Below are 60,587 nucleotides of genomic sequence, written 5' to 3' on the forward strand. Positions count from 1 at the left end.
TAAGCCTCTGACTTTGGTCCAGGTCATGATCTCACACTCCGTGGGTTCGAGCCCCGCCTCGAACTCCACGCTAACAGCGTGGAGCTCTGCCTCGGATCCTTTGCCTCCCTCTCTCTCTTTCCCTCCCCAGCTCTCTCGCTCGCAAATAAACAAACATTAAAAAAAAAAACAAAAAAAAAAAGAGGGGCGCCTGGGTGACTTCGGTTCGGGTCGTGATCTCATGGTCCGTGCGTTCGAGCCCCGCGTTGGGCTCTGGGCTGACAGCTCGGAGCCTGGAGCCCGCTTCGGATTCTGGGTCTCCCCTGTCTCTCTGCCCCTCCCCTGCTCATGCTCTGTCTTGCTCTCCCTAAAATAAATGGATCTTAGGAAAAAAAAGAAAAAGTCCAGGCCGATGGGGCGCAGATCGGACGGGAGGGGAAGAGCAAAGCGTCTGGGGACGGGAGGAGGGGAGAATGAACAAGGATAAACCGCCGCATCCAAGGGCGGAACGCAGTGGGGAGGAAGGGTCGCTACCCGCTGGCCAGGCCGGACTCCCCCCAGGCTGCCGGGTGCCCTCCCCCGCCTGCCAGCGGTGGTGATGGCGCGAGAGGCGAGACGTGGTGAGCTCCTCGACGGGACACTCTCCGAGACTATTTTTTGCACTGAAGGGTCTGGCCTCGGACCTGGCAACACGTCCTGCCCTGAGAGAGAGGGAAGTGACAGGTGGGAACCGGGCAAAATGGAAGGAAGAGGTCTGGATGCTCGCGGGCCTTGGAATTGGGGTTTGGACCAAGTTTTTTTTTTTTTTTTTCAATGTTTATTTATTTTTGGGACAGAGAGAGACAGAGCATGAACAGGGGAGGGGCAGAGAGAGAGGGAGACACAGAATCGGAAACAGGCTCCAGGCTCTGAGCCATCAGCCCAGAGCCTGACGCAGGGCTCGAACTCACGGACCGCGAGATCGTGACCTGGCTGAAGTCGGACGCTTAACCGACTGCGCCACCCAGGCGCCCCATGGACCAAGTTTAAGCAGCCCTCCTGGGGCGGGCAGGGGGCGGGGGCGTCCAGCTGACTTCCGACTGCAGACCGCACAACAACGGCTGCGGTTTTCGAAACGCGCCCTGTATTCCGGGCCCCGGGCTGTACGTCTCACTCCTGTTGTCTCAGGGAGTCCCCGTGACCCCCAGGAACGGTGGCAACCGTCACAGGGACAGCACCAGCCGATGCTTGCATGACGCCGCTAGGCCCTGCCACTCTTCTCAGCCTTTTACGTGGATTGGCTCATTTTGGTGCTTCACGATACTTCCGTGAGGCACGCTCGGCTATCCGCAACTTGGAGGCGGGGAAACCGAGGCACGGAAAAGTTCTGTAACTGAGAACTCGCGCATGGCAGAGCTAGGAGCGAGGAGGTGATGGAGGCTGGTGGCCCGTGGACGTGGACGGGGACGTGGGCCTGAGATCTCACCCCCGCCTCCCCCCCGGGGGGGGGGTGCCTTCCGCAGGTGTGTGCAGGCTGAGGGAGGGGCATCTGGGCTCAGAGCAGGGGAGAAGGGAGAAAAGGGAGGATGGGGGAGGGGGAGGGTCTGCAGGGGTAGCGCTTCCTGAGGGGGGGGCCACTGTGGGGTGACATTGCCCCACCAGAGCGGCTGCAGGGCCCTGGAGCTGAATGGGCTTTTACGTTCCTACGTGCCTTTGAACACGATGTTCACCCGACCTGCAATATGCTCTCCACCCTCCTAGCCTAGCTAGTTCCCGCTCAGCACCAGCACGGCCTCCTCCAAGAAGCCTCCCCTGACCTCTCAGCCTGGGTTTGCTGCATCCTCTGGGCTGATTGTGGCTCCCTGTAACTAACTGAAGAGCCACAGATTGGAGGGAAGACAGGGCCTTGGCGGTGGCCTCGAGACTGAGGCTGCTCAGGTCTGGCGTTCCTGAGAAAGGTCTGGGCTGGAGACGGCCAAGAGCCAACGATGAGCATTCAAGGAGAAGAGGTGGAAGGTGGCAGGAGAGCTGGGGACAGACTCCGGGGAACTCCGGCATCAGAGGGCTGGGCGGAGGGACACAACTCCACAGAGTTCTCGGCAGGAGTGGGGAAGAAAGATGGCGCCCAGCATTCATGCCCTGGTGTGGTCCCCTCCTCTTGAATCTGGGCTGGCCCCGTGACCTGTTTTTGACCGATGTGATGGAAGCGACACCACAGCGCTTTCGAGCCTCAGTCGTAAGAAGTTTGTAGATGGTACCTGGGTCTCCTGAAACTCTCTCTCGGGGAAGTCAACCACCGTGAAAGAAGTCACATTGCAGACTTCCCTGAGACTGCCATCCCGTGAGCAAGCCCTAGCTGGCCACGTGAAGTGGCCACGTGGAGAAGAGGAGACAGCTGCCCAGGGGCTCCCTTTAGCTGTCACAGCCATCCCAGTTGAGGCAGCAGACATATGAGTGAAGACGCCATCTTGGATGTCCAACCCAACTTAGCCTTCAGGGGACTCCGGCCCAGGGAGGGATGTGACTCAGGGAGGTTTACGTAGCCAGCTGGAGGCAGCAGGTGGGGTTTGAACCCAGGCAGGCATGATACCTCAGCCTGTGCTCTTTTCCATAAAAGAGCGGCCACATCGCGTGGTTTTGGCCAAATTCCCCCGTGTGACAGGTTACTGGGTTTTCCCCAGGGCAGCTCACCCGGGCACCTGCTGGAACCCTAGGTTTTTTGTCTTTGGGGGGTTTTTTTTGGGACACGATTCACACAAATTCACAAATCACCAAGTGCACGGCGTGGTACATTTTTACATGTGTATACACCCACGTGGCCCCTACCCAGGTCAAGATCTCCAACATTGCCAGCACCCCAGAAAGTTCCCTCGTGATCACTGCTAGCCCATGTCCGTCCCCGGCCCAGAGGCACCCACTGTGCTGATGACCGTCACCATAGTGACAGTTCTGCCTTGAACTTCACATAAACGGAATCGTACCGCAGGTCTTCTTTTGTGTCTGGCTGCCTCACTCAACCTTGTCTGGAAGATTCACCCAAGTTTTCGCGTGTAGCATTAATTCTTTTCTTACCGCCGTGTAGTATTCTAACGTACGAACGGATCACAATCCACTTGTTCATTCAGAGGTGGAGCACTTTTCCCACGTTGGCCCGATTGTCCAGCTTGTCCTGGAGGCCGAGGAAGGGGTGGGTGGGAGGCAGGCACCGAGAAGGATGTTGCCACGGCCCACGTGCTAGATGGGGGGGCCCCGGGTTGGGCGAAGGCGGTCCTGGGGGCAGAGGACGGAGTGGAGGGATGTCAGGGGGGCTGGCGGGAGTCAACAGAGTATGGTGAGGGCGGGCAGTGGGGGCTCATCTGGTGTCAACCATCTGGACCTTGGGGCAGCCAGGTGCAGCCACCCCTCCTCTGAGTGGCTCAGGGATGCTCCGTATCTCGAGAGACAAGAAGTCCCAAACCAGGGCAGTGCCGAGGCTGGACGATTTGATGGCTCGGGGGTCCCGGTTCTTCCTTCTTTCTACTCGGCCGTTTTTAGCGTATCGATGAGGCAAAGTCGTGGCGACACGGGGACTTCACCCAACACCGTCTGAAGGCGGGGAGAGAGAGGCCCTCCCTTTCTTGTACCCTTTTCTTAAGAGCAAGGAACACCTCCCAGATGACCCCCTCCAACCCTCCACCCCCACTCAAGTCTTCCCCCCCCCCCCCCCCCCCCCGCAACTCACTGGCTGGAATTGCCTCCCGGGCCCGTTCCTAAACCCATCACTGGCCAGGGAATGGGACATCTTCCCCACAACCCACATGGTTGCTCCCCTGTGGGTCTTGCCCTGGACACACCGGGGATGTTCACAGGGCATTTGCTCATGCCGTTCCCTCACTTGGAACGCCCTTCCTGCTTTTTCCATCCAGAATAGACATAGTTCAAAGCCACCTTCAAAAGCCCTCTCCGATCTGCAGGCTGGGTCGGGGTCCTACGACCTCCGGGACCCAACCTGTTTTTGTGCCCTCGGTGGGGGCAGGGTCAGTCCTTGTTCACCTCCCCCGGTGCCCGGCCGGGATTGATGGGGAAGGCCGTGGGGGGTGAGGCCAGCTCACCCGCCCTCCCCCCTTCGCTATAGCCCTGCAGATCGGACCGCCGGGCTGGGCTCGAAGTGGCTGGCGAAACCGGGACCAGGGTTCGGGAGCCGCACAGCTGGCCAGCCGGGATGAGGCCTCCGGCCTGGTGGGCCTGGGGCGGCCGCGTCCACCACCCGCCTCCACCGTGCCCAGGGCTGGACGTGACCTCTGGGCACAGCCTCAACAGAGGATGGAGGCTGAAAGGCAACCATTTGACAGGAAAGCAAACTAAGGCTTAGAGAGGGGATGTGGCTGGCCCCAGGTCAGAGACAGAGCCTCAGCTCCCCTCCTCTTTCCAAGGCCTAGGCTTTGAGGGCGTCCCAGGCTTTGAGGTGCACAGGAATCGCCGGGGGTCCGTGTCACAGTGCGGATTCTGACTCAGTAGGCAGGGGCGGGGCCCGGACTCGGGAGTTTCTAACCGGCTCCCTGGTGACGCGGCTGCGGTGGCTGGTCTGCAAACCCCACGTGGCGCTGCGAAGCCGTGGCCCTGACGGAGGAACTAGATTCTCAACTCCGCCCTCAGAGCTCCCAGGCCGCCCTTCAGGAACGAGTGCCAGTGGGGGGGGTGGGGGGGGTGGGGAGGGTGGTGAAGCCCCAACCTCCATAACCCGCCCTGCCCCAGCCATCCTAGACGCCAGAGCCGCGGGAATATTTTATTAAGTTAAGAAGGCTCATGGAGCAGAAGAGAAACGCCTTCATGGGGCGGCTGCAGTGGTTCCGTTGCCCAGCACCCCCTCAGAGGAGGAGGTGAAGCCTTAGGGAGCTGCCGGCTCCTTCTGCCCATCTGTCCCTCTGTCCAGAGTCCCAAGGTGTGGGTCCCCTCGGGGCAGGAAGTAGTTAGTGGGAGGTAGGGTAGGAAGAGGGTGGCTGGCTGGCTCCCTGCCTCTCCCACCAGAGTCAACGGTGCCGTGGCCACTGCTGCGCCCCTGCTGGACCCCCCCCACCCCCTGGGGCAGGGCCACGGGCCCAGAAGCCTGAGCCCCCCGTGGCTGGAGACAGAGGGGGAGCCAGCGTCCAGGAATTGGTTTTTTCAAAGTATAAAGTGTTGGGGGGGAGGAAGGAAAAAAAAATCTATATAAAAATCTCTTCACATATAAAATCCTGAAGAAGGTGCAAAAGGTAAGACCCAGTGCGAGGGGCGCGCTCAGATACGCAGAGTGTGTGTGTGTGTGTGTGTGTGTGTGTGTGTGTGTGCGCGCGCGTGTGAGTGCACCTGTGTGCGTGTGTGTGGTGGGGACGAGTGCACGTGCGGCCCACAGCGGGCGGGGAGAAAGCTTGGCTTCTGACTTCCATCCAGCAGGAAGGAGGGCGACTGACTGGTCCCCTCAGTCTGGGGGCGTCTGCTGCTGGGCTGGGCCACCAGGACCTGGAAGACAAGAGTCGGGGAGCAGCAGGCTTAGGCCAGGCAAGGGCGGCGCTGGGCCTGGCCCACAGGGTGGCCTTTCCTGCGCGTCTCGGGAAGTCCACAAGGACTGGTCAGAAAGAAGCAGCTCTAAGGGTGCCTGGGTGGCTCAGTCGGTTGACCGTCCGACTTCGGCTCAGGTCAGGATCTCGCGGTTCGCGGGTTCGAGCCCCGCGTCGGGCTCCGTGCTGACGGCTCGGAGCCGGGAGCCCGCTTCAGATTCTGTGTCTCCCTCTGTCTGCCCTTCTGCTGCCTGCACTCTGTCTCTCTCTCAAAAATAAATACACACTAAAAAAAACTTTTTTAATTAAAAAAAAAAAAAAAAGAAAGAAAGAAAGCAGAAGCTCCAGGTAGACCCGGCATTAGAAAGCCACCATAAAAATGCTCCGAAGCCTGGTAAATCAGAGATGGCCGTAAGACCAAGTCGGGGGCCAGGCTCCATCCGTGATGTTGGAGGTGTGGAGCTCGGTGGAAGGAGCTCGGTGAGGGATGCGCGCCACGCTGCCCGGCCTGAAGGTGGGGCCAGCGCACGGCACCTGCCACCGCGGCCGACGCAGCTGAGCCAGCCGCGGGGAGGAGGGCCGCGGGCTGATGAGGCTGCGGGTGTGGCTGTCCCCATTCTAGAAAGGGAAACAGAGGCCACGAGAAGGAAGCGCCCTGGGCCCGCTGGCACGGCGAGTCGGGTGTGGATGAGCCTTGGGCTCGCACCTCCAGGCCCAGTGCCCGACTTGGCCTCGCCCCCGCTTGGCCGTGCCCACCCCTCGGCACCTACCTTTACTCGGCCAGGCTGTTGCGCATCGACTCCTTCTCCCGCAGCGCAGCCATGGCAAGGCGCAGGTGCTCCTTCAGCTGCTCGATCTCCCGCTCTGACCGTGTCTTGATGTGGTTCAGCTCTACGTACACATCCTGGTACTTTCCCGAAGTGAAGCGCTCCTTGTCCTGGGAGGGCGTGGAGGGGCCGTGAGGCCACGAGGCCTCCCCGACCCGGCCCCGCCTACCTGGCCCAGGCCCACGCGCTCTCTGCCGGCACAGAGCAGCCAGGCCCCTGCACGGCCCTACGGCCCTGTCCCTTGGGGTGCCCCCTCGGCAACCCCTAGCCCTGAGTACACCCTCCCAGCACGGCCCAGTGAGCCTCCAGGATCATTTTCACCTCTCGAGATGGGAGCTGAGGTTCAGGGAGGCAAAGGCCACTCGGCAGTGAGTGGCCAGGATGTGAACCGGGTCGGCCTGGCCCAAGCCTTGGGCCCTTTCCATGAGTCTGACTCACACATGCTCACAGAGGATGTCAAAGACTTAGGGACGTGGCACCAGGCAGGCCAGGCTCACAACCCTGGACCCAAATCCGGGCCCTTCCCCACTGCCAGCCACGCAGCTTCCTCACTGGGACGCATGCTCCACCCCGCAGGGACTTGGGTCTTTTCTGTTCACAGCTGTCTCCCCAGCGCCTAGCACGGTGCCCGGCACACAGTAGATGCTCAATAAAAATTTGCCGAATAAATAAAAGCAAGTGTGGCCGTGGGCAAGTCACTTATCCTCTCTTAGCCTGTTTCTCTGTCTCCAAATAGGGACAAGGACACCTTGGCCTCGGGAGAGGCCCGAGGAGAGCCATGACATGAGGAGGCAAGGAGAGTGCCTGGCACAGAGCAGGCGCTCACAGGTGGGTCCAGAGGCTCCCTCCCCAGTGGCCCCCAGTCAGGCCCTACCTTCTGCAGCATCTGTAGCTCATCCCGGAGGCACTGCACCTCCTTCTTCAGGTACTGGAGCTCGTTCTCCTTCACCCGCAGCAGCACCTGGGGTCATGGGCGCCAGGCTGACCCAGGGCCAAAGGCCAGGGCTACCCCGGCCCACGGCACCCTGCAGCCTGGCTCTCTCTGCCTCAGGCCCCTAAGATGCAACCCCCAACCTGCACCAAGACCCACCGCACCCCATGGGCAGGCTCCTCCAGGAAGCCCTCTCTGATTTCTCCTTGCTGGTTCGAAGATTCAAGAAGTTAACAGATATGAAGGACTTACAGAAGTTCCAGACAGAGTAGAGCCATATATAAATTTTCGTACAATAAAATAAAACACGAGGGCGATCCTAGGATCACACACGTTTTCTCACTCCAGCCTCTCCCAGTAAGGGGGGTGCCAGCCTCATTCTACAGAGGAGATGCTGGAGGGGGCAGGACCCGAAGGGGAGGGCTGGACTCTGGCCATAGGGCTCTCCTCCCTGGGGCCCAGCCCCGCGGAGCGATGCCACTCCCTGCCGCAGGGCACAGCCGGCCTGTCGGGGCCCCGAGAACCAGCCAGGCTGCCCGGCACAGGGGTGGGCGCTCACCTCCAGCTCACAGGAGCTTCGCTCGCTGCTGCGTCCACAGCCGTCGCTGGTGCCCTGCGAGGCAATGAAGCCGCGCAGCCGGTCGATCTCCTCTGACAGGCGGGCGTGCAGCTCCTGGGGGGCAGGGACGGTCAGCGCAGGGACGATGGACCGCCGTCCCCGGAGCCCCCCACCCCGGGCCAGGCTCACCTGGTTGTGGCGCAGCAGCTCTTGGCCCTCTTGCTGGCAGCGCCGTAGCGTGTGCTCACGCTCCTCGGCCTGCCGCGTCAGGGCCCCGATCTCCAGGCACTTCTGCGAGTACTGCTCCGACAGCACCTGCAGCTCCCGCTTCAGCGCCGCCACGTCCGACCTGTGCGGGGTGGAGGACGGCAAGGACGGCATGGGACTCGGGGCAAGATAGACTCAAAGCAGCTCCAGACTCCGGGTGCCCGCCCTAGTTTTGCCTTCGGCCCACTGTGGGGCTGTGACCTGGTGACAGCCTCTCTGGGCCGCAGGTGCCTCCCGTATGAGGGGCTGAGTTAAGCCTCAAAGGCCTCCCAGGTCCTAACATCCCAGAGCTGTGCTGCGTGGCCAGAAGGGACACCTACTGGCCGAGGGTGGTACTGCAGCCCAGCTCTAGGGGACACTAACCGGAAGAGGAGGTGGAGGCTGAAGAAGGGGTCTGAAGAGCTATCTCTGTGGACTGGCACGGGGGTCTGGCTGAGGCCCCACCGCTTCTGTTCCCTGTGCCAGGTGGCTGATCGGGAGTCTCAGCTGGGGGCAAAATGATGTGTCCTCTGCCGAGGGGCCTCGGCATAGGTTCCTGCCTCATAAACACCGAGGTGGGCAGCTGGGCCCTTAGCTCAGAACGAGGCCCAGCCCACAGACCCCAGGGTCCGGATGCCAGCTTACTGGTGCTGCTTGCGAAGGCCATCTGGACCCTGTTGGAGACTCCGTGTCTTGCTCAGTTCCCGGCTCAGCTCCTCCTGGTAGGCCTTCTTCATGGCTTCGATGGCTAGAGGCAGGGCAGAGGCATGGGGGGATCTTGGGGAGGAGTCAGCAACAGTAAGCTCCACCTCCTCCAAGGCCCCACAGATACCATGCAGGCAGGAGCAAAGAACACTGGACCAGGCTGTATCAGGAGCTGAGGGGCTTTGGGTAAGTTGCTAGACCTCTCTGAGCCCATCTATCAAGGGAGGGTGACAATCCCTGTCTGACAGGACAGTGCTGGGGAGACGCCTCAGCGTCTGACCACTGGTACGTCTTGTTGGTCACGTCCGTGTAAGGCCCCACACAGCCCGCCATCCCTGCAGAGCCTGGAGGGTTCTTTAACAAGGCCCAGCTCCCTTGCCCAGCCCGGCGGTCAGGAGTGCAGGGGCCGCAGCTGGTACAAATCTATGCAACTTTACGAAGGGCACCTAACCACTCTTTGCCTCCAGTCCCTTGTTGGAAAACGGGGTTACCAATAGCACCTTCTCTCGTGGGTTATTGGAGGATGCAGATAGAGCATTTAGAGCAATGCTTGGTCCAAAGTAAATGCCCAGTAAATGCTCCCATTGGCTTATTTTTCGGGCTGTGAGCAACCAAGGACCAAGTGTTTCCACACTCACGCAGGGTTATTGGGAGGATTAAATGAGCCCTCACCCATAATCTTATCCCTAATTCTAAAATCCGAAGGCTCTGAACACTGAGAGCTTTTCATAACTCTTTTGGTGGCAATCCCTGACCCGAACAGACGCAGGGGCCACTTGCGGTCATTCTCAGCCCATGTTTAGCATGACTCTGAGAAATTTCACTGTAAAAACCTTGGTGCTAGATTCCAGGGGAGAGTCCAGACTCTGCTGGGAAGGATATCTAACTGATGTACTAAGGTATCTTCCTAAAATGCAAAACACACTGGCCCCAGGCTGTTTGCGATGAGGGGCCAACGGGGCCGGGGGTGTGAAGCACGTGGCATAGCGCTGGCAGGTGGGAAAGTTCTGGATCATGTGACTTCTCTCGTCCTTTCCTATCACTCTGCAAACCGCTCCGAAGTGCTTAGGATGCACCAGACCTACACAGCAGGTGCGCAGTGAACACAGGGAGGGAGGGAGCTGTCCAACGTCTCGGGCATTCCTGTTTCCGGCTTGGGAGGGCAGGGGGTGGGGTTCAGGGCACGGCTTTGCAATCAGGGTGCTCTGAGCTCCATCCCCGGCTCTGCCATCTGGACAAGTCACCAACCTCTCTGCGCCCGTTTATTCATCTGTTAAATGGGGGCCCTCGATCAGGCACTGCATGGGCCAAGGGTGCTCGCGTTCCCCAGAACGGGGCTTGGCAAAGGCTCACGCCTTTCCTCCCGCTCTGCCCAGGGTCCGGCCCTCTCACCCGGGGAGATGGCACTTCTGTGGCTGAGCAGGCTCCACCCCAGCACAGAGCGCGCACCTGGGCAAGGAATTGGGGCTCCGTGCGTGTGTACGGCTTGGGGGCGAAACCCCCAGTGGCCGCAGGCCCCTGAGGGAGAGGAGTCACAACCCAGGGAGACAGTAGGGGCGGGGGGGGGGATCCTTTTATTGCCTTGGTTTCCCTTGCTCAAGTAGGAGCAGAGGCCAGTTCTAGGGGCTCCAACCCCCCCTGGTGCGTTTTCCCAAGTCTGGCACTGAGACCCCCCCTCTCCTATCGAAAGCCTTCCCCGATTCAGCCGGGGGCCGCAGCTGGGAGGCTCGTGGGGCGCAGGGTTCTCACCCGAGGCCGTGGCCGCCGTCTCCTCGGCCAGGAGCCACTCCTTCTCCTGCTGCAGCCGCTGCAGCTCCCGCTCGTGGTGCCGCTGCAGCTCCTCCATCACCTGCTGGTGCGAGGACTCCATCTCGGCCAGGCTGCGCTCGCACGCCTCCTGCGGGCGGGAGGCCAGCACGTCCCAGGGCTGCCCCCACTGCCCAGGACACGGGCCCCCTCCCCAGCCCGAGGCGGGGAGCCTCAGGGGCAGGCTTCTCCACCTCTCCTCCCTGGAGCCGGGAGCCACCGGCCGCACCTGCGCCTGCTCCCCCGGTCCACAAACCTCACCATGTCACTCTCCTGCTTCAAACCCTTCCGAGGCTCCTATCCTGTGGGGCCAAGTCCCTGCTCCCCTGTCCGACCCTCGTGGCCTCAGCCTGGGCCTTTCCCCACCAAGGAAGGCCAGTCACGGCATGTTCACATCTCTGAGCTTTAGCTAAGGCTAAGCCCTCTGCCTGGAACGTTCTTCTGCTACTTTCTCTTCCGGGATAACTGACTTTGGCCTGCAGCCCAGCTCAGTGTCCTCCCTGCTCTGCCTCTGGACGGCCTCTCCCCTGCCTCCGAAGGTTCTGCTTCTGCTGGACTAGAAGTTCTCCCAAGACAGGGAAGACCTGACCCAGCTCGGAGTCCCCGGCGTCTGGACCAGGGCCTGACATGGGGCAGGTGCTGAGTAAGTGAACGGAAATTGATGACATCACAACACAGGGCCTGCAGAGAAGACTGGCAAGTATTTAGAAGACTGCTAATGCCCACCGCTTGGGAGAGTCAGCTGTGACGGGTGTGCCGAGGGCAGTTGATGGCGTCACCACACTTTCAGTAACCCCATCCCTCGACCTAGCAGAAAGTCACATGTATAAAGACTTGCGGACGGGGGTGAAACAGATGAAAACGGGACACGGTCCGAATCCCTAATGGGGGAGCCCTTAAATAAATGATGGGATCGAGCCTTGCAAAAGAGGAGGCGGGAGGGCAGAGAGGGAGAAGTGACCACGGAAAGTCAATGACGGGAAGCGAGGGGGACCAGACTCTCCGTTGCAGGCTTTGAAGATGGAGGAAGGAGCCAGGAGCCAAGGAGCGCAGGTGGCCACAAGCCGCCGGGAAAGGTGAGGAAATGGGCCCCACCTGGAGCCCGGCGAGATCTGAGTTAGACTACCATCCTTCAAAACCCTGAGATGATAACTTTGGGTTCTTTAAGGTGGTGGTAAATTTCTTTCGAGAGCAACAGGAAACTATACGGATGTGCTCAAAGGTAACCAAGGTGACCCCTGGGGTGGGAGCAGGCAGGGGAAGGAGAGCTCGGGTGTTTATTTCTAACCTTTTGATTGGTTTGAATTATTTTCGAAAATGTAAACATATTTCTTATGTATTTAAATTTAAGATCATTAAAAAGGGAAGGGCAAGAGCCCCAAGAAGAAATCGAAGCAGAGGGCCAGATAAGACAGTATACTCCACCCCCCCCCCCCACCTGATACCATAGGGCACGGTGGGTGAGGACCGCCCTCCACCTGTCCAGCAGCCACACCAGAGGGCTTTAAGGGCCAGGCCTCCTGGGTCCAGGTGTTCTGAGTGGGGGGCAGGGAACATCTGTCCCTCTGCATGTGTCCTCCATGTCCCTCCAGTGACAACAACAGAACATAGCTTTGGAGTTCCACACACTGGGTCCAGAGCCTCGCTGTACTGGAGTGAACTTGAACGGGCCCCTTCCCCACGCTGAGCCTCAGTGTCCTCATCTATAAAACAGGCCCATAAGGCCAACTCATGAGGGTCCCTAAGATAAACCCACCTACAGAGATGGGAGCAGCACAGGGGGTGGGGAACCGATGTTCTTAAAGGGCCAGATCAGGCAGGCGGACCCGGCAGTTAATAGGGGGTCAGAGGCAGGACCGAGACCAGGAGGAGGGGCTCCTAGAAGGCCAAGTGCTATTCTCTCTGACATATCTTCCCGAAGGCCCAAGGTGTCCAGCAGCCACCTCTGACAGGGATCAAAGTGGATGAAGAAATGCCTGTAACCCCCCCCCCCCACATTAGGCTGGAGGGAGGCAAAGGAGTCACTAAAGCCCCAGTGGGTGAAGCCCCAGAACCACCCCCACCCCCCCAGCTGCTGTCCATGGAAGCCCCACAAGCTAAAAGAAGATTCCAGGACGAAGATACCAGGCTGGGGAATCTCTCCCCAGCCGTCCGCTCTCCAGGGTCTGCTGAATCCCCAGCCACCTCCTCCTGGGCTGGCGAAGGGACACAGATAGCTCAGCTTCTCTTGTCTGGCACCCTCCCCATCTGGGGCCCCTCCTCCACTCCCGTCTTTGGCTTGTTTCCTCATCATTCCCTTCTCACCTCCCCCAATTCCGTCTGCACCATTCCCATCCCAACCTAACAGGATGAAACACCGACAGCCTTTGTGGTGTCCAATGGCCCCACGGGGACCAGGAAGCCTGGGATGCAGACACAGGTCTGCCTCCCGCTTGAAGGTCTCACCGCCTCTCTGGGCCTCGGTTTCCCCATCGAGAAGCTGAGAAGTCAGAGCAGTGCTTTTCGAACTTCATTTGAGGGACAGAAATCTTTTCCCAAAGGAAATCTAATGCAGGTTCTAAGAGTAAAATCCAAGAGGCTGCTCGGATACCCCTGGCTATGAATGGACCCACCCAGAAAGGTAGCCCCTGGGGCGTCGAAGGGCTCCAAGTACAGTCTGAGGCCCTCTGGGTGGGGGGTCTCTGAGGGTGTCCCAGCTGCCTCAGGCTGTGGTGTTAAGCCACACCCAGCCTGAAGATGCCCCACCCACTCTGTCCTCTGACCTCTAGAGACCCTTTAACAACACTGGTCCCTCCCCCATCACACCCCTCCCTATGTCAGGTGACCCCAAAGTCACGCCCCCTCCCCTACTCAGGTCCTAACTCCCCTTGGTCCGGGTCTCCCTTCAGTTGAATGCTTCACCCACCACTCAGCTCCAGACGGCTCCCTGGCCTTGCACAGCCGCCCAGCCTCAGGGCCCCTAGGGGCTCTCCTCTATCTGCTTTGGGCCCAGTCACCCAGTCCTAACCACTCCTCTCCGCACACCCTCCTACAGCCCTCTCTCCTTCGGTCACCGTCCTAGCTCCTGACGCTGGCCCTGTGCCCTCCCAAGCCCCCCCCCCCCCACCCCAACACCACTTTCCCCACGTCATTGTCAGACCCCAAACCTCCTCAGGTCTGCGGAATGAGATCCCAAATCCTTGGCTTGCTGGAGGTCTCCACTGTAGACACCCACCGGCCCTCCACCTCTGGCCCCAGACCGTGCCCCCACCCCAAACCAGTGCTCTGCTCAATGCCCGCCCCCCCAGAAGCCTGCCTGAGAGCCCCGCACAGCGACCTCCAACCCTGGAGCTTCTAGAAGGCCCCGCCCACACAGAGCCTAGGATCCCAGCACTCTTTTCTACTTTAGGCAACGGCGGGCTGACTGCCGACAGCTGATGGTCATATATTTTGCAATTCTGTGACACGATTAAGCGCAGCCATTTTAAAAGTTAAAGTATATACGTTTACAATTAACTACATTAAAAACAAAGGTGATATTCATTCATCACTTCCTAATTATTTCACTGCATTTTATTATTGTTTATACTCTTGAGGTTTTTTTTTTTGTTTTGTTTTTAAAGATTTTATTTTTAAGTAATCTCTACACCCAACGTGGGGCTCGAACCCAAGACCCCGAGGTCAAGAGTCCCGCGCTCCACCGACTGAGCCAGCCAGGTGTTCCTGTGCTCTTGAGTTTATTTACATCTTCTGTATCTTGTATGGTGGAAACGCTCTATAATTCTGTGCACGTGTATCTTCCCGATTCGGTGTTCAGGGACATCGGCCACAGTGGGAGTATTTACACCACGGAAATTGGTGAACATTGCACGTCAGGGCTTGATTTATTGTTTTGCTGACTTAAGCGAGGGATGAGAAAACGCTAATAATGCAGATTCAACTTCCCAGCGTGCCACATCTACGACCATCACATTGTCACTAGAACACGGACCTGAGAAAATAACTCTAAATGGGATATTCTCAAAAGAAAAAACTATTCTCCAATTCGGCCAAGAAGCTGCAAGTGACATTGACCAACTAGAGTTTTGACAGATGTCTTTTTGTTTTACTCGTGAACATAAACCAAACTGTCAACCAACATGCACGGCAGAACGACACTCACTTGTCAGTTAGCTGTGCATACAAACGTTCGGAAAAACCAATGAAAGTCACAGTCAATTCCGAGAAAAGGCAATGTGCTATATATGTGGAATTCACAATAAAAGTTATATATTTTGTACTTGTACACCGTGTCCTACACATCCTTTCGATCAGTAAAATTTACGGTAAACGTACGTTAGTGTGTATGTGTTTACATACACGTGGATTTTTCTGTCAAACGGTTACCAGACCACTGTCCCAGGCAGACGGAGTGTCCCCTGGGGGCCACTGGAGGGTCCCACATCCCGCGGGCCTTGGCCTGGTAAACACGGGCAGGATTTCTCTGTGCTTAGGGAGTGACCCTGGGGGCCTGCCCGTTGGGGATCCCATTCCCCACCGGCCCTCCTTCCCCAGGGTGGTGTGGGAGAAGGGGTCCACGTGCAGAACGTCCCATGGGGGCTCACACACAGGCTCTGCAGTCAGCCGGAACCGAACTCAAGTCCCACCTCTGACATCTGCAGCTCAGTTGACCTCGGGCAAGTCCCATAACCTCTCATAGCTCAGTGGCTTGTCTGTAAAATGGGCACAGTGATCACGTCTACCCGCTGGGTACATTAAATACGAGGACGCATACGAAATGCCTCACACGGGTTCCGCTACGCTCCCAGAACGTTAGCTGTTCTCTGAAGCCACGGCAACCAGAAACCTGCCCCGAGCCCCCACAAAACAGCCCCCCGGCCTCACCTGCGAGATGTAGCCCGGGGGGATATGGCTGTCCTCCTGGGGCCTGGGTGCACTCTGAGGGGCCTCTCCTTGAAGGCGCCATGCCTCCAGCTGGGCGCGGAGAGACTGGACCTACAGGGGGAGGAGGCGAGGTCAGCGGGAACCTGGAAGCCGGCAAGGGTCTGGTGGCAGGCAGTGAGGAGCTTTGGGTCTGAGAAAGGGAGGTGGCCCGCGGCCGAAATGCAGGCCAAGGGGACATTCCAGCACTTTCCTGGATGGCCAGGTCAGTGACCCAGGAGAACTTTGTCCCAGAGAAGAGTAAACGGGGTTGGGAGCAGGACACTGTGATCACAGATATTTATCCCCGCAGGCGGCAGGGAAACGTCTGAGCCTCAGTTTCCCGCCAGGACAATCAGGACAAGGTCTACCCTCTGGGACCACGCGACCGCTGTGAGGGTTACATGAGCCAATGTAGGTAAAGGAGGCCTAGGACGAGGTATTCAGAAGATGCCTAATAAGTGCTCTCTCCCTCCTCTCCCCTTCTCTTTGGTTGCGGAGGACAAGACTAAGGAGGGAAAAAAAAAAAAAAAAAAAAAACACCCCAAAAGAAGAAACACCGAGGTCCAGGAAGCAAGATTCCGGTTCACGGGAGTCTGGGGCACCACACGGTGAATCAGGGGTGAGCTTCCCGTCACTTTAGGAATGCAAGATAAATGCCACAGCGCGACGGCAGGGACAGGCGGGGCGCTGGTGGGGCGAGGGGGCTCCCCGAGGCCGGCCGGGATGCCTACCTCCTTCTCCAGCGCCTCGTGGCTGTCACGCGGGGGCCCGCGGCGCTCCCCGCGGCTTTGGTTGAGCAGGGCGGTGAGAGGCACCCGCTTGTTTTCCCGCAGGGGCAGCTTCTCCAGCTCCTGCCACTTCTTCTCAATCTCCTCACTGAGGCGGCTCTGCTGGTCCTCGGTCAGGGGGGCCCCCAGGCCCCGGCGCGGCGCCTCGCCGGTCGGCGTCTCCACGGGCCTGCCGTCCGTGGCCTCAAACCACTTGCGACGCTCCTCGGAGCGCTGCGCCAGGTCCCGCTCCAGCTCCTCCTGCTTGGCCGGGCGGTCGAGAGCGCGGGCCGGGGTGCGGGCCCGCTGCGGGGAGCCCTGAGTCAGCGGGGCGAGCTCCACGTAGTCCAGGGACTGCCGCTGCCCGTCCGCCTTCCGCGGGCCGCCCCGACCGATGACCTCAGAGCCCACCCGCTGCTCCCCCGCCTTCAGGGAGCCCTTCTGGGTGCTGTGCGGCGTGTTCTCCTTATTGCAGTCCGAGAGCCTAGGGTGCCAGCAGAGCCCCGTCAGGAGGGACGTGTGACGCTCAGCCCCCAAGCCTGCGCTTCTGGAGCGCCACCCGTGTGCCAGGGCCCGGGGACAGACCCCGGTGGGGGAAGCAACCCAACCTAGAGGTTACAACTAGAGATTCATCATTAAAGGACCCTGGGAACCATCCCAGCTCTAACGCTTAGCAGCAGAGGGACCAGGAGAGCTGGCTTCCCTCCTTGACCCTCAGTGACCGCATCTGTAACATGGGACAGCGGTGCCTCTCACAGGATGGACGTGAGCACTAGGCGAGTGAATGTGCCCAAAGCAACCGCGAGCCCTTCGCTAAGGCTGATCAAAGTGTTATTACAAAGGTGCGGTTTGAGGCAGGGTCCTGGGTTCAAGAGGCTCACAGTGGAAAGGGGAAGATGCCCACGGTCACAGTTGAGGGGGTGAACAGTGACCTCTGGGTGCACAGAGCACGAACAGTGGCAGTCGGCCCCTTCTTCCGTTACTTGCCCAGGCAAAAACTACACCTCCCGGCGTCCCGTGCAGCTGTGGGGCCACGTGACTACATTCTGCCCAGTGGTGTGAGAGGCAGTACCCTTTCCAGGACCAAACGTGCCCTGGCCTGGCCCCTGGCTGGGACTCCGTGAGGACAGAGCCAAAGGTGGGAGTCGTGGGCCACGGAGCTGCCCCACCAGGCCTGGAGGGCACACCTCTGGATTGTTCTGGAGAGAGAAAGAAATCTCTCCCTTATTTATGCCACTGTGTTTGGGGCTTCTTTGTTACAGCAGCTGAGACTACAGACTAAGTAACGGTCAGGCTGCACAGACCTGCAGAGTCTACAGAGGGCTCCTGGGCACATCCCTCACGTGAAGGAGGGGCCACACTCAGCGTGACAGATACGGAATGTGAAACTCAGACAAGTAAGTCACTGGCCGGATGCCGAATAGCCAAGGTATGGCCAGGTTGGGGGGCTCGTGCCGGGGGCCTCCCAATACCATACCCTGTTCCTGCTGTCCCACAGCTGCAATTCCCCGCCCCCCGCACAGGCGGCTAGGGTTCACACTGTATGCGGGTTCTGCCACCAGCTTACTCAGCCCTCCTACCCTCTAGTCACCTCCAGAGGGTGAGCTCCCCATCCAGACACCCTCTGCCTAACAGGCTTAGATGTAGCGGAGGGGGGTGAGGGGGGCGTCTTTGACTCACTGGCATCTTCTCCAAAGAGTCAAAGCCCCTTCCCACCTTTCAGGATGTCGCAGAATACAAAGGCATGGCAGTCAAACCTCAAATCCTCAAAGTATCTTCAGGGGGGTGCCAAGAACGCTCACTGCCCTCTCTCCATTTTGTTGATGGAGAAACTGAGGCCCGGGAGGCACAGCCGCGGGGCCCTCTGGCGTGTGCCAGAACCCCACTCAGGGATGCAGGAGGAAGCGCCTCCCTCAAGGTCCCGCTCCAGCTCGGCACATACTTGGTGACATCCGGGGCAGAGGTTGGCCGCACGGTCTTCCTCAGAGCCTCGATCCAGTTTCGCCGGATACCCGAGGTCATGGCCGACAAGGTGTAGACAGCATCCTTGGTCTGCAAGTCCACCCCACGGGCAGGTTGCCACACGGCCAGCCCCACCGCTCCCTCGCCACCGTGCACCCCCAGGGAGGGTGGCCCGTCCCCCCCAGGAGGGCATCTGAGGTCCTGCGCCTGGGGATGAGCTCCCCTCCGCCAGCTGGCTCCAAGGTCTCCCCAACGTTCAGCCCCAGTGATAGCCGGGGTCTCCCCAGACACGCAAAGTGCCAGCGGCAGAGCTTCTGACTAGCTCTGAGGACAGGGGCTATAGGTGAACGAGGGAAGCCCATCACCCCCGATCAGGCCCCCCCCCGCCCCGAGTCTCACGTGGATCTGGAAGCCATAGTTGCGCTGCACCGCGTACTCGGTGACATCCGTGCAGGAGCGCAGGTCGATCTCGCCATCCAGCTCATCTGCCTGCCGCGGGAAGGCCACGACGGTCCACGATTTCCACTTTCCCCACCTAGGCCCCCCAAGCCCCTCCCAGGGACACGCCCCCCCCAGCACCTGATGGCGGCAGGGAGCCTCCCCACTTTGTCTCACCTCCTCTGCGGTGGAGTCCCTGTAGTACTTAAGGCTTGAATCTGTCAGCACAAACCAATGCTTCTTCCACTGTGAAGGAGACGTGGCGGTGAACGAGGGGATGGGGCGGCAGGGAGGGTGGAATGAAAGGGTGTGTGCGTGCACCACTCTACAGCTGTCCTGGGTCTGGCCAGGTCAACCGTGGGGGCCCCGGCCCCCTCAGCCGCCCTGTTGGGGGGCCAGCGGGGGAGGGGGACAGAGAAAAGTCAGAAAATCCAGATTTTGCAGCCTGGCCCTTCCAGGCGCAGCGTCTGTGAAAGGGGATGGCTTTTTCTCAGTGACCACACCTTCCCTGTCCTCCTGGGAGCCCTTCTCTGACTTGCTGACAGCAACATAGCCCTCCGGACCCTCTCCATCAAGATCACCAAGGCTCCTACAAGTGCACGCCCCCCCCCCCCGCCCCCCCGCCCCAGGGCAGACCAGGAAGGGGCTGTGACCTGTGTAAGGCCATTCACCTAGCAAGTCAGGGAGCAGAGCTTTGCGAGTCGTTTTCCCCATGGCCCTCTGGACCCCCTCAGTAACCAAGGACAAGTCTCCCAGAGTAAGACTGGAAGGTGGCCTGGGGTAGGGGCGGGGAGGTAGGTGTGTGAGCACTGGTCCTGTTCTGTTTCTTGATCGGGTTCCTGGTTACACGCGTGTTCGGCTTGTGAGTGCGTTATCTGCGCATTTATGATTTGGGCCCCTTTCTGCAGTGCCGCTCTCTGCTCCGGCGGGCGCTGGGCTGGCAGGACGCACAGCGAAGGGTAGGGGCACCACAACAGCCTGATGTTAAATGTGCCAAGCTCAGCCCGCCTCTGGGCTTCTGGCCATTCACTGGAATGCCAGTCAAGGTCCGCCCACCACCAGGGTCAGCACATATCACCCAGTCCTCAGCCCTCCGGGGGCTCCCCCACATCACCAAACTCCATCCACGTTGTTATTTCAAATATTTAGCCTTCTTTCCTCAAGAAATGGCAAGTTTTCAGGGGTGTGCTGGGATGACACTTTCAACTTCTTTCTACATGGCCTCCCCGAAGAAATAGGGGTTGAGCCTCCAAGAGACCTAGATTACAATGATTTTATCCCTAGCTGTGTGTCTTTGGTCAAGTATCTCGGCCTCTCTGAGCTCCACTCTTGGCACTTGTAAAGGAGGGCTGATAAGAAGGTCGGAAGTGTCTATCCCTCCCTAGTCTATGACAGTTGAGGAGCTAGATGGAGTTCTATGGCCTTAGGCAGCCCAAGTTCTAGGCCTGGGTCTACCGAAGCGGTGACTAGGCCCAGAGGAGAAGTAAGCTTTGTGGGCCTGTCCCCTATCCGTGCACCAAGGGGCTGGGCTGGCTGAACTCCCAGGGCCCTTCCAGCTCGGACATTCCAAAACCCTGTGAAAGAAGATGAGTAGTGGCCAGCTCTGGGTGGGGCCTGTAATCTCTGCCCTCCAGAGACCCTGGGTGGGGAGGCTGGGAAGGGTCACTGGCAGGGTGCCAGGCCTTGTGTGAGCCTGGAGCGTAGCCACCAGAGGACTGGCGAGCAGGCAGCAGGAACGGAAGGCTGTGGGCTGGAGGGAATAAAACATGTGGGGAGGAAACACAATGAGATTCCCTTTGGCTCCGGGCCCTCCCCGGCATGCGGGCTGCGTGCCGACCCGAGCCACGGGCGCATGCAGGACAGGGGTGGGGAGACGTCCCCTCCCAGGCTGAGCGGGCAGGAAGCCAGCTCCAGCTCCCAGACTCCATCAGGCTGGCAGCTGAAAGGGCAGAGCCAGCGACAGGCCGCTGTCCCTCCTGGTGATGGACACGTTAGAGACAGGGAAGGGTCATTAGCCGAGCTATAGCAGAGACCCTACACGGCCCGACCTCTCTGACCCTGCTGTCTACCCTGGAAAGAATCCTCATTATCCATATGCCCATTTCATAGATGTGGACTTAACATCTTCACAGACTCCGCTTAAGTCCTTCGCAGAGGATGTAACCAGGGGAGCCCCAGGTGGGTGAGACTTCCGAGCCTGTGCTCTGAGACCCACTTCTAATGGGGAGGGAGAGGCTCCCGCATGGCTGAGTCTTGGGGAATCTGTAATGTCTCAGGCCAGATGATCTCTGTGGACCCCTCAGACCCAGTCAGGGTCATCAAGAGGGGAGAGGGCCCAGGGGCTCTCGGTGAGAGGAGGGGATGGGGCATAGGGCGTGAGGGGCTAGGAGGCCTCTACCCCTGCCACCCTGTATGCCTGCAGACTGTCCCAGGGGGCCAAGATGACAGCAGCCTCTGCTTCCCACCCCCTCAGCCCAAGGCCCGCCCTGACTGCACGAGAAATGCCCGCCCTCAGGGTGCCCACTCTGAGCCCACCTGCACCCCTCCGCTCAGAGGCCAGGCTCTCTAGAGGCCTAGACAAGCTGCGGAAGCAGCCCAGACTCCTGGGCTGCCCCCAGAGACCCCCTGGGGCACTGAAGCTGCACAGGCCAAGCCCTCCCCTCTGACTGCAGCCCTCCTACCTCCCCAGGCTCGTCCAAGATCGACATCCATCCCTTCTTGAAGTTGAGCAGATCGGGCTATGGAGAGATAAGGAGGCACATAAGTTAGGCCTAGTGGAGAACCAACTGGGGCTGGGGAAGGAGTGTTGTACCCATCCTGCCCCCTGAGTCCTGTGAGACTGGGGTCCTGGAAAGCCAGGAGAGGGGGCTGAGGGCCCAGGTAACCCCCAAATCCGGGCAGGCTCCCCAACCACTGAGATAGCCTTGGCCCCTGTCCCCGACAACCTCTGAGAGCCAAGACGGCAGGCAGGGTGACTGGCACATCTACCACAGGTGGCCAGGCTCCCCTCCTGCCAGCCTACTTCCTCACCAAAGAGCGGGAGAGAGACCCCAGAGGGCTCTGAGAACAGCCTGAACCAGCAGGACTGAGCAAACTGTCCAGTTGCTCTCACCGACAAGGCCAGGAGGCCCATCAGGAAAATGCCTTAAAGCTCCCCCCCCCCCCCCCCCCCCCGCTGATCCCCAACCCACTGACCCTCCTGTGGTCCAACCAGCCCCGCCCTGCCCTTTCCTTGTCCCCTGGAGACTCTGAAAGATGGAGCCAGGCCCAGGGTGGGGTCAGAGATCTCTGGAAGGGCCAGGAAGATACCACTTCGGTGGAGGCAAGCCCTACCTGCCGGGTGCTGCCCAGGGGGGCGCGGCCCCGGGGTCGGGGGGCTCCCAGCCGCTGCATGTTCCAGAGGCCTGTGAGCTAGGTACCCCCTCCCACCCCCACCTAGATGAAACAGATGCTCTCCCGGGTGGTTTCTCTGGCCACGCCCATCTGGTGGGCGCCAGCCACCTGACCCTCCCTGCCCACCGGCAGACTTCTCTCTCGTGTCTAAGGCCTGGTCCGTCAGCAGTGTCAGCTTCTGCCCGCTGGCAGGGGGGAGAGCAGGGCGGGCCAAGCTGCGGGCAGGGAGGAGGTGGCCACCTGTCGCTATGGCCCTGAGCCCACCTATCAGTACCGTCATCACAGCCTCACCAGGCCAAGGTGTCTGGTTGCCTGGGAAGGAGCTTGCGGCTCGGCTCCGTGGGGTGGGCAGCAGAGACAGCAGCTGGACACCGGAGACACCTGACCTGGCCACCTCCCCTGACCCGCCTTCCTCCCCATTCTCCTCTTCCTCAGGTGGAGGAAGTGGCCTAAGAGGGGCTTGGCCCAGGGGCCTGGACATCCACAGCCAGCCACAGCCCAGGCTGTGCAGCCAGGGCCCCTGGATCTCAGCAGGCCAGCAGCCCCACCCCTGCAGGGCAGCCCCTCCCTGCATACCTGTCTGAGGGAGGGGTCCCAGGCTCAGCTCAGAGCTGGGAAACCCTGGGGCTGTGTTTGCCCTGTCTCTCTCTCGATTCTTCCTCACCCTGTTCCCCACGAGTGCCAGAGGCTGCCCGGGGTGGTCCCAAGCGAAGACTGAAGATTGGCAGCTACACTCGGGGCCACCGAGTCACCTGGGTAACCTCCCTTCAGACCGGGACCTCCGGTGACCCCCAAGGTCTGGCCCACGGTGACTAGGCCTCGGCAAAAACCTGCTGAATAAATATCACTCCCCCACCCCCCCCCTTTACCTTCCTGATCGAAATTCCTGTGCTTTGGGGGCAGTCTCCACCCTCACCCCCTGCCTCTGAGAAGTCAGGCTATCTGGGATGGCCCACAGAGCTGGCCTTGCTGTCCAGGGGAAAGCCCCTGGGAAGGACGAGCAGACCACCGGGCCATTCAGACTGGGCCAGGGCTGAGGGATCAGCCATAGGCTTCCAGAGCTGAGCAAGGGCTCCCCAGCTAGAATGACAGGCTGGGACCCCAAGGGGTGCCTGGGAAGCAGGGGGGAGGAGGAGGGGTCCCTGTGACCTTCCCCTCCCTGAGCCCTGGCTGCCTAATGTAGCAAATGATGCTGGGGGTAGGGGTGCGGGGGGTGGGGGTCCTGCCGTCCCCAAAGCTTTGTGAGAGGGCTGAATGAGCTACGTGTGGAGGAGCTCGGTGACCCTCTGGAAGCTGGTACAAACACACTACGAGCATGTCAGGTACGAGATGGGCACAGTGACCTTGGAGGGAGGAGGATGCCAATGTGAGATTTTAAACCTGCTGGCGGGAGCGGGGCGGGGCGGGGGGGGGGGGGGGGACAGGTCCTGCAGTCACCTGGGAACCTCTGTCTAGGGTCAAGAGGTCTGCTAGTCTAAATCTCTCATGCCACACCTCCACTCAGGCCCAGCCACCCTCCCTCCACCCAAGGCAGCTCACTTTCCCTTTGTCCCTTCAGGAGTACCGGCCAGCTCTCACGGCCTGCCCTCTCCTTCCTTTGGCCATGGCCACAGCCGCGGCCACAGCTCAGCATTGCCTCCCACCCGCCTGGACCACTGACGCGGCCTCCTCTAAGCACGGAGCCTCTCAAAAAGGCCTAGGGTCCCGAGTCGGCTCCGAACCTCCAGGGATGGCTCCAGGTGGTTTCAAACCAAGGTCCAGCTGCCTGATGGCACAGAGGCCGCAGCTCACCCTCCCAGCCCGGCCTCCCCTTCGTGTAGGGAACCCTGTTTTTATATCACCACGTATGCTCTCCGATCCCCGGCACAGCGGGACTCCAGGCCCCTCCGCACCAGCCCGAGTCCTCCGCTTACGTACCAGGCTTCCTCCTCCTCCGTTGACCAGGCAAACCCCTACCCGCGCCTTAAGACCCAACTTAATTGCCACCTCTGAGGCCCCTTTCCCTGCACACAACACACACCCATGGCAGCTGCCCTCCCACAGCCTCTGTTGCATTTGTGATTATCGTGAAGCCAGTTACTTATCCCTCACAGGCTAGAGTGGAAGCAACTCCATTAGGGACATGCGCTGTTTGCCCTCCAGGACCAAGAGGCTAAGGGAATGTTTGTTAAAAAAAAAAAAAAATTAAAAAAAAAAAACAAAACACATCAGGCACTGTTTTAGGCCAGGAAATCAGCTGCGATTGGGAGATGTGGCCCCTGCCCTGGTGGAACTCAGGAGACAGACAATAAACAAGGGACGGGTATATAATCTGATGCCAGGCGGTGGCTTAGGGAATGAGGCTCCAAGGGCAGGGCTACACAGGGCTAAGGCAAAAAGAGGTGGAAGAGATCTTGACTCCAGGCCTTTAGGCATTTACCCATTCGCGGCCACTGTACCATTTGCTTCCTGCAGCTCTCTGAGCTCAGGGCTAGAGGTCAGGAGAGAGGGAAAGGGTGTGAAGAGGCCCAGGAGGGACACCAGGCTGGGGCAGGCTCAGGCATGAAGGCAGCCATGATGAACCCAGAAAGCACCGTCAGTGGTGATCATGAGCCGCCTCTCTGCTCCAAAACCTTTCTTGGCTCCCCAGTGTCCCTGACCAAAGCCTAAACCGCTTCTCCTGGCCTTGGAGGCTTTCCTTCCCAGGTCCCCTTTCTATGTTGTCACCACTCCCCAAACGTGACCACCAGCCTTTGTCTACACTGTTCCCTCCCTCCGTCCATTTCCACCTGATAAAGCCCTACAATCGCAGCTGGGCATCTTCCTTTGGAAAGCCCCTTCGCACCACAGGGATATGCTGTCCCTCCATCAAGTGCCCCCACACGTTCAACATGGGCTTTCTCAAGAGAGGCAGCTGTGTACATTTCTTATCTGGCCCCAGCGAGAAAACTGGGGCAGACCTAGATACAAATGCTGGCTCAGCCCAGGCTGAGCTATGTCACTTGGGGCATGTCACTTCCCCTGTCTATACCTCAGTGCTCTCATCTGTTAGATGGGGAGTTACAATCATCCTTAGAGGATCAACTCTGGTAGCATGAAAGCACCCAATTCAGGATCTGGCAGGCACCCAGTAGGCAATGCAACCACCCTCCCCGGGCCAAGGGCTTGGGGCCTGGGGGTGGGCGGCCAGGACACTGACTCAGCTCCTCCCCCCACATCCCTCTGGCTCTCTGACCAAAGGGAGGCTGCTGACGACAGGAAGAGCCAGCAGGGAGGTGGCAGGATGTGCGGAGGCCGAGGAAGTCCAAGCAGCGGCCAGGTCATCACACTCTTAGGGGCAGGGGCCCTGAGGGCCCACCCCCAGCAGCCCAGCCCACTTCTTAGGGTCTCCACTAGCTTGAGGAAAGGGGATGTGCGCATGCGCAAACGCACCGTGCTCCACTCCATCACCCCACCCTCCAAGGCTGTCAGAGCCTCCCTAAGGCTCTAGCCAGAAACCAAAAGCAGCCCCGCCCCTCCTCTTCCAGAACATCACGGTCAAGGGGCCAGACTGACCTGAAAAGAGGCTCCTCGTTCCTTTACGTTCAGGGTAAACTCGGGCAACTCACCACCGCCCCCCCCCCCCCCCGCAACAAGCCTCGGTTTATCTAACTGTAAAATGGGAATAAAGGCCCACTCAGTTGCGAGGCTCAGTATGATCATTAAGGCATAGGTATTGATGTAACCGGAGTAGTGCCTATCCCCAAGAGAAAGACAAATCTCTGCCATCGTGTCCCCCACCCCACTCGTGGGCTTGCTCCGAGCCAAGGCCCCAGTGCTGCTGCGAAGTGGCAAGCCGAGGAGAACACGGCGTCGTGCCACTTCGGAAATCCCAGGACGGGCTCCCGGACGGGGTGGGACGGGGCGGCCCCTTCTCACCCACTCAACCTCGGGCGCCCATGCGGGTAGGCAGTCCTCCCAGGCCTGGATCAGCGCGACCCATTCGAGCCGGGGAGCGCCCCTCTCCAGCCCTGGGCGAGACCCCAGACCCAGGCCAGGCCCTTCTCCGCTCCTCCCACTGCCCGGAGCCCTGGGAGTGCCTACGGGCCTGGCAGCTTGGGAGAATCAGGTCAGGTCTTCACCGAGGGGGCTGGAGGGGTGGTGGAAAAGGGCCATCAGAAATGGTCCGTGACTGGTCCCACAAAAGTAGGCGGAGAGGGGACTGCCCAAGATAGGGAGTTCCCGTTTCCTCGGGGTCGCCGGGGCTCCTAGTCCGGAAAGGTGAGGAGGAGGCTGGGGGAAGTCGAGGCAGAACAGCCAGCTGGGGCCGCTGGGGTCGCCCTGTCTTCCGGCCGAGACCTCCTCTCGCCTTCGGGAAGTGAAGGGGGTGCCCAGGAGGGGAGCGGCTCGGCTGGGGCTCGGGCCGTCACTCTCCTCCCGGCCTGGGGCGCAGAAGGGCTGGCCCGGGGGGGGGGGGGGGGCACTCACCGTCATGGCGGCGCCCCGGGGCGGCGGGAGCAGGAGGCAGGGAAGTGGAGAGGGCTCTCGGGCCGGGCCCAGCGGCGCGGGAATCCCGCCGCCGCCGCCGCCCCTCTCGGCTGCCCGCCGCCGCTCCTCCGGCCCTTCCCTTCCCCGGCGCTGCCCCGGCCCCTTCCATCCGCCCATAAAACTTTTTTTTTTTTTTTTTCAAACTTCCTGGGAGGACCCGGGAGGGCCAATGGGCGGCGAGGCAGCCGGGACAAACAGCCGCGGGGGCCGCGGGCGGACCAATGGCAGCGCGGGACGGGACGGGGGCGGGGCCTGCCGCGACGGGACGGACGCGCGAGGGCGGTCGCGGCCGGCGGATGGGGGCGGAGGGAGTCGAGGGCCGGGCTCCCGCCCCGGGCGCGCTGGGAGGAAGGAAGGACCCTGCGTGCAGGTGACTCGGTCGGGCCCTGGCGCGGGAGTGCTGGGCGGGGACAGCCGGGTGTGGCACCCAGTCGCCCAGCGGTGGCTCCCGCGAGCCGCCGGACCAAGCGATGGGTCCACTCACCAAGGGCTCGGCGCCTCGGTTTGACGGAGACGTGGGCAATGCAGCCAGTACTAAAACTCAGCAGGTCCCACTCGCCGAGCCCCGCTCATGACCTATGTAATCTAATTTCGTCCTCACCACAGACCTGACAGGGAGGTGTCCTTGTCCCCCTTTTACTAATGAGAAAACAGAGGCTCAGAGAAGTGAGCCGACTTGGCCAAGGTCACACAGTAAGAAGAGACGGGATTCCTAGCGCGTAATCTAAGCACAAAGCGAGTTCTGGAATGGTAGGACCTTCTCCAAATGGCCCCTCCTTACAAGCGGGTCTTTCTCGGCTTGAGAACCCCATTTTGGGTTCTTGGATGTGGGCGTACACACTTTTCTCACATTCCCAGCACTTGGCAGTTTGTAAGAGGCCTTTTCGCCCGCAGGAGCTCATCTGAGCTTCCTAGCAGAGGAGGGACCTTCGTGGAATTTGTTGAAAATGCAGTGGTTGCTTGTGTGGCATGGTGATTCAAACCCTGCAGTTACCTGAAGCAAAGTATTACTTACTACCCTCTCTGGGCCTCAACTTCACCCTCTGTAAAAGGGGAGAATGCTACTATCGCCTGATGTTCCGGTAAGGATTAATTGTTAATTTAAGTCACCCCCCCTAGAACGTCCCCTTTATCCTTAGTCAGCTGTTTTTAGGTGGGGAGGCAGGGGAGCTTGGAGTAACTGCCATTCCAATTTTCTGCCGTCTCAATTTGGGGCTCAGACATTATTGCTTTCATAGCTATAATTGCTCTCCCCATTTCCCAGGTAAAGAAATGGAGGGCCAGGGCCTGAAGTTCTGTCCTAGCATTTCCCCCCGGGTGTCTCTCCTCCACCCTGAGACATGAGGCCAAGGATAAGCCTATCTTCCTCTAGACACCGGCCTTCCTGTCTCCACGCGCTGAGTTTTCCCGCTCTCCCCTCTACCTCACTTAGGCATTTGGTCCTTGGGAGAGGGAGTGAATAAACAGAAGACCTCCCCTACCACCACCCGTGCCCTGGTCCAGTGGCTCCCGACCAGCCTCCTTGCTGGTTTCCTGGCCTCTGGGACTCCTCTTTCAGTGCCCTCAACCCAGCGATCAGTTCACTCCCCTGCTCAAAGTTCAACAGTGCTAATAGATCAGCTCTGCATTCTTGTTGCAGGCGGTCAGCGGCCATCAGAATCTGACCCCTGCCTGCTGTCTTCCATCATTGCCCACACACGTTTTACATGCTAGGGATACATAACACTGGACTGCTGGGAATTCCCAGAATAAACCAGGTCCTTTGTACCTCAGATGGGACGGCACATGTTGTTCTCTGCAGGGTCTGGAACAGCTTCTCTTCCCGTCCTCTGTGCCCTGACACACACATACACTCCGCCCCCCCCCCCCCCCCGCCCCTCCTTCCCCTCTCTCCAAATGTTCGTTTGCCCGGAAAATTCCTTCTCACCCTCCAGGTCTCAATCCAAAGGAAGCCAGGGTGTCCCCAGCCCAGAGGTAGAAACTCCTTGTCCGCTGCTCCCTGCATCTGGACATTCCGCCACTAAAATGATGACCACACTGTGTTCTAACCAGTTACATGTCAGTGTCCTCACCAAACTGAGCTTCTTGTGGGCACAGAGTGTTTTTGCCTAGATCTCGGAGTCCACAGTAGGTCCTCAGTAAACATAGGTCAAATGAGCGAATGCACAAATGGAGAAACGACTCCCTTGCCACATCTTGTCCTAGTGGGACAGAGATGGGACTGACTCAGGGACCCAGGAGTGAGTTATTAAACAGAGCCACCAAACTTGGGGGTTATCCATCCATCCAACCGTTGTTAAACTTGACTCTACTGAGGATAGCAGCATGAGGCTCAGAGAGGGCCACAACGTCCCAAAGCCGTACAACTTAGAGACAGAACTCAAGCCCAGGTTTCCTGGCCTTTGACCTTGGAGAGCGATGTCACCCTCCGACCCAAGAGATGTTTGAAGCTGCTCTAAGTAACCGTCTGGGAGACTCCGCTGGCAGTTCCGTCCCATAGCTCTTGATTTGCCTCATTCCCAGATGAGAAAACGGCTGCACACCCACTCAGCCTCAGTTACCGCATCTGTCTAACGGGGAAAAAAAATCTGTGGGGATTCTCAGGGCTGCAAGGAGGGCTTGGAGATCAGGATGCCCAGAGATGGGAGGGTTCACATCTCAGCTCTGCCCCTTGTGTGACCTAGAACAAGTCGTGTTTTTCCTCAGTGCCCTTCATTTCCTTCTGTAAGACGGACAACACGGACCATACTTCGTATGCCCAGGGGTGAGGATTAAACGCAATCAGGCAGGCCATGCACCGAACACCGAGCTGAGCACAAACTAGGTGCCAAATACATGCTGGTTATCATCACCAGCACCATTGTCCCAGGTGCCTTTCCCCGTTTCTCTCCCCTTCTCTCCACCAGGGACTTACCTGCTCCCTCCTGCCAGACCGGCTGCATGTTGGTGACCTTTAGTTAGTGTGACAAGGTAATTCCCGCCCATGGCTCGAAGGTACCACTCTGCCCAGATAACCGTGTTTGTCCCATCACCCGAGGGCCCTAACCCCCAAAGAGCAGCAGAGCGGAAGTTAGGAAGCGGCTGGGAAAAGTTAGTGTGTGGACGCCCCCAACCGTCACACCTCTGTGCCTCCTGATCTCCCTGAGCCCTCTCTGCAGCCCTGAGCATCGCTATAGATCCTGCCCCATTAAACAGATGTGGCAACTGAGGCGTGGGGTGGGTTAGCTGCAGCCAGTCTCTCATCTAAGAATGAGGAAAATCAGCAGGAGGCCGACTCCCCTCAACCCGAGCCGTGCAACTCCAGCTCACCTCCCTGAGCCTCGGTCCCTTCATCTGCAAAGTGGGTATACTGTCTCTAACGTGCCCAGCCTCGGGCTGGACCCAGAGCCAACGAGAGGGTACAGGAGTCATCCTGTCGACAAGAGAAGAGACCCCACGCGCCTGCCAGTGGCCCCTGGAGAGACCAGGCCCCTTCTCTCTGCTGCGAAGGGGGCAGGAGGAAGCAAGTCACAGCTGCCTGCCCTCCCTGCCCCTGAGGAAACCCTGAACCAGAGGCCTGAGTGTTTACAGCCCTCTCTGGGCAGGGGGTAGGTTACGTAATGCCAGATGTTTGTGAAACTGGCTGAGACCCAGGTCTGAGACACACTTTGCAATCCCAGAGCCCCCCCTCAGGCCATCCCTCCCTCCCTCCCCCCAACCTGACTCCCCTTGGCTCAGTTGCTGCTTGGCCGCTTTCAGCTGTATAGATTATTCAACCCCCCCTCACCCTGAAAACGGAAAACAGCCCCAGCCCCGTCCTGGAGGTGGGATTCTCCTTTCTCGTGTGGGAGCCCCAATTCCCTCCTCTCAGCCCCCACTTTCCCTCCTTTGACTAACGCCAACCTCCTTCCTCCCGTCCCCCTCTCTCCCACCCTCATCCCTCCCACCCCGCTGGAGCCAGCCTACCCTTTGCCACCTGAGGACCCCCAGAGACAGCAGGAACGGATTGAACAGCGTGGGAACGTCCCCGGGCATCCGCCATGAGGTCACCAGTCGGCCCTTGAGTGGGCTCCCAGCCTTGCCCTCCGCTGGCCTCTTGTCTGCCTGTCAAACAGGGTCCAGTGTTGGCCCCCAGGTCCCTTTGGTGGGATGGGGGGGGGTCTCTGACTACAGTCTCCCCTGCCTATTCTGCCATGCCTACCTGGAAGGCCCAGGGCTCTCATCTTTCTTATCTCACAGAGTTGCCAAGAAAGGAACTTGCTAACTCATTCACACTACGGGGTGTTTGGCTGATAGGGCTCTTGGGGCTCAGCACCTTTGGGGGCGTGCACTTCACCCCCTAAAGCCAAACCACAGGTGGCCAGTAGGAAGGCGGGGAGGACGCGCCCCAGATGTGTGTTCAGCCTGCGTAGGGTTTTCAGATCGTTTTGCATTAGGTTCCAATGTTAAATCATCGAGAGACTGACGTATAACTACATATTTCCAGTTTCTCAAGGTAGAAGACCTCTGGGCCCATCCCCACGGCGTCAACCCGTGTGGCACCAAGAGGTCACACAAGTGCCCCTGATCTCTATCCCGCGTCCGCCTACTCTCCCCATTTTATGAAAGGAAGGAATGACAGACTTCTGCAGCCACTCCCGGCAAGGTCCCCAAATGCACCCCCTTTGCAGTCATCCTTGTTGGGGAAACAGGCCCCAAGAAAGCAGCAGCATTTACCCAAAGTCCCATAGCAGCTTACTGGCAGAGAGGTAGGCCAGAGCCCAGGGGTCCCCACTCTTTGGGGTCCAGAGCTTATCTGTCGGTGGGGTGTAAGGGCTTGGGGGGAAGGAGTCCGCTCCCCACCTTGCCACCGCATTCCCCCAGCAGGGCCCCGGCCACTAGACCAGGAGCTCCACGCGCTCCAATTTACTCCTGGCCCACACCCAGGCCAGCAGAAAGCGCTCACTAAGTGTACGTGAATAAATGAATGAATGAATCGATGAACGAACGAGCGAGCAAACGAACGAGGCAGTTACCAGCTCTGACCAATCCAGGCCGCCTGGGGATGCACTGAGAGGTTTCCACGTTGGTGGGATGGGCCCGTTTCGTGGAGACTAGAGGGGGACCCCTATATTGCTATTTCCGGTTCGTTCACGAAGCTCTGGCCCCAGGAAGTATGAAGAAATGACCCAGAAAGAGGAAGAAGCAAAGTTGCCAGAGCCCCTGTGAGAGTTGGAAGCGCCTTTAGTGACCAGTCCTCTGTCTCCTCCCCTTTCACCGACGGGGAGACTGGCCACCAAGCAATTAGAGTCCTGCCGCTGCCTCAGGAGGCCACGCGGTGGGTCAGGACAGAGCCAGGAAGCCACATCCAGGCAGCACCGGGACTGCGGGATGGGGGTCCTGAGCCCCAGGTTCTAATTTGAGGTCAGCCGCTGCCTGGCTGGTGTGACCTGGGGTGGCGGTCCTGCCCCTCGTTTCCTCCTCTGCAATGAGGGCCTGGGCAGAATCGCCCCAGCTCTGATTAGCGGCAGGGCCAGAATGGGGGTTCCAGGCTGCCAGGCAGATGCCCCCCTCTCACTCTCTTTTCTGGAGGCAGCACCCGGAAACAGCGGAACCAGAGCAGGATGAGGAAAGCATAGCCCCAAGCGGCCCGTCTCCTCCCTGCCTCCTGCCCCAGGCTGTCAGCTCTGACCTCACCTCTCTGGAGGCTGAGGGTGATGAGAACAGTCTGTTTGGCAGGTTGTGGGGAGGGGAGGGGGGGGGGCACAGCGCTGTGCTCCAGCTGCTGCCCGGCCTTCCAGCAGCCTCGCTGGGTCCCACCCCCTGCACACATCCCTCCCGCCCCGGGGATCCTGGAGACCGTCCAGGCTCAGCTGACTGCCGCACCTCCTCGGCCCTCTTCAGCGGTTCTCTGGCTCCAGCTCCTGGAATCCCTACGCTTTCTCCCGGCCTGCCCAGCCCTCCGGAACCAGAAAGACCTTACCTTCAGAGACCATCAGGCTCAAACTGCCATTTACCCAGAAAAACGGGAGCGACTTTTCAGGGCGTCCTAGCAAGTCAAAAGCAGAGCCCCAGGCTTCTGACCCCCGGATCATTTACCTGCCCCGGTCCCCAAGCCAAAAGGTGGCTCTGCGGCCCAGCCCCCCCGGAGCCCCTCTCTCAAGGCCCTACCATGCACACAGATGACCCCCATGGCAGAGCCAACCCCGGTCTGGACGACCCTAGAGCGTATCAGAGGACCTCAGCCCGCCTCCAACCTGATTTCCCCTCCCCTTCACCTCCCTGTGCGCCCACACCCATGACCCAACTACCGAATCTGCCTGCTTCTGGTCGGTCAGTGAGTCTCGGCCTTTGCTTGGTTCTGATTCCTCAGGCTCCTCTGATTGGAACTGGAGGTAAGAAGGAACAAAGCTTAGCCCAGGTTATTCGCCAGGTTCCGTTCACATATCCACCTTCTTACCCATCCATCCAACATCTACCTAGCATCCAACATCAATAGACCCATGTATTGTCCATCCAACGGCCCAACGTCTGCCTTACGTTCTCCACTCACTAACCCACCCAGCATCCATTATCCCACTCATACATCCAGCCTCTATGTATCCATGGTCTACCCATCCATCCTGCAGCCAAGTATCCTTTCTCAACCCACACAACATCCATTCGCCACCCATCATCTGTATTCCACGTTTACCTCTCCACACACCACCCAACTATCCGTTCATGTTCCGCTCATGTTCATCCATCAACCCATCCGTCGCCCCATCTATCAGCCAAGCAAACATTATCTATCCGACACCTGTTATCCGCTCCACCCTCACCCATCTAACTTTCCATCCAGCATCTTTTTACCATTTATCATATCTGTGTATCTGTCCATCACCCATTTACACATCCGCCGTCCATCATTCATCCATCATTCCCACCCCCCCCCCCGCCGCCCCGCTAACCCACCCATCCTCCATTTGCGTCTTGCAGGCACCGATCACTCATCCATGGGGGCTGAGCTCCTCCCGTGTGTCTGGCCAGGGGCTAGAAGTGCAGAGATAAAGTAGGCACAGCCCCTGCCCTCACGCAGCTCATCTTTCTTAAGGAGGAATGACAGCTGAGTGTGACCAGATGGAGGGCAGCAAGACCACCAAGCCCAGAAGAGAAACATTACCAACCCCGAGGTGGGGTGGCTGTTCGGGGAGGGGACCTCAGAACAGGGCACCTGATCTAAGACCTGAACGACGAACAAGTGTCTGGTGAGTGAAGAGAGGGAAGGGAAGAGGATCGTAGGCAATGGGAACAGCATGTGCAAAGGCGGGGAGATGCCCCTGGAGAGCTCTGCAGCCGGCTCAGTAGAGAGCAAATCTGGGCCAGAAGGAAGGCCAGGAGGAAGCCATGCCAAGGATTTTCATAGAGGGTGGCCAACTGGAGCCCCAGTGACAGCAGCTTCTTGGGGGGGGGGCTCCAAGCCCCCCAGCCCCCCTTTGACCAGGAGGGTAGGACCAAGCTGGTTCATGTCTGCAAATCTCGGGTCTGTGCATTGAGTTGACTAGAGAATAGATTGATAAAAGCCTCAGGGAAATACAGGGAAGGGGACTCCCCAGTATGGCCATGGGCTCAGAGGCTTCACCAACATGGCCGTTAAAAGCACGGGCTCTGGAGTTAAAGGTTTGATCTGATTTCTCACAACGTATACATGTGTGACTTCCGGCAAATGGCGGACTAAGGCTGAGCCTCGGATCGGGCTGAGGCATACAGATGGCAAAGCACGTAAAACACCAAGCCCAGGGCCCGGCACACTGGAAACCCTCCCCTGTCATCCAGGAGGGAGGCAGCATTGGGCTGCACATCAAGGAAGTGAGGGGGCTTGGATGAACGAGCAGGAGCCTCCATATCACGCCAGTGGGTACCTATGAGGGAAGAAGTTGGTCCCATTTTACAGGGTAAGACCAGGGCAAGAGAGGCCGGGTGCTCAAACCACATGCTGCATTCCCAGTGAGCTGAGGCCAGGTTGCCCGGCCTCGGCCTCCAGGACCCTCTCCCCACCCACCATCTTCAGGTAGACGCTCCGGGCAGCACCAGAGTACCACCGACCCTGTGACCCTGCCCCTGAGCCAAGGAGGCAGGCAAGGGACTTGGTGAGCTCCTACTATGTGCCAGGCCCCCAGACCTGCACATAGTAGGCCCTCGTTTAAGTAGCCTGTCTTAGCACTCAACTCAACCCAATGAGCATTTGTACAACCTCTTCTCTGTGCCCGAGAGGAGCTGTAGGGGCCAGAAAGGGGTAAGTGAAACTGTCCTACGTTTGAGGAACTTAGAATACAGAAGGGAGGGACGCCTGGGTGGCTCAGTCAGTTGAGTGTCCGACTTCAGCTCAGGTCATGATCTCACCACTCATGAGTTCGAGCTCCACATCGGGCTGCGTGCTGACAGCTCAGAGCCTGGAGCCAGCTTTGGATTCTGTGTCTCCCTCTCTCTCTCTGCCTCTCCCCCACTCGTGCTTTGTCTCTCTCTCTCTCTCTCTCTCTCAAAAATAAATAAAGATTAAAAAAAAAAAAGAATACAGCAGGGAAGTCAGGGGGACTTGACCACACTGGTTGCCGTCCCAGCCAGGGTTAGGTAAGAGCCATCAGAGGCAACACAAGCCAAGGACTGTGCAGCCAGGAAGGGAGAATGCCTGGTCAGAGCACCTTGCTTGAAGCGGTCCACCCCTGCCCCAGCCCTTACTAGCTGTGTGATCTTAAGTGGCTTAACCTCTCTGAGTATCAGTTTCCTTATCTGTAAATAAACAGTGCCTTTCGCATCAGGTTGCTATGGAAATTGAATGAGGAAAACACCCACAAAACATTCAGACCGGGGCTTAGCATCTAGTAAATGTTGGTCAGTATCACTGCGGGGGCGGTTGGAAAAGTTTTGGTCGGGAGGAGGGATTAGGGCTGAGCCTCGGAAGGTGTGCACTTGTCCGGGTGAGGCTGACTTTCAGGCTGCCCCTTGGACGTGACACTGACTTACCTCCCACTGTGGCAAGCTGGGACCCTCTGCAGGGCTCCTGCTCCCTGGCTGGCCCATCTCCTCCAGACTAGCCATAGTCGAGGTCTCCGGTCCACGTGTCACTTTGGTCTTTGGCCACTGGGTGGAGACGTAGTCAGGGCTGGGTGGCTGGGCAGAGCTCTGGGGCCACGGTCCAGCTTTCTGTCCGTTGACTAGGGTGGCCTCCACCCAGCCGTCAGGCTGGCCCTGTCGCTCTCGCTCCAGGGTACCGTTCGTGGCTGGGGAACCCACCTCTGGCCCCGAAGCAGTGGCCAGCGTACCCCCGTGTCCAGCTGGGTCCTGGCGGGGCAGCCGGGCCTGCAGGAGCTCCAGGAGGCCTTCCCAGTCTAGCCTGGGAAGACGGGAGGCGAGCGTCGACGCCTCCATGCAGGCCCAGGCCCCCTCTCGGAGTGCCCCGAGGAGGCCCACGAGGTCCCTCCAGTCAAGCTCGGGTCGCCTCTCAGGGCTATGCCGATGTGGGCATGTTCCCTCAGCACCCCGGCCCGTGGTGGTGGGGATCTCGGGGCCTACCCTGGAGCTCTCCGGGGGGCTCGTGGGCTGGTGAGGACACAGCTCTGGCAGGCTGCCCCAGCCTCTCTCCAGGTATCTGTGAGGGCCCTGGGCACCTGGAGACTCCTCCTGACTCTGCCGGCCCCCCGGAGGCTGTCTTGGGCCTGCCCGGCCACTTTCCAGAGATCTTTCTGGCCGCCGCTCCCTCTCAGGGGTCCGGGCTGATGTCCTCAGGGGCAGCGAGGACCCCTGGAGCCTCCAGTCCCCTTCAGGCCGCCTCTCGGGGCTCCTGGGATGAGGGGACTCCGCTTGGCTCCGCCGGGCCGGTTCTGCCTGCTTCGCAAGGGGCTTGGTTACCTGAGGATAAGTGAGGGGGTGCGTGGCGCTCCAGAACCCTGACGGGGTGGTCTCTCTCCAGTACAGGAAACTGGGGAGAGGCAGGCTGTGTCCTCACAGCAGGCTGGATGAAAGCGGGCCGCAAAGCACCTAGGGTCTTTCCTCCCTGGGGGTGTGAGCTCTTCCCTTTCACCCAGTCTCCTCACTTTCAGAAAGAGATCTTCAAAATGCTGCTTACTTTCCGGGCTCCCCTGTGCCCCCCTCCCCGAGATATTGATTCCACCCTGGGCTAGCAGGTGCCGGAACTCCCACCACCAACACCCCACGCCACTGGGTCAGGCCCTGCTCTCTAAGAGTTTCTTTAAAAATCCAAATCCCCAGCGAGGAAGAGATAGCCCTTAGAGCTGGACTGATGCGTCTGCGGCTTTCCCTGAAAACTTTTCAAGATAGCAGGTGTCTAATGAAGGAAGGGGCCAGCACGGAAGGGCCCTCTTTAAGACAGTAATTTGGGGTCCTTCTCAATTTTGCTAAGAGCTGCTGGCTCTTTGGTCGGGGGAAGCTGGACACCCGCGATTGGGACTCTGATCGTTTCACAAAGGACCTCCCTTCTCGAACCGCCTGCCTGCCACCTTGGAGGGGGGTGCAGGGGCCCGGGGCAGACTGGCAGTGCTCACCTCCCTGCTGAGGGCAGGGCTGGACTGTCTTCGGAGAAGCTGGCTCTGACCTTGGCTGGGCCGCTGCGACCGCCCCTCGTCCCGGGCCTGGAAGGCCCCCGGCGCCTCGGACTTCCTATGAGCAAATGCAGCCGCCCCTCTGAGGGCCCTTGGGACTGTCCCCGCATCCCGGCTCCTCTACTCCCGCCCCCAACGGCGGCAGGAGATGTGGGAGATCCAGGGACCCTCCACGAGCTGGTTGAAGGGCCTTAAGTAAGGGATGATCCTCTCAGGTTCTCAGTTTCCCCTTCTGAAAAATGAGGAGGGTCGACATCGCTCTAATCTACCCACCTCATGGGGTGAAGTGAGAAAAAGGGGTAAACACAGGTGGGGGGCTTCGCCTTGGTCTTGACTGCCTCCCGTCTCACTCAGGACCTCCTGTTTCTGACTCCCACCCCACCAGCAGTCCACCACTCACCCCTAGATAAAGGTTAGACGGGCCTTTGTGGGAATTAAGGTTTATCGAGCACCTACTGTGTACCAGGCACTGTGCGCACATGATCGGAACAGCAAACATTTACTGAGCACTTTCTATGTTCCAGGTGCCAAGCACTTGACCACCCCACTTTGTCTCACACAACCGGTGAGGTGGGGGCGGGAGATACAGAGTGTAATGTGCCCCCACTTCCCATCCTTTCTGCCCTTTGCCTGTCTACATGGTGGGTTTTGGATTTCCCAGACCCGTCTTTTCTTCCCCCCCTCCATAACCAAGAGGGTTCCGGCACCTAGCCTTGACCACTCCAGGCCATCTGAGCTGTCAGTAAAGGAGCTCTTAGCAAGGTCGGAAGGAAGAAACATCCTCTACAATTCCAGAGAAGACCAACACAAACTGTCCACGCAAGTGGCACTTCTAAGGCACCTGGACTTCAGGCACGGTTGCCCAGTCCAATGAAGATAACCTCTAAGCTGTAAAAAGTCCCTGGTTTCAGGGGCGCCTGGGTGGCGCAGTCGGTTAAGCGTCCGACTTCAGCCAGGTCACGATCTCGCGGTCCGGGAGTTCAAGCCCCGCGTCAGGCTCTGGGCTGATGGCTCAGAGCCTGGAGCCTGTTTCCGATTCTGTGTCTCCCTCTCTCTCTGCCCCTCCCCCGTTCATGCTCGGTCTCTCTCTGTCCCAAAAATAAATAAACGTTGAAAAAAAAATTAAAAAAAAAAAAAAAAGTCCCTGGTTTCAGTCCACCGTCTTGCTTAATAATTGGTAGCCGTGGCTGTTAATATTTAACGTGACCTGAGAGGTAGGAACCAAACAGAATCCGGGCACACCTCTCCCCTCCCGCAGGTAAGGTCATCAAAACCAAAGACCCAACTACTCCGGTGGAACTTTATTTCAACAGGTCTGACTTCATCTAAATTGACCAAGGGAGCTGGGTCTCTAACGGCTGACGTGAGGGAAGCCTGAAAGAGACCACTCGGTGCCAGGCCTCCCCCGAGCCAGCCAAAAGGGAAGGAGGGGGGACCTCTGCGCAGCCAGGCCTACCTTCGGCCTGCCTCTGGCTTGGGAACTGCGCGGAAACTCCACGGACACTTTGGAGAGTAGAAAAAAATACATATATATGAATTTGGCATTTTTGGGGTGGTCTTACAGCTTTTCCAATGTCATTAGAACCAGACCCATAAAGTCCGTTGAGATTTTAGCAGCTCTTAGAAGGAGACTGACTCGGGGCGCCTGGGTGGCTCAGTCGGTTAAGCGGCCGACTTCGGCTCGGGTCATGATCTCGCGGTCCATGAGTTCAAGCCCTGCATCGGGCTCTGTGCTGACAGCTCAGATTCTGTGTCTCCCTCTCTCTGACCCTCCCCTGTTCGTGCTCTGTCTCTCCCTGTCTCAAAAATAAATAAAACGTTAAAAAAATTTTTTAAAAAAGAAAAAAGGAGACTGACTCACAGAAAACCAAAGTTCTCTTCCCTGGTGCAAGTGTTTCAGAGTTTGAGGGGTGCCTGGTTTGCTTCCATTTTTAATCTATTTGAGGCGACGGGAGTCCCTTGCTCTGTGAGATCTGAGGTCGCAGAGTGAGTGTTCCACAGAACCAGGCACTGGAGGCTCCGTGAAGCAAAAGCCCCAAATGTGACTGGGTTGGGGGGCATAACGGTGAAAAAAAACCTCAGGGCAGGGTGGACAGGTGGACCGGCCAATGTGCGCTTTCTCGAGTGGATGCGCTGAATAAACTCCAGCGTGCTCAACAATGAGCCCTTCTGAGAAGTTTCCCCCCATGTGGATTTGAGACATGGGAGGAAAGGACTCCAGAAGAGTCCGAGAAGCCAACAGAGACCCAGCCTTTGCGATGCTGAAGCAACAGTGTCCCCTTGGGCCATCAGTGTTGATGTGGCTACCCCAAGGGAGAGGCAAAGGAAACACGTTTCCTTTGGAAGCTTGGATGGGCTCCATTCTATTTCCAGAGAGTAGTAAAGGACAAGAGGCATCAAGTCTAGCAAATTCCACGAAGACTCTTTTGAATTCAAGAGAGTACAAAATGCTTACATGATGCTAAGATAAGGGATTCCAAAGGCATCTGAGGAGGGGGGGTGTGTGTGAAGATATCAAGATATCAAGCCCAAACTCCTCATGTTTTAATGTGATAGCTTTTTTTTTTTTTAACCAGTGCCAGACGATGTGGAAGATGTGTATAATAAGCAGAATGTGATAGCCCTTTAAGAGAAATCGTCCGGGCTCAGGTAGACAATGCTTGGACAGAATAGATGCTCAATAAATACATGTCGAACATAGGGGAGAAAATAAAAGTATGGCTCTATAGCTAGCCACTCATAAATTTTGGTCTGTCCCTTACAGATACTGAAATAGGTTTTAAAGGCTCGTCTTCAGGGGACAAATGTTTTCCCATTTGGAAAAAGCGCCATACGAGAGGAAAAAATTAATTTCGCAGTAGAGTTATAAAACGTTGATTAAAAAGCAAACAGTCTGCTTCCCCAAAAGGTATACAATAAACATATGCAATTTTTTATATACCAATGATACTGCAATAAAGCCTTAAAAAGGTAAACAACTTCAAAGAGAGCAGAATAAAATGAATAGAAGTATCCGTGTAAAAATAATTGAATGTCAACAAAAGTACAAACACCTTCCAGACTTCTATTCTAAACACTTGGTCTGTCTCAAAGTTATCCCTGGAAGAAGGAGGAGGAGGAGGAGGAGGAGGAGGAGGAGGAGGAGGAGGAGGAGAAGGAGAAGAAGAAGAAAATTTAACTTTGGTTTAAAGACTTTAGTGTCCCTGCTGAGTTATCAGATAAAATCAAAGGTATGCAAAATGATACTGGACCAAAAACAGTCATCATAAGAAGACCAAAGACAAAGGGGGTTTTTAGGGCAGTTAAACTACTCTGTATATCACAATGGCGGATACACGCCGTTATACATTTGTCCAAATCCATAGAATATACACCATCGAAAGTGAGCCCTAATGTAAACTCTGGACTTTGGGTGATAATGATGTATCAGTGTAGCTTCATGGTTTCCAACAAATATTTCATGCTGGTGGGGGATGTGGATAGTCCGGGAGGCTGTGTATGGGGGGGGCGGGGAGGGACAGGGGCTGAATGGGAGACCTCCGTACTTTCCACTCAATATCGTGAACTTAAAACCGCTCCTAGGGGCGCCTGGGTGGCTCAGTCGGTGAAGTGTCTGACTCTTGGTTTCAGCTCAGGTCAGGATCTCAGGGTTTATGAGATCGAGCCCCACATCGGGCTCCATGCTGACAGTGCAGAGCCTGCTTGGGATTCTCTCTCTCCCTCAAAAATAAATAAACTTAAAAAAAATTTTTTTTTTAAACTGCTCTAAAAAATTTCTTAATGTGTTTTTCAAAAAGGCCAAAGAAAGAATTACGCTAATGCCGGGGACCACAAAGGTGGTCACCTGGGTACTAAATGGATAAAACTTACTGGAAAAGGAAATTTGAAGAGTAAGAGATAAGGTTTCTCAAGTAGAGTCCAACCTAAGAGACAATATTGCCTAAAGGAAAACAAAGAGGAATTCTGGAATGCAAAATATTACCCGCTCCTAGGGTGATGGAAAGGTTCTAAAATTAGGTTGTGCGTGGCTGTGCAACTCAGGCTTAGTAAATACGCTGTAATTCATTGAATTATACGCTGTAAGTTTGAGCCTTCCAGACCAACTTTTTGTTCTCTTGACCTTAACTAATGGCATTCCAGCCCCGATCCTTGAAAACTCGGAGGCTGGAACGGCTGGAGAAAGAAATCTCAGCCAGATCGGGAGGAAATGTTTCCTTTCCCCGCAGCTGTGGCAAAGCAGACGGTGTGGGGCCATAAACGGCCCGCGCAGCACTCGGGAGGAGGAGACTCATAAAATACCCGGACTTCAGGCATTGTCGCCACGTCCCAGGAAAGCGACCTTTAACTTCTAAAAAATTTGTAATGCTGTGCGTTCTCTTATTTAAAGTAGGTGGCTTTGGCCATTCGTTTTAAATTGACATCTCTCTGTTTTCTGAAACGCATGGGGACCCATGAGTTTCCTTTGTGAAAGCAGAAAAGAAGCATGGGTAGTTTTTCCTCCCTCATGTAAGAAGGAAAAAATAAAATAAACCTATGATTCTGGATCAAGCAAAGGGTTTGAGAGTTAAACCTTATTTAAATTAAGGGTGCCCGGGGGGCTCAGTCAGGTAAGCGTCCAACTTTGGCAGGTCACGGGTTCGAGCCCCTTGTCAGGCTCTGTGCTGACAGCTCAGAGCCTGGAGCCTGCTTCTGATCCTGTGTCTCCCTCTCTCTCGGCCCCTCCCCTGCTCACGCTCTGTCTCTGTCTCTGTCTCTCTCTCAACAATAAAGAGAAACACACAAAAAAGCAAAAACCTTATTTAAATTAACATACTAACGTTCTCCCCATTTTACAGATGAGGAAACTGAGGCTCAGGTAGGTTAAATCACTTTACCAGATCCCATAGGTTGGGGAGTTAGACTTGACCCAGGATTTGACCCCCAGCCCGCCTGACCCTGGTCTATTGCTCTTAACCACTAGGCTACACATAGCATCACTTGGTTGTCAAAACACACACACACACACACACACACACACACACCTCTGAAAATGTGGAAACAGAGATGAAGTGACTTGCCCAAGGTCACACAGCCAGTAAGTGGCAGGGTGGGGCGTCTGAACCCTTTCCACCTGCCAACCTAAGCCTGTGAACCTTCCACCTGTCCTGCTGCCGAGCCTCCTCCCCACCCCGCCTGGCTGACCCCGCCCTGAGCTCACCTGCGCTCTTGCCCGAAGAGGCGCTCCACCTCTGCGCGGCCAGGGCTGCGGGTACGGCCCCCGTTGCCGCACTGGGGGCCTGGCTCCCTCTGCGCCAGCCTCCTGGGCGGGGGCAGGTCGGCCAGCATGCTGTACTCCTCCCTCTCCAAGTTGTGCCTGGTCTCCCCAGGGGGCGCCGAGCCCCGGGAGCCCCCCGAGCTGCCCGGCGGAGGTGAGGATGCCAGGAGCACTAGGTCACTGGGGGGGTGGCGGGGCGGGGAGGAGGCTCGAGGTGCATCCCGGTGTCCGATGCACACTTGGGGGGGCAGCACTGGGGAGCCATGCAGAGAGTCGGTGGAGGCGGCCAGGCTCTCCATACTAGTCCCTGGGGGATCCTGGAAGAAAAGGGAGGGCTCAGGGGCCTGGCGTGGTGGGGATGAGAAGGAGGGGGCATCCCGGTGCCCAATGCACACAGGGGTGGGGATGTGGGGGGGCTCGTGCAGAGAGTCTGTGGAGGGGACAAGGCTCTCGGTGCTGGCCCTGGGGAGATCCTGGAACAGGAGGGAGGGCTCTGGGGCCTGGCGCGGCGGGGAGGAGGCCCGGGGTGCGTCACGGTACCCGATACATACAGGTGGGGGGAACTGAGGAGGATCGTGCTGGGGGGACTGAGTCTCAGCATCTGATGTGTCTGGGAGGAAGGGAAAGGGATCAAACTGGGCGTGGCGGGGGGGTGAGGAGGCCCGGGGGGCATCCCGGTGTCCGATGCACACAGCTGGAGGTATATAGGGGGGGTTGTGGTGGGGTGATTCACTCTCAGATGCATGGGGGTCTGGGAAGAAAGGGAAGGGGTCATGTTGCAAATAGCGAGGAGGGGAAGAAGCTCGAGGAGCATCCCGATGCCCAATACACACAGAACATGGAGGCTGGGAGGGCTCAGAAGAGGTCTGGGGTGCCCCGCGGGTAGCAGGGTACAGAGGTGAAGAAGTCCGGGAGGCACTGTGGTGGCCCAGGTTATGGGAAGAGGAAGTGGCCCGGGGTGGTGGGCTATACTGAGTAGATCCAGAGGAGGACAAGGGTGGGTCACGCTGAGCTGGCCTACTGGGAGATGAGGTCTGAGGCCTGTCACCTTGGGTTGGCCGAAGGGCAATGGATGCCCAGGGGACCTCACTTTGCTTGGAGCGAGATGGGGAGGAGGTTCGGGGGCCTTCACTCTGGGTTGGGCGAAGGGGAAAGGAGGCCCAGGGGATATCTTTGTTAGTACGATGGGGAGAAGCATTCCGGGGATTGTTCCGTTGAGTGGAGCATCGAGGGGAGGAAGTTCCAGGGTTGTCCCGCCGCGAGGAAGATTGCGGGTAGTCTCGTTGAGTAGAAGAGGTTCTGAGGTTGTTCCATTGGGTACAAGAGGTTTTAAGGTTGTCCTTTTGGGTAGAAGAGGTCCTGGGGTTGTCCCGTTGGGCACAGGATGCCCTGGGGTTGTCCCGTGGAGTGGTTCTGTTGGGAGAGGAGGCTCTGGGGTTGTCCCGTTGGGTGGTTCTGTCGGGAGAGGAGGCTCTGGCGTTGTCCCGTTGGGCACAGGATGTTCTGGGGTTGTCCCGTGGAGTGGTTCTGTTGAGAGAGGAGGCTCTGGGATTGTCCTGTTGGGCACAGGATGTCCTGGGGTTGTCCCGTGGAGTGGTTCTGTTGGGAGAGGAGGCTCTGGGGTTGTCCCGTTGGGTGGTTCTGTTGGGAGAGGAGGCTCTGGGATTGTCCCGTTGGGCACAGGATGTCCTGGGGTTGTCCCGTGGAGTGGCTCTGTTGGGAGAGGAGGCTCTGAGATTGTCCCGTTGGGCACAGGATGTCCTGGGGTTGTCCCGTTGGGTGGCTCTGTTGGGAGAAGAGGCTCTGGGATTGTCCCGTTGGGCACATGATGTCCTGGGGTTGTCCCGTTGAGTGGTTCTGTTGGGAGAGGAGGCTCTGGGATTGTCCCGTTGGGCACAGGATGTCCTGGGGTTGTCCCGTGGAATGGTTCTGTTGGGAGAGGAGGCTCTGGGATTGTCCCGTTGGGCACAGGATGTCCTGGGGTTGTCCCGTGGAGTGGTTCTGTTGGGAGAGGAGGCTCTGGGATTGTCCCGTTGGGCACAGGATGTCCTGGGGTTGTCCCGTGGAGTGGTTCTGTTGGGAGAGGAGGCTCTGGGATTGTCCCGTTGGGCACAGGATGTCTTGGGGTTGTCCCTTGGAGTGGTTCTGTTGGGAGAAGACGCTCTGGCGTTGTCCCGTTGGGCACAGGATGTCCTGGGGTTGTCCCGTTGAGTGGTTCTGTTGGGAGAGGAGGCTCTGGGGTTATCCCGTTGGGCAAGTCTTGAAGGAGAGGATGCACTGGGGGTGTTTTGCTGTGTGAAAGAGGTCCTGGGGTTGTCCCGTTGGGTGATTTGTGGGGGAGAGGAGGCTCGGGGGTTAGCGAGCTGCGTGGAAGCAGTCTGGATAACGTCCCTTTGGGTAGAACGATGGAGAGAGGAAGTCTGGGGGGTGGCACTTCGAGGTCCGCTCTGTGGCGTTGCACAGGAAGCCTGGGTCAGCGCTGAGCGGTGCTGCTCCAAGAAGTATCCACTTTCTCCCCGGAGCTTGGCCCAGTGCTGACCAGCACTTCGGCTCCTGCTGCAGGTGTCTGGAGAGAGGAGATGATTTTTTTGTTTTTAACATTGACTTATTTTTGAGAGAGAGAGACAGAGCGTGAGCAGGGGAGGAGCAGGGAGAGAGGGAGACCCAGAATCAGAAGCGGGCTCCAGGCTCCAAGCAGTCCGCGCAGAGCCCGACGCGGGGCTGGAACTCACGAACCGCGAGATCACAACCCAAGCGGAAGTCGGATGCTTAACAGACTGAGCCACCCAGGCGCCCCGAGAGGAGATGATGAAGGCAGAGCCCACAGCCCCTTCTTAGAGGCTCCACTGTCCGTACGAGGTGACTGCACCCCTGTAAATAAGGCAGATTGGAGGGGGCTTAGTGGCCTCTCTCAAGCTGAGGCTGGGATTTGAAATTGAAAACCCAGCCTGACTCAGTCCATGGGAGGTAGGCTCCAGGGCTGGAAAGGCACATGGCCTGCGGGTCCCGGAACAAATTCATAGAGAACAGTTTTGGCAACAGCCCATGTAACCCCCGAGGGGGGGGGGGGTCCAGCAGCAGCCACCTAGCAACTTCCCTTTCCCTGTTCTACTCCTGCGGTTGGGTTCTGAGAAATTCCCCCATCTCTTCTAATGAGCCTCTTTCCCTGTGATAGTTCTAGAAAGCTCCCGTTCCTCACACCCAGAGAGGCCCTTGCCCTAGAAGCTCCTGTCAGAGCTGACATGAGGATGGGCTGGCCTTTTGTGAACCTGCAGCATTAGCCTCACCAGGGAGTTTGCTAGAAACGCAGAATCTCAGCCCCCTCACCTCCCCCCGCCCCGCCCCGCCCTGGGCACCCTGCCCCGAATCTACGTTTAATAAGATTCCCAGGTGATTTGCATGCACATTACTGCATAAGCAGCCCTGGTCTAAGAGATTATTGTAACTGCCCTAAGCAGGCACCTCTTCACAACTCCTGTCCTCATGAAGGGGCTGCCATGACCTTGGTGTCACCCACCAGCCCCCTTATCCTTTGGTCATCCGGCATGGGGTGGCCACCAACTCTGTGCGTGTCCCCGGGCCGCTGCTTCATCAGGAGAGAAGCAAAGGGTACTGTGGCCTCATCTCGAAGGAACCACAACGGCTTTCGTTAAAGGCCGTGCTTAAGATTCCCTCTCCTCCTGCTTGGGAAACCTCTGTCTCTTTCCACACTTTCTGAGCTGCTGTCACCGAAGTCTGAATTTCCGGCGCCTAGCCAGGAGCCAGAACCACACACAGAGCAGCGCTTAAATTTTTCGTTGTTGCCTGACGAACTGATGCCCCAACGTGTGTGCTGTGGGCCCCCAGGTTCGCCGTCCCATTCAGGGAGATCCTTTCCAAAAGGGAACCTGGCTAGATCACTCACCCCTGCGTCCAAGGAGGGACCGAAAAGCCATCAGACTGGAGGAGACTGGGGAGACATGGAGACTAAATGCAATGTGGGTCCTGGATGGGACGGTAGGACCTCAGAGGGACAGGAGCCGAAAAACAGGTGAATACAAATAAAGTCTATAGTTTTGACACTAGTAGCGTCCCAATGTTGATTTCTTAATTTTGGTAACTATACTATGGCTCTGGAAGAATGTCCACATCAGGGGAACCAGGCAAGGGGTAGAACAGAAACTCTGTACGCTTTGCAACTCTTCTATAAATTGAAAATGATCTCAGGGGCGCCTGGGTGGCTCAGTCGGTTGAGCGTCCGACTTCGGCTCAGGTCATGATCTCGCGGTCCCTGAGTTCGAGCCCCGCGTCGGGCTCTGTGCCGACGGCTCAGAGCCTGGAGCCTGCTCCGATTCTGTGTCTCCCTCTCTCTCTGTCCCTCCCCTGCTTGTGCGAACTTTCTCTCAAAAATACATAAATAAACATTAACAAAAAAAAATTATCTGAGAATAAAAGACTGGAAAAACATCAGGGGCTCCCAACTGCATTTGAATTAAATTCCAGAGACTTCCCCTGGCTGGGCAAAGGCTCTGGCCGCCCCCACTGGCCTCCCAGTTCCATCTGGGGAGGGGCCTCGCCTTCTAGTTTTCCATTGTGTCTCCCGGGCTTAGGAAAAGTGCTAAGCACAGCAGAGGAGCTCAATGATACTGTGCTGCCACCCTCCAGCTCTGAGCGCCGCCTCCCACGCCGTGCCTGGGTGCTGGCTGAGATGGCGATTGTCACTCCTCTCAGTGCCTCCCAGCTGGGTCATCGCCCCCAACCTTGGCTTCTTCCCCTGTCCGCCCATCTCAAGAATCCCTTTCAGCCTGGCCCACCCAGGATCTGACTTCACTCCTGCAGCCCCACTCGTGCACACACAAGCCAAGCTCTACAGATGTCCTAGGGCACGGTGTCCTGTCTCTCAGCCAGCTGGGCGTTGGCTAATTCCTCCTGGGCCTCGGCGGGGTAGGGGGGGTGGGGGGGGCCCTGCCTGCAGTTTGGGAGCCTGCTACGGGGAGGACAGTGGTGACTGACTTTGACCGAGCAGGTCACACAGTGAGTTGCGCCCACTCCACTGCCTCCGTGTTAGAAGCAAGAGAGCAGGTATTTCGTACAAAATCCCACTTGCCTATCAGGCCACTCACATTCCAGGGAGGCAGTTGGCTCCCTGTGTTCCCTGTGAGATTACTTCTTCCCATGCACCCTCTCCCCAGTGCTGATAGGGCCAGGCAGTGGGGGTGGGGTGATGACAAGACCTGATTCATGTTTTTAAAAGATGGCTCCAGCTGCTGTGGGGAATGGGCGGAAGAGCGCTGGGCAGCAAAGCGGGGACTCTGAGGGGGCTCTGGCCACAATCCCAGCGAGGGGCAGCGGTGGCTGGGCCAGCGAGTATTGCGCAGAGGACAAGAAGGGGACAGATTTGAGAGGTGTGTTTCCCAGGTGGCGCTAACCAGAGCTGCTGAGGATTGAATATAAAGGGTAAAGAAAAGAGAGAAATCGGGAAAGCACACGATTTGGGGCCTGAGCTTCCAGCATGCCGGGGACATGGAACAGACTGCAGGAAAACCAGGTTTGGAGGGAGGTGCAGGTTGTGGGTGGCCCCCCGCCCCCACGGGCTTCCTCTCCCCCCATCTCCCATGCTCCACACGCTCCCATCACCCACACTGGGTTCACAAGTCAGCGAGATGCTAACCAGTGCCATGGGCATCTGGGGGCTTGGCCTGCCCGGTAGCCTTTTCCCTTTCTCTGCGCACAACGTCGCCCTGATTTCCTTTGGGCAATCTCTTCCCCCGCTCTGAGGCCATGAGGTGTGCACAGGGGTCTGACCCCATCCCTGATCACCAGGGCACGGGCACATGACCCATGCTGGGTCCCAGGGAGAACCCTTCCTGGGACTTGAGCAACATCTATGGGAAGACTGCACCCTCTGTCTTGGGAGCTGATATGCAGATAGGATACAGCCTGGTACTGATATTGCTCATTGTGCCCTGACTGGGGGAAGGTCTGGGGGAGAATGAAGGCAGCGCGGAAGGAAACATAGCAGAGACCAGATTTCTGATAGTATTTGAACATCTGGATGCAGCCATGCCTGAAGTCACAAACCCCTAAACTTTTTACTTATGTGAGTCATTCCGTTTATGTGCAGCCAGTTTCTGTCAATTGCAACCTGATCCTAACCAACGAGTCGTGAGATGATGTATCTAAAGCAGGTAGCACGGGGACGCTTGGGTGGCTCGGTCGCTTGAGCGTCCGACTTCGGCTCCGGTCATGATCTCGCGGTCCGTGAGTTCGAGCCCCGCGTCAGGCTCTGTGCTGACAGCTGGGAGCCTGGAGCCTGCTTCGGATTCTGTGTCGCCCTCTCTCTCTACCCCTCCCCTGCTCGCACTCTGTCTCTGTCTCTCTATCAAAAATAAATAAACGTTTAAAGGGGCGCCTGGGTGGCGCAGTCGGTTAAGCGTCCGACTTCAGCCAGGTCACGATCTCGCGGTCCGTGAGTTCGAGCCCCGCGTCGGGCTCTGGGCTGATGGCTCGGAGCCTGGAGCCTGTTTCCGATTCTGTGTCTCCCTCTCTCTCTGCCCCTCCCCCGTTCATGCTCTGTCTCTGTCTGTCCCATAAATAAATAAAAACGTTGAAAAAATAAATAAATAAACGTTTAAAAATAATAATAAAAATAAATACAGCTGACGTATGGCACACCATGGCCGCTCCTCAATTATATGGGAACTGTTACGATTACTCGGGTCACCAAAGTAAGCTGTGCCAGGGGACCCAGATGGCCAGGGAGATCTGGCCAGGCCTCAGGCCATCACCACACCTGTGGTCACGGGGACCAACCTGGCCTGGAAGGACTCACCTTCCTTTCTCTGGCCTGCGGTATCTCCTCCCGCAGGGGCCCGGGTGACGGGACATGGAACCCTTCGGGCACTGTCAGCTCTGGGCCCCTCCTGGGGCTTCCTTGGGATCATCACGGTGAGCTCGTCCCAGCTGGGAGCCTCTTCCTGCCTTTCAACAGTGTCCCAGTCCTGCCGGGGAAGGGAGGAAAAGCATATTTGGAGCCTTTGGGCCTGTGCCCCCAGCACGAGACGGGTAGAAGGAAGGGAAAGGCACTGACATTGAAAGAGCACCTGCTGAATGCCCTGCACTGTGCTGGGCTCCTCAAGGCACGAACTTAGCTAACCTTCAATCAACCCACGAGGCAGGCATGTATGTTGGTGCTCAGAACTCCGCCCAAAGTCACACAGCTGGGAAACAGTTGAGGTGGGAGGAGGACTTGAACCCAGGGCAGTTGGACTCCCTGCAGTGGCACAGCAGCCCCCAGTCCCCAGAGGCACTCCCAGGGTCCAGAGAGAAGTGAGGTCAAAGCCTCGCCCCTCCACTTTCCAGATAGGTAGCCTTAGGTAAGTTGCTTCCCTTCTCCAAGCCTCAGTTTTCTTGCCCCAAAATGGGGCCATAAAAGTCTCTACCTCTGAGCGGGTGGTGAGTCTTCTTGAACCCACACCTGCCATCCCATCACTTCCCCTTGGAGGTCTCACAGATAGCCTGCCTTTTCTGCCCTGTGACAGCCCTTTGAGGGGTGAGTACCCCCGGAAGCTCCCAGGCAGATGGCCCCCAGCCCTTCCCTGGGCCCCCCAGCCTGCTCCCTTTCCTCTGTGCCTCGGAGATCTATCCCAGGGCTGGTCATGGAGTTCAGTGGTGTGTGACCAGGACAGGGCTCAGGACCAGTTCTGTCCGAGGTCTAGGCAGCATGCCCGACATCCCGGCCCTCTGTGACCTTGAGAGTTTTTGGAAGGCTGACCCGGTTGGTGATTCACCTGAAACTCCTTCCGTCTTTTCACAGCCAAGCCCCAGCCCCCTGGGCCCGCCCTGCAGAGACCCCGCACCCCTCCCAGGCGGTTGGTCCAGCTGGCTAAATCTCCAGAGGACCTTGGCCCGGCTCCCTGGTGTGAGAGGCTCAGCCCTTGTCTGGAGTTGTGGGCAGGACCCCAGGGCTGGCACAGAGGGGCGATGGTGTCCCCAGCTTTTCATCCCCAGCTCACCACGGAGGACGAGTCGCTGGGATCATCAGGGGTGTTGCACTCAGGGCTGGAGCTGGTGCCGGAGTCGGGACCTTCGTCGAAGCTGCCGCTCAGAGAGGAGGCCAGACCCTCCAGGTAGGGCACTGCCTCTTGGCCCTGGCTCCTGGGGGCGACTGTGGGGCCCTCTGCAGAGGACCCTGCTGACGGGCCCCTGGGAGAAGAGACAGACCTATGACTTCTTCCCCCAAAAGTCATGGGAATTAGGGAGTGATACCCCCACCCAGGGACACACACACCTCGCATTAGAGCAAAGGAGGGAGCTAACACCAAGGGCTCTCTGTGCTGGGCTCTTCACATGGACCGGCTCTTTCAGCTACAACAGTCTCCCTTTGAAACGTGTGTGATGATGCCCATTTTACAGATGAAGACACTGAGGCTCAGAGAGGTCAAGGGACTGGCCAAGGTCACAGAGCTAGGAAGGGCTACAGCTGCGTTGTGAAGTAAAGCCCTGGTTTAGGAAGCCAGTCAGGACAGCCACAGGCCCGGGAAGGCTTACAGATGGCAGTCTCCCCAAAGAGTGACCCACAGACTGACCTATAAGATGGAAAGGGATAATGGCCGTGAAAAAGAGGTCTGTGGTCAAATGAGTCTCGGACATACCACACACTTCTCCTACCTCCCCTACCCCAAAGCCCAAGGCCCGCTAGCAAACTAAAGGTGCTGACAAGTCTTGCAAGAGAGATATTCAAATCTGTTTATCCCAGCCTTTCTGAAACATATTTGATGGCAGAGCTGGTTTTTGTTTTGTTTTTAAAATAATACCTCCCTGTGAGGAATGCATGTTCCCCAAGCAAAGCCAATCTGATTCAATTCCTCTTATTTCCTAAACAGGGAAACTGAGGCATGGAGGAGGGGAAACATTTGCCCATGCTCCCTTTGCCCATCAGGGATGGAACTGAAGCTGGAACCCAGGTTTCCGGACCCTCAGCCACGACCTCCCAAGGCACCTTGGCCTAAAGAGGGACTTCAGCTCAGGCCTGGGCGTGGAGGGAATCCCGGAGCCTGGAGCAGGTAGGTGGGTGGTAACAGGTGCCGCGCCCCGCCCCCGCCCCCCTCCAGTGCTGACACTGTTTAATCTTTTAAAGCTGTGCAAAGGGAACCAGGAAATGTGAGCAGTGGGGGGCCATGCCCCCTGCGGGGTGGGTGCCTGGCAGCTCCATTCCCCAGAGCAAACTGAGCTAGGGCCCCAGGAACATGCCCACTGCCTGCCTATGCCCAGGCCGTGTGACCTGACCATATGACCCACACCGGCAGCCAGCACAGACAGATCCTGCCATCATGAAGGGGTGCAGGATGGGGGCGGGTGAGGGCATCCTCCCCTCGGGAGCCTCTCCCCAAGCCTGGGGCTCTACCCACCTCTCTGGCCCTGGCCCAAGGCCCAGGCCCACCACGGACTGGCAGCCGGAGGTCGAGAAACCGAGAGGACCCTCAGAGACAGGCAGGCGGCGAGGCAGGTCGCAGTAAGGCACCTCAGCACCTGGAGGGCTCCCCGGCTCCTGGGGCAGAGTTGGAGAGAGGAGGCAGCTCCTGGCCCACGTGGGGGTTCCCCTCCCCACCACGCAGCCCCTCCCCCCACCAGGCCGGATGGAAGTGTCCAGGCATCTCCTCCTGGGATCTCAGGCTTCTCAAGGAGAGCTGTCCATCAGGCTGGAAGCGCCTCTTGGGACCCAAGCCGGGGGGCTGGCGGAGATAGAGGGTGTGTGCACGCACATGTATGTGGACAGGTATGTGTTTGCACAAAAGCCCGGGCGGGTGCGAGCGGGCCCACGTGCGTGCGTATGCAAGTCCGGGGAGTGGGTACGCTGACACACGCGTTTGCGTTAAGTTCATTACTACATGCGTGTTGCTGCACGCGGACGTGTGTGTGCCGGAGGGTGGGAGGTAAACAAAGGGACGCAAAAGCAGGGTGGGGTCTTCCGTAGCTGGAAAACAAGGGTGAGGAGGGGAGGGTGAGGACAAGGACCAGCCCGGCCTGGAGACTGAAGGCAATGGGTGAAAAAGGAAGTCTGAGGTCTGAGGAAGACCTTGGCGGAAGGAGAGACTTTCGGGGCTAAAGGAGGGGCAGGGGGCTCCGGGGGTGGGGCGGGCGGGAGGGTCCAGGCCCCAGGGGGGCGGGTGGGGCCCTGAGCCCAAGGCCCTTCTGTCCCTCCCTCGCCCTCAGCAGGGCCACACCTGCGAAGGCTGGTGCCGGGCTCACCCGGGGGGAACGGCCGCTCACCTCCGGGAAGGCCCCCCCATTCCTCCCCACCTCCCCGGGGTGGCGGGCCCTCCCTGGAGGTGGGAGACAGCGGCCACAGCACCCTGCACCCCGCCTCCTCTCAGGTTACCTGGGCGGCGGGCTCCGCGGTGGCGGCTGGCGGCTGTCAGCACCCTCATCCCCGGGGGGCTCCGGCTCAGGCCCCCACGCTGCCGCCCTCCCAGGCCTTGACTCTGGGCCGTGGTGGTGGCGGCGGCCGAGGCAGCGAAACCTTAGAGGGGCCGGCTGCGAGCAGGGGCCCCTCATTACTCTTTCATAAGCCGGGGCCCAGCCAAGAACAATGCGGGACATGAAACCGCAGGAACCTGATCCCCGCCCGCTCACCTGAGAGCCGGGCGGGGCGGGGGGCCCGGGCACGGGCTCCCCGGGGACCCCGGAGCTCAGCGCCCGGGGCCGAGGCCACAGCCTGGCCACGGTTCAGGGTGGGCAGAGACTGCCCCGGATTGCAAGAAAGCCACCCGCGGGCCCTGGGCAGCGCCCGGGAGTGGGGCCGGCGTATCTGTCGTGCCGTCCAAGCCAGAGGAGGCCCGTCTGGGTTCAGTTTCGCCCCCTGCCCCGGAGCCAGATTCTGATCAGAACTCAACAGCGGGAGGTGTCAGATCCACAGCCCAGCCTGGCGCCTTGGCCGCCCTGGGGACCTTGCCACATGAATGAGGAGGGAGCAGAAGCGCGGGGTACCAAAAAGGGGTCCAGCCCAGCTGGGCCCAAGCAGGACCCCCCCCCCCCCCGCCCGCCTGTCATGGCACCTCCTCCTGCTTTCACCCCCAGCCCCTGACACTACGCACTGTTCCCGTGAGCAGTCCCAGTAGCCAGTCCCTGGCTCTGATTTCCTGTCTGGCGGGTCAGCACGGGCTCTGGCCTCAGACAGACATCAGGCCCAATCCTGGCACCTCCATTTCCCAGCTGGGTGACCTCAGCTTGGTGGCTTCCCTCTCTGAGCCTGGGTTTCTCATCTCCAAAACCGGGGTGATAAAAGCACCCACCTCCTAGGGGTGTCACGAGAATTAAACGGGTTAATACTTGTAAAGGGCTTAGGACAGGACCCGGTCTGTACATCTTATGTATAATAAAAAATGTAAAACCATTAAAGAGAATTTCATTAGTGTTAAATCAATAGGATGCTAAACACATTTAAGAATAAATATGCTGAGGGGGCGCCTGGGTGGCTCAGTCGGTTGAGCGTCCGACTTCGCTCAGGTCATGATCTCGCAGTCCGTGAGTTCGAGCCCCGCATCAGGCTCTGTGCTGACAGCTCAGAGCCTGGAGCCTGCTTCAGATTCTGTGTCTCCCTCTCTCTCTGGCCCTCCCCCCGTTCATGCTCTCTCTCTGTCTCAAAAATAAATAAATGTTAAAAAAAAAAAAATTAAAAAAAAAAAAAAAGAATAAATATGCTGAGAAGCACCTGGCTGGCTCAGTCAGAGAAGCATGTGACTCTTGTTCTCGGGGTTGTGAGTTCGAGCCCCACATGGGGTATAGAGGTTATTTAAATAAGTAAAACTTAAAAAAAAAAAAAGAATAGGGGCGCCTGGGTGGCTCAACCGGTTAAGCGTCCGACTTCAGCTCAGGTCATGATCTCGCGTTCATGAGTTTGAGCCCCGCATCAGGGTCTCTGCTGACAGCTCAAGAGCCTGGAGTCTGCTCTGGATTCTGTGTCTCCCTCTCTCTCTGCCCCTCCCCTGCTCACACTCTGTCTCTCGCGCGCTCTCAAAAATAAACATAAAAAAAAAAAAAGAATAAATACATTGAAAGAGATGTGTGTGCCTGGCAGACAGCAGGACCCTCCCACCTCCCTCCGTGCAGACCCTGGCCTTGACCTGGTGGCCCATGTGATTTCCAGGGATAATCCCTCCCCCATCTCTCAGCCTATAGAAAGCTCAGCTGAGAGCAGAGCACAGAGGCATCCAGGACCCAGGTTCCTAGGGGAGCTACAGCACGCTTCAGGGAGAGGGTTGCCCTGGGACCTGGGGCCACTTCTGCATACTCTCGGGTAGCATAACGCCTGGCACCTTTTAAGCACCCGTTCAGTATGAACAGTGTGAACACGTGAGCTGGCCCCAGGTCTCAGCCCAGAAGTGGCTGGGTTGACTCTAGAATGCGGACCTGTCTGTATCTAAGCTTCTCCTCCTGTTCCCACACATGCCATCTCCCCAGCCGCTGGGGAAGGGCATGTGCCTCAGAGACAGACCCACGGGGCTTTCAGGCATGTTCCCTGAACTTGGGGCTGAGGGTAGAGAGCTGTTATTGGTGGTGTCAAGACAGGTAGAAAAGAATCCTCCAGACTGACTTCTCGGGTCGGGAAGGTGGGAGAGAGGAAACTGATGTGTATTGAATTAACCACATGTGACTTGGGCTACACGGTGCCAGATGCCCTGAGTGAGAACGCCCTGTTGCCCCGCTTTACCCATTAGGAGGGTGGAGCCAGAGAGGGTAAGTGGCCCCAGGCCACACAGCAGGTAAAGGGCAAACCCAGGTTTGGAACTCTGGCTTGCCTGCTTTCAAAGCTGAACGGCAACTCCCTTATAATGGCCACCTCGTGGAGCCTGACGCCCTGCATAAACCGGCTGCTAGCCTTAAGAGGAGCCTCGGGATCCTCTGGGAATGACGGAGCCATGGGGGCGGGGGGAGGGGGGCGGAGGCAGGCGGGGTCAAGGCTGGAGGGGGTCCGTGGCGATTCACAGGTCCCCTGCTTCTCCTAGGGCTCTGGGTTTACGTGTAGCGGGGCTTGGCCTAAGACCACATGGATTGCCAAGTGAGAAAACACAGTCCCTTTCGCTCCTTCAATACCTTCAAGGAGAAAGTCTCCTGTGGGTGCTGGGGTGCCTTTAATGTCTCCCTAACACCCGCCAATCTCCCTTTGTAACAGAGAGACAGCAAGCTTCAGGCTCAGAACCGGCCTTCAGCCGACAAGACTCTCTAGTTAGAATTTAAAGACGTTTCAGATTTTTTTTTTCGTTCTTCCTTTTTAACCTTCTATATAAAGGATATGATCCCGGTTTTCTATTTATAGGGATGATATAAAGTTGTGTTTCAATATAAAGTTTAAAAGGGTGTTTATTTAAAGAACAATAAAGTAAGTACTAGATTGCATGAGGCTATGGCAAAAAAAAAAAAAAAAAATCATAAAAGCAGGAGGAGAGTGACTCACATTTGGGAAACGTACTGTGGTCCCAGCACCTCGTGGAACAGACGGCAGAACCGGGGTTCTGCCCAGGAGGAAGGCCAGTGTCTGGGTTCGGCCGCAAGTGAGTGGCCCAGCCAGGGGCAATCCGTCATGAACATCCCCATCCCAGAACACCACACCCGCTCAGGAAAGCTGGCCTACCTGGCTCCTGGCTCTGTGGGCCTCCTCGGGGTGAAAGCAGTTTTGACAGCAACCCTGGGCAAGCACGTTGGCCTCAAAGTGTTCACAGGGGACAGTCCCAGCACCCCCCTCCATATTGGCTGAGTCAGGCCACGGCAGCTCCTGCGATCCGATGGTGGCCACCGGGAAGAAAGGGGGGCAGGCAAGGGCCAGGTAATTGGCTGGTGGACCACCCGGAACCCGGCCTCAGCTGCCCCTAGACAGACAAGGACCGAGGAAATAAGGTCATCCATCCATTCATTTATTCACTCAATAAACACTCCCGGGGCGCCTACGTGGCTCAGTCGGTTAAGCGTCAGACTTCAGCTCAGGTCACGATCTCACGGTTCGTGGGTTGGAGCCCCGCTTTGGGCTCTGTGCTGACAGCTCAGAGCCTGGACCCTGCTTCGGATTCTGTGTCTCCCTCTCTCTGCTCCTCCCCCACCCACACTCTGTCTCCCTCTCTCAAAAATAAATAAACATTAAAAAAAAATTTTTTTAAACACTCCTGAAGCACCCACTAAGCACCAGGCACTCTGCCACGCATTTAGACATGTGATTTCTAGTCATTACCGCAGTGTTGCTCAAAGTCTGTTCTAAGGACCCTGCATTAGACTCAGCCGAGCTGCTCATAAAATGCATATTCCCGGGGCACCTGGCTGGCTCAATCAGTGGAGCATGTGACTCCTGATCTCTGGGTTGTGAGTTCGAGCCCCATGCTGGGCACAGAGCTTACTTAAAAAAAAAAAAAAAATATATATATATATATATATATATATATATATATATATATATATATACATATACATATACATATATATATATATATATATATATATATATATATATATGTATAAATTCTCAGTGCCTCCCCAGATCCACCCAGTCAGAATCTCTTGGAGGTGTGAGGCCTGGGGTTGTGCATTGTTAAAAAGTCTCTCAGGTGATTCAGCACACCCTAAAGTTCTAGTGCCTTTTCTCACGGTTATCTTACATTGTAGATAAAGCCGATGCCAATTTAAGATGAGGCATCGAAGACTCACCAAGGGTCCATACCTTGTTCTAGGTCCCAGGAGCTGAACTGGTGCTCTGACTTGAGCACAGAGCTCTCCCATCTGGGGGAGGCCACTGAGAGCTCCAATGCCACGCCCTGGCAGGGGGGAAGGGGGGATGCCCCGACGAGAGTGACTTGAAGATCCCTTCCTCACCTACACAGAGCCCCAGGAGGAGGGTGGGACAGAAGAGGAACCCATCTCCCCAAATCCCATGCACCTTGCGGTGCCCCCAGGTCACCAGCCCACACACCTGTCCTCACCTGGCAAGTTTCCTGCAAAGCCTACCAGGGGATAAAGCCTTGGTTGCCAATCTCAGCTGGGGGCTGCGGAATTTCTCATCCTCCCCTGGGGCAGCCAGGTTGAAGGTTCCTGGCTTCTCCACCATCAGACCTGGGGAGGTGGCAGGGCCCGTTGTGTATGTGTGTTTTGGAGGGGGGTACCCACTTGCCCCTCGATCCTTCTTGGGCCATCATCTCCCGGAGACGTCCCTTGCCCCAGTGGTGGAGGGGGCGCGAACCGGTTCCGCCCAGCTTGGGCGGTTCTTTCCTGGTCTGGCCATATAAAGGAGCATCGCCTGAGAAGGAATACGCCGCTCATCTTCCTGGGGGCGGATGGGGGCTCTGTTCCGTGTGCCCCTCACTGCTCCCGCTTCCTCCTCCTCCTTAATCCCAACCAACTGGCAGAATGCTCAAAAATGCACATTAGGTGTGGCTGTAACAATGGGAAACCTTCAGCGGACACTCATGCCCCACCCGGAGAATGGACTCCTGGACCTCTCCAGCGGGTCAGCCAGTCCCTCTCCGTATGCCTCGCCCCTCTCCCTTACCCCACCGGCCTCCTCTCCCCGCTCCCCTCCCCCCCCCTTCCGCAGCGCAGTACTACTGACCTCGGCTCGGGTTTCCACGCACAGGAGGTACCCGGGTGGGATGCCGGGGTCACAGCTCCTATTTTAACAATGAATCAGAACGTTGCCCGGGAGGTGGACGAAGACCACTCCCCTGCCGCTCGCGCATAGGCTCTCTCTAGGTGCCTCATTTACATAAGGGCTGTGAGATTGGACCACCCGAGGGCAAGGGGCGGGGCGGAGGCGGGCGGCGCCCAGAAGCCTCCGAGCGCGGGACCGGCCGCACGTTTAGCCCGAGCTGCTGGGTCTGGGTTCCCAGGGGGACCATCAGAGGGCTGGCACTTGGCGGGGCTGTCTCCCTCTGACCTCCTTCCCGTCGATGCATCCCCTCTACAGTTCCCTAGGCTGGTCTTGACCCAGATGTCGGGCTAGAAGACTTAAATTCTCTGTGCCTCACTTTTCTTATCTGTAAAATGGGAAGGGTAGTAGTACCTGTGCGGATGAAATGAAATGTCCGGGCGTTTTCAGCCTCCATCTGCTCGCTTCCACTGACGTAGAACTCACTCACAAAATGCACAACTCTCTCTTTTTTTTAGTCTTCCCCCCCTTTTAAGCTAATATTTATTTTGCACTATTTGTGCCAGCTCCTGTTCCAGAATCTTTACATTCATCAGGACACAGTAACCCAAAGGGCTAAGTACCAAGATCCTCATTTCACAGCAACTAAGGACAATTAACTTACCAGTGTCACACGGCTAGTCAGAGGCAGAGCCAAGACTAAAACCCCGGTGTGCCTGACGTCCTCTGACACCACAGAACATCTTCATTCACTAATTCACTCGGACATTCACATGTACCTGTGCTGGGCTCTGGGGAGAGGGTAACATGAATAAAACGTGCCTCCTTCTGAGATGAGAAGCCTGTTGACCTGTGGAAGAGATAGCCCCTGAACTAGGGCATCCTGACCCAGGATGGAATGGGTGAAAACATAGTTTAGTAACAAGGATCACGAGTTTTCAGCTTGATCCCCATTACTACGAGCAACACAGAGAGCAGGGAGACCGATGGTCAATATCCGACTCTAGCGACTCTTGGCTGTGTGCTCTTGAGAAAGTTACTTGACCACTCTGAGCCTGGGGTGGGTTAGACATCTGGTGTGAGTTTGAAGCTCAGGACAGGGCCCCGGGGTCTTTAGCCCCCCTCCACCACCAAACAATAAAACCTGGAGCTAACTCATGGTTGGTCGCACTCCTGACAATTCAATTCACGAAATAACTCAACGGAGCTCCTACCTTGTAGGTAGGCGGTGCTGAGGATACTTAGCAAAGAAAAGATTGAATCTTCTGCTTTCTTGGTGCTTTACACTGCAGTGGAGAGCAACAGACCCCAAACAAGATAGATAAACAATATATGGAGTATGTGGGCTGGTGAGAGGTGCTAAGGAGAAAAATGAAGCCGGGAAGGGGCTGGTGTGGGAGGGCATTACATTTGAAATAAGGTGGTCAGGAAAGCCTCGCTGACCTGTGACATCTGAGCAAAGGCCTGGAAAAGAGAGAGTGAGCCTGCAGGCCCTGGGGAAGAACAGACTGGCTGAGGGGACAGAGTGTGGAGGCTGGAGTAGAGAGTAGAGCGAGGGAGGGAGGAGGGGAAAAGTCCTGGGGCAGGACGGGTTTGTCCTGAGCGCCCTCCCTAGCTCTGGAACTGCCTGGCTGGGCCCCTGGAGGGCAGGAGAAGATGGTAGGAGGGTGGGCAGAAGCCAGGGTCCTGAAGGAGAGATAACTGGACAGGAGGCGGGAGGAGGAGGCCAGGGAACCCCGGGGACTCTTGAAAGAAGCCCCACTCTTGGAGGGGACCGTGGCTCTAAGAGTGATTGAGGCGCAAAGCGGGGCTTTTAATCATCTAAGTAGTAACAGCCCCTCCTTTTCCCAAGGGGGCAAAGCTGACCTGTGTGCATACATGATGGGGTTTCTCCCAGCCCCTCCCTGTGATGAGAAGGGCAGCTGTCACCATCCCCATTTCATAGGAGTGAAACTCAAGGCTGAAGCGGCTTAAGCAAGTTGCCCAAAGCCACTCAGTTACTTGATGACAGAGCCTGGTCTAAAAAACACAGTCCCAGAGTCCTGTGGGATGTCTCAGATGGCTCAGGGTTAAGGGCGCAATGGCAGCCAGGGCAGCACTCGTCCCCACTGTCACCATTATATCTCAGCCTCACACCCCCCTTTCTGCTCCCTGAAGAGTCTGTGCCTGCTTGTCTCTGTCTTTGCTCATGCTGTTCCCTGTGGCTGGGATCCGCTCTCCCAGGGGGCTGGGGTAGCTGAACCACTGCTGACATTACTAGACCCACTCCACCCCTCTGACCCTGACCTTGGCTTCCTCCCACTCCTGTGGGAATGGTCATCCCAACCTCGGAGGATCATGTGCTCCGGGCAGGCGCGGTAGTGATGCAGGGGGCGTGGCCCGGTAGAGCAGAAGCAGGAAGGCTGCAGTCTCTAATGGGGTCATCAGGGCTGGCTCCAGCCCATGGCCACCTGGGAAGTGGTGATCAGGGCGGCCGGGCTCACTTTTCTCTTTTCTTTTTTTTTAATTAAAATTTTTAAACTTTTTTTTAATGTTTATTTTTGAGAGAGAGAGAGAGAGAGAAAGTGAGTGGGGAAGGGGCAGAGAGAGAGGGAGACACAGAATCCGAGCAGGCTCCGAGCTGTCAGCCCAGAGCCTGATGTGGGGTTTGAACT

The 60,587-nt window shown here is 57.8% G+C and overlaps 1 protein-coding gene and 1 long non-coding RNA gene across 3 annotated transcripts; one reads left to right on the forward strand and one right to left on the reverse strand.

The window, feature by feature from the left end:
• Positions 1-4,709: 4,709 nt before the first annotated feature.
• Positions 4,710-57,765, reverse strand: TRIOBP (TRIO and F-actin binding protein). Of its 2 annotated transcripts, XM_086712317.1 has the most exons (23): positions 57,272-57,765; positions 55,939-56,173; positions 51,716-51,855; positions 50,321-50,510; positions 49,138-49,306; positions 42,270-44,892; positions 37,016-37,130; positions 35,478-36,362; positions 32,786-32,863; positions 30,462-30,599; positions 21,299-21,355; positions 18,795-18,863; positions 18,579-18,668; positions 18,160-18,269; positions 16,182-16,701; positions 15,412-15,522; positions 10,492-10,639; positions 8,683-8,785; positions 7,981-8,140; positions 7,792-7,905; positions 7,176-7,262; positions 6,245-6,411; positions 4,710-5,436 (listed from the first exon to the last, which is right to left on the reverse strand). In XM_086712317.1, exons 2-22 carry the CDS (start codon positions 56,050-56,052, stop codon positions 6,247-6,249), a joined length of 6,186 nt encoding a protein of 2,061 aa, XP_086568443.1. In that variant the 5' UTR covers positions 56,053-56,173; positions 57,272-57,765; the 3' UTR covers positions 4,710-5,436; positions 6,245-6,246. The 2 variants fall into 2 exon arrangements, with proteins under 2 accessions (XP_086568443.1, XP_086568442.1); XM_086712316.1 differs by lacking the exons at positions 30,462-30,599; positions 32,786-32,863; positions 35,478-36,362; ... (5 more) ...; positions 55,939-56,173; positions 57,272-57,765 and adding an exon at positions 26,457-26,648.
• Positions 26,606-28,287, forward strand: LOC147578899 (uncharacterized). The gene is made up of 2 exons (XR_015253312.1): positions 26,606-26,886; positions 27,949-28,287. It is a non-coding gene; the product is annotated as an uncharacterized LOC147578899 (long non-coding RNA).
• Positions 57,766-60,587: the final 2,822 nt, after the last annotated feature.

Source organism: Puma concolor, chromosome B4, assembly GCF_028749965.1.
Source record: "Puma concolor isolate L17-30 chromosome B4, mPumCon1.1.hap2, whole genome shotgun sequence".
Lineage (NCBI taxonomy): Eukaryota > Metazoa > Chordata > Mammalia > Carnivora > Felidae > Puma > Puma concolor.

Excerpts from the sequence above, each read along its gene's own strand:
- TRIOBP (XM_086712317.1), bottom strand. The coding sequence starts at position 56,052 with ATGGAGGGGGGTGCTGGGACTGTCCCCTGTGAACACTTTGAGGCCAAC. Across the intron at positions 21,356-30,461 it reads GGGTCCTCAGGTGGCAAAGG|CCCGATCTGCTCAACTTCAA; the intron begins GTAGGCTGGCTC and ends ATCTCTCCATAG. Across the intron at positions 15,523-16,181 it reads ACGAGGCGCTGGAGAAGGAG|GTCCAGTCTCTCCGCGCCCA; the intron begins GTAGGCATCCCG and ends CTCCCCCTGTAG.